Source organism: Phacochoerus africanus, chromosome 4 (assembly GCF_016906955.1).
Source record: "Phacochoerus africanus isolate WHEZ1 chromosome 4, ROS_Pafr_v1, whole genome shotgun sequence".
Taxonomy (NCBI): Eukaryota; Metazoa; Chordata; class Mammalia; order Artiodactyla; family Suidae; genus Phacochoerus; species Phacochoerus africanus.
The window spans coordinates 67,871,268-67,943,356 of NC_062547.1; the positions used below are offsets into that span (position 1 = coordinate 67,871,268).

Sequence of the window (72,089 nt, forward strand, 5' to 3'; positions counted from 1 at the left end):
GGTAGTGCAGATAAAAGGCAAAAAGCTATGTTAAAAATCTTAACTCAACACCTGGAACATGAAATCCCTAGGTAAAAGTCTGTGATATTTGGGTTACTATAATCATTTTCATCATCATCGCCTTCATGATCATCTGGAGCACTTAGGGAATAGTTCAGAGGAAGCTATTTCTTGCTCAGTTTATAGAAAAGATGCCTACAGAAGTTAGAGCAGTGTGGGAGGAAGAGAGAAATTTAAATAAGAATTCTAGGATCCCCACCAGAACAAACATCAACTTCTCTGGCTTGTGAGCAGTATCTTTGAATTTTGCTATCCTGCCCCTAGCTTTCCCAACTCTCCCCCTGGTTTGATAATGAGAAAACAATTGTCTCCCAGTGCACCTGGCTCTCCCTGGGATGGGCTGTGTCTCTGCTAGAGCAGGATTGTGGAAGGCAGAGGGCTGAGGCTTTGTCCTCGGGACTGGCAGGAAGACAGACTCAGGTGTGGGCTTCCTGCTCCAGACAATGACTCTGGGAGGATGACACAAGCACAAATGTAACGATTGGACTGGAGCAGCTACCTGAAGGGCTGGGAAGCACAGGCTGATTATTTCCAATGTTGCAGCCTTGAAACCTCAATGCACACAGCAGGTAATTAGCCAAATTTGTCCTTGGTCTCAGTCTCTGAGGATTTGCTAATATAATGGAGGAAGAAAAGGAGGAAAATGAGTGTATTAGGAGGGATTTATCTAGGCCTTTCATCTTCTCAGGAGGAGGCTGACCTCTACTCTTCCACTCTGACTTCTAAGTTGTTTATCTCCTCATAAAATTCAGAACTTTTTTTTTTCATTTAGAGATAGAATTTTGTGACATATCTGCAAATCTATTGAATTAGTCATGAGATTGAGAGATTGAGGTTCTCCATACCAAGATTCTGATAGCATTTCTACTTTCTTAGTTAAGATTTAAGACTCTAGGAACTTCCTGTTTTTCTTTATGTGGCCATGGTTTGGGGGTTTTAGATTTTATTTGCTAGGGATTTATTGGTTTTCCTACTTTAAATGACAGTTCAATTTCTAGCTCTAATTTTATTGTTTTTGCTGCTTTAAATGCAGTTCACATTCTAGTTCTAATTTTAAATTTTAAATTCTAGTCAATTTAAAATTATAACTCTATTTTTCCTGTCCAGTTTATGTATGTTTTTATAGTACACAATGGGGTATTTTGACATTTTTATCTGGTGAACTGCTAGTTGGCTTTAACACTTTAAGGGGGCTCTGAGATGTTTACATTCAGAATGTAAACTGGGACTTCAGTCCTGTCATTCCTTGACCAGAAGAGTATCTGATTCAAGTTCACTTTCATGGCTGTTGAGTTCTTTGAAGGACAGAGGATTCCTTTAGTTTCTGAGCAAGTGGGCCTCTGACAACATGACAGCTGGCTTCCATCATGGGTGAGGTGGTGAGATGGCAGGAGAGGGCTGGCAAGATGAAAGCTGAGTCTATCCACACCTTCATGTTGGAAGGGACAGCCCGTATTTTTTTCCGAGTTCTATTCATTAGAAGCAAGTAACTGTGTCTAGTCTACACTTAAGGGTATGGGTGTATACAGGGTATGAATACTGGTGGTGGGGCTTACTGGAAATATCTTTTAAGCCACCCATTGCACACGTTCTGTCTCTAGCAGGAAAGTTGATTCCAGGAAGAATTAGATGATAGAGTTTTTTTTTTAAGTATAGTTGATTTACATTGTTTCTTCAATTTCTGTTGTATAGTAATGTGACCCAATCAGTAGGTACCCATTGTCCATCTATTACAAATGTAATGGTTTGCATCCAAAAAAACCCAAACTCCACACCCATCCCACTCCCTCCCCCTGATAACCACAATTCTGTCCTCTTGATTGTGAGTTTGTTGTTGTTTTGTAGTTAGAATTGTCTGTGCCATATTTTAGATTCTACAAATAAGTGTTATCATATGGTATTTATCTTTTTCTTTTTGTATTAGTTCACCTAGTATGAGAATATCTAGTTCCATCCATGTTGCTGCAAGTAGAATTATTTTGTGGTATTTTTTTTGGCTGAATAATATTTCATTGTATATTTGCTTATTTTCCAGCTAGGATTCCAACCCATCACAGCACCATCTTTTCAAGAAATTTTTGATAGAGGAGAACTGGCACATAGAAGAATACACCTGTTTTTGTTTTGTTTTGTTTTGTTTGCATATCCCACCCAGCTGTTCTTGGCTATACAGTCAGGAATATGTCTAGTTTCTCTTACATCAAAAGAGTCCTTCGTTCCATATCAGAGCAAGCCCTAATCATTCAGTGCCCAAGTTCAACAAACATCCAATTTCTGCTCGGGGAGGGCACATCTCTCTCTGAATATATTTTCCTTATAACTTTTGTATTTGACCTCTGGAAGTCAATATAATGTGCTTTTGGCTTATAAATCATGATATGTGAAATATGGTCTGTGGCAACCTTCTGCATCTTCTCTTTTCAGACCTCCTGACTCAGACCTCTAAGTATGAGACGCACAGAGATTGATTTTCCCATTACCTAATAGGTAGAAAACTGGAATATATACTCAGTTCTGTTGGACATAGGAAAAAAAGTATATAAATTTCAGAAGAAAATTTGGAGGAGATCAAATGATCAAATGGCAGGAGTGTAGAGAGGATTAGGGAAAATATAAGTGGGTATCAAGAAAGTTTAGAATGCTAGAGCAATAAGAATAGTGTAAAAATAAACTGAGTTTATTTCCTAGTGGGAAAAGAAGAGATGATGATAACATCACTGGTCACTGATACTAGAAGAAATGGTATATGAAAATCAAAGATTGGTTAGTGAATGATTAGTTTTGTGGTTTTCCTAATCCCCACTCCCTGCTATGATGAATGTTCTTGAAGGAAAATGAAATCTTCTTGTATTCACTTTCTAAATGTCCACCTGAGAAATATCTATCCTCATGTTTTGTACCTTTGTTATTGAGAAGCTTTTATCTCTCATTCATTTTGAGTTAATTTTGCATACTCTTAGGCAAAAATAGATCCTATTGAATATTCATACTAATTGATATAAAACAAACATTGCTTCTTCCATGTGTTTATAGAGCAGTCTATATATGGTGCAGTGGTCCAGGGAAGAAGGCAAATCATTGATGTGTATATTTAAAAGTATATTCAGCTTTTCAAAACTGATGGAAGGGCAGATGTGTAGCAAGGAGTTTGGCCCCAAACCAAAGAGAGATATAGCCTTCGACCCAGTGTATGGGAAGTAAACATTAAAATGTTGAATTTTCTCTAGTAATAGGAGAAATTGGTTATTTATGGTGGAAGCTTGGGACCATATCTGATAGTTTATGCTAAAAGATAGATAGTCAGGCCCAAAATACCAACCATTAATGGGTCAGGGCTTTGGTCAATGTGACATCAACCCATCCTCTGGGGAGGGAGACTCAAAATTGAGTTCAACCATATGGGCAACTAATCATGTCTATGGAATGAAGCTGCCATAAATATTCTAGACATTGAAACTCAGGTGAGCTACCTATTTGGTAAGATTTTTTGAATATTGTCAGTTATTGTTGCTAGGAGGAGTTAAGGAGTCTGAACACCATGGAGAGAGGACTAGAAGCTTCATCTCTGAGATTTTCCAGATGATGTCCTGTCTGTATCTTCCTCTACCTGGTTCTATTTTGTATTCTTTTGCTATAATAAAACTTTAGTTAAAAGTACCTGGGAATATACCTGACCAAGGAGGTAAAAGACTTATATGCTGAGAACTATAAAACATTCATCAAGGAAATTAAAGAATATGTAAAGAAATGGAAAGATATTCCATGCTCCTGGGTTGGAAAAATCAATGTTGTAAAAATGGCCATACTGTCCAAAACAATCTACGGGTTCAATGCAATCCCTATCAAATCACCCATGACATTTTTCACAGAACTGGAACAAACAATCCAATATTTATATGGAACAACAAAAGAAACAGAATTGCCAAAGCAATTCTGAGGAACAAAAACCAAGCAGGAAAACCAAGCAGGAGGCATAACTCTCCCAGACTTCAGGCAATATTACAAAGCCACAGTCATTAAGACAGTGTGGTACTGGTATGAAAACAGACATATAGATCAGTGGAACAGAACAGAGATCCCAGAAATAATCCCAAACACCTATTATCAATTAATCTTTGACAAAGGAGGCAAGAAGATAAAATAGGAAAAAGACAGTCTTTTCAGCAAGCATTGCTGGGAAACCTGGACAGCTGCATGTAAATCAATGAAACTAGAACACCCCTTCGCAACATGCATGGAAATAAACTCAAAATGGCTTAAAAACTTAAATATAAGACAAGACACCATCAAAATTCTGAGAGAGAACATAGGCAAAACATTCTCTGACATCAATCGTATGAATTTTTTCTCAGGTCATTCTCCCAAAGCAACAGAAATAAAAGAAAAAAATAAACCAATGGGACCTAATCAAACTGACAAGCTTTTGCACAGCAAAGGAAACCAAAAAGAAAACAAAAAACAATTTACAGAATGGGAGAAAATAGTTTCAAATGATGCAACCGACAAGGGCTTAATCTCTAGAATATACAAGCAACATACAACTCAACAGCAAAAAAGCCAACAACCCAATTGAAAGGTGGGCAAAGGACCTGAATAGACATTTCTCGAAGGAAGATATACAGATGGCCAACAAGCACATGAAAAAATGCTCAACATCCCTGCTTATTAGAGAAATGCAAATCAAAACTACCACAAGATACCACCTCACACCAGTCAGAATGGCCAGCATTAATAAGTCCACAAATAACAAGTGCTGGAGGGGGTGTGGAGAAAGGGAACCCTCCTGAACTATTGGTGGGCATGTAAGCTGATACAACCACAATGAAGAACAGTATGGAGGTACCTTAGAAATATATGCCTAGAACTACCATATGATCCAGGAATCCCACTCTTGGGCATATATCCAGACAGAACTTTCCTTGAAAAAGACACATGCACCCGCATGTTCATTGCAGCTCTATTCACAATAGCCAAGACATGGAAACAACCCAAATGTCCACAGACAGATGATTGGATTAGGACTATGTGGTATATATACACAATGGAATACTACTCAGCCATAAAAAAGAATGAAATAATGCCACTTGCAGCAACATGGATGGAACAAGAGACTCTCATCCTGAGTGAAGTAAGTCACAAAGACAAAGACAAATACCATATGATATCCCTTATATCTGGAATCTAAGATATGGCATAAATGAAACTTTCCACTGAAAGGAAGATCATGGACTTGGAGAATAGAGTTGTGGTTGCCACAGGGGAGGAAGAGGGAGTGGGATGGATGGGGAGCTTGGGGTTAATAGATGCAGACTCTCGTGAGATCCTGCTGTGTATCACTGGAAACTATGTCTGGTCACTTTATGATAGAGCTTGATAATGTGAGTAAAAAGAATGTATACATGTATGTGTAACTGAGTCCCCATGCTGCACAGTGGAAAATTGATAGAACACAGTAAACCAGCTCTAATGGTAATATATAAAAATCACAAAACATACAGCAATTTCATGTGTTCTGTGAGTCATTCTATTGCATTAGGAAGTACGCTCATCTGAATCCTTCTAGAGAAATATTGAAATGAGGGTGCTCTCAACTTTGTAGCCACTGTACCTGAAATGAAGTTGGCCCAGGGACCACCTGAACTTGTGGCTGGTGTCTGAAATGAGGGCAGTCTTGTGAGGTTGTTCTTCCAGCTTTATGTTTTGGCAAACTCTTTGTATGGAAGAATGGGATTTGAAAAACCCAAGCTAAGTTGGAGTCCATCAAAAGCCTCTGGAAACCAGCAGGGAGCTCTGGAGCGAGGATGATTCCTAAGAGTTGGCTGGAATTGGGACATAGAACCAAACACTCACATCATAGAGTCATCATATGTGGCTGCCTTGTGGCACTCTGTACCTGAAGCATATCCTTCTAGACGTAGACTGCTTAGGGTTGAGTAATACTGAGCATTTGGATATTTTTTTTATTGTGGTAAAAAAAAATAACATTGGATTTTCCATGTTACCCATTAAGTGTACGTTTCAATTCCCTTAAGTACATTCATGTTATTTTGCAACCACCACAACCATCTATCTCCAGGACTTTTTCATCTTCCCCTACTGCCATTCTATTCCCATGAAACCTAATTCTCTATTCCTCTGCCCATGGCAGCAAATACTCTACTCTCTGTCTTTATGACTTTGACTAAAATGGGCATCTCATATCAACAGAAACACTCAATATTTGTCACTTTGTGTCTAGCTATGCAATATGTTGGGAGATGTTAGATGGAAGGGGAAGCAGAATTATCAGAAAAATTGAGAGTCAACTTTTTGCTGTAGGTACTCTGCCATCCACACCTTTGAGGAATCGTACCTCCCAGTTTTTGGAGGAAAGTCAAAGTTGAAAACTCAGTATTAATAGTGTCCACATCAATGTAAAATGCCATGGATTAGATAAAAATTAGTCATTCTACATGATAAATAATCCCATCAAGATCATTAAAAAACAAAAATATGCTACTAAATATCTTGGTACTTATTGTAGAATTTAGAGTCTTCTAACAAACAGTGACAATAAATCATAGGAAAAGTATAGAAACAATAAATAACAAAGATGATAGAGCTATGATTATTTTGGAGTGATAGAAACAAGCCTCCCTGTGACCAGTACATATTCATTATGTATTAGTGAATGATACATAAAGAAAGTGAGAAGTATATCCTGATGCTCTATGCAAAATCCTGGAAGGGCTGTGATTTATGTGGAGAGTCCAAAATAATTACCCAATTCTATCAAACCCATTCTAAGAGAAAAATTTGTGTAAAGAGAAAACAGAAGACCAAATAAGTACATACACACTATGTGACAAAAAATTCAGAAATTCTTGTTGCATATATTTGATTTTCCCACCTTTTGCAGTCTTATTTACCCAAATAAGGATGGCATAGATGTTGAGATTAGGCTATACTCCTAATAGTCTTCCACAAGGCACTCTTGATGTCCTTGTTTCTTAGGCTGTAAATGAACGGGTTCAGCATGGGGGTGACAACAGTGTACATCACCGAGGCCATGGCACCCTTCCTGGGGCAGGAGGAGATGGCTGAACTGAGGTACACCCCAAGGCCTGTTCCATAAAACAAGCAAACAACTAACAGGTGAGAGCCACAGGTCGAGAAGGCTTTATACTTTCCACCTGATGATGAGACTCTCAGAATAGAGGAAATAATCTGAGTATAAGAATAAAGGATCCCTAAGAGTGGAATCCCACCAAATATTGTACCAATGAAGTGGGTTAATATGTTATTAGTGGAGGTGTCAGAACAGGCAACACCGAGGAGTTGAGAAAGGTCACAAAAGAAATGAGGGATTTCCACATCTGCACAGAAGGTGAGCTGTGACATCATCCAGTAGTGCAGCTGGGAGGTTAAAAAGCTGATGGACAATGACACCAGGACCAACAAGCCACAGAGGCGGGGATTCATGATGACCAGGTAGTGTAGAGGGTGACAGATGGCCGCCAACCGGTCATAGGCCATGACTGCCAGAAGTAGACTCTCCAAACAGGCAAAAAGAGAAAAAAAGGTCACTTGAGCTAGGCACCCTGCATAGGTGATGGATTTGTTGTGTGTCTGGAGGTTCACTAGCATCTGGGGGACAGTGGTGGTGCTGATACTGATGTCAGCCAAGGACAAATTGGAAAGGAAGAAATACATGGGTGTGTGGAGGTGGGAATCAGAGCTGACAGCCAGGATGATGAGCAGGTTCCCAATAAGAGTCACCAGGTACACGGACAGGAAGAGGTCAAAGAGAAGGGGCTGCAGATCCAGATCATCTGAGAGGCCCAGGAGGAGGAATTCTGAGACATGTGTAAGATTCTGTGGTTCCATGTTGAGTGGGCAACTTCTGAAAAAGAAGAAAGTGTTGAATAAACAAAACAATCATTGAGGCGCTCAAATAAGCATCCATAATTTCACAAATAAAGTATTCACCTCTGAGGACCACACAACTCAGTTCCTTCAGCAGTATTTCTCATTTGTGAGCTCTTCTTTACTGATGCCCAGAATACTCACATGTTTATCACACCTATTTTAGAGGCATGAGGCCAAAGAATACTGGAGAAGTTAGGATATTTTGAGATGACAAATCCACGAACACACTCAAATAGCTCACCCTACTTTTGAAGAAAACATATGGAATATGTTTCCCTTTGAAAACATCATGCTGATTTTTTCTTTGGAAAGGTTCCTTTGTGCCATATATTAGATTCCAGATATAAGTGATATCATACGGTATTTGTCTTTCTTTTTATAACTTACTTCACTCAGGATGAGAGCACTGGGAACTCTGTGTAGTCACTTATGATGGAACACTTAACGTGAGAAAAATGAATGTATACATGTATGTGTAGGTCACCATGCTGTACAGTAGAAGAAAATAAATATATAAATAAATGATAAAAAATAAAAATAAAAACATCATTCTGGAATTCCCTTTGTGGCTCAGTGGAAACAAATCTGATTAGGAACCATGAGGTTGGGGGTTTGATCCCTGGCCTTGCTCAGTGGGTTAAGGATCTGGCTTTGCTGTGACCTGTGGTGCAGGTCACAGACATGGCTCAGATCTGGTGTTGCTGTAGCTGTGTGTAGGCCGGCAGCTGTAGCTCCGATTGGACCCCTAGTCTGGGAACCTCCATATGCCACAGGTGTGGCCCTAAAATAAAATAAAATAAATAAAAACATCATTCTAATTCTATTTATTTTAATAAATAAAAACATCATTCTAAAAAGCACTCAAATGTACTGTATCTTATCCAAGGGCATTTCAAGAAATTCCCTTGGTTTCTAGTGTTGTCCTAAAGAACTAAAACCACATTCATTGAAGTATAAATTAAAAACAAATGTTCATAATCTTATAACATTTTTATACACCAGGGATCTTTAAGGTTTTTTCATCGATATTTGGTTTTATTACATTCATTTTCCTTGGAGATAAGTGGTCATGCAAATTCATGGGTTGTCTGGTCAAAGTCCCTCAAAAATAACTCAAATATAAATATTTCACTTTGACGGTCATCACTTTTGATAAATATATTTTTATTTATTTAATTTATTTATTTCAACATTTTTTGGGGGTGTAGTTGATGTACAACTTTGTGTTAGTTTCAGGTGTATAGCAAAGTGAATCTGTTACACATATATGCATATCTACTCTTTTTCAGATTCTTTTCTCTCAAAAGTATTATGGGAACATTGAATATATTTCCCTGTGTTATACAGTAGGTTCTTGTTATTTATCCATTATCTATACAGTAGTGTGTAGAAGTCAATCCTGAACTCCCAGTTCTTCCATGCCCCCAATGGTTTCACTTATGGTAATCTTAAGACTAAAGTTAAAAAAATATATGTTTTTTTTTCTATTTTATAAATTCTTTTGTACCATTTTAGAAATTATATCCCACATATAAATGATGTTATATGATATTTGTCTTTGTCTGTCTGACTTATTTTACTCAGTATGATAATCTCCAAGTCCATCCATGGTGCTGCAAATGGCATTATTTCATTCTTTACGGCTGAATAATAGTCCACTGTATATATGTGCCATATTTTCTTTATCCACTCCTCTTACAATGGTCATTTATGTTGCTTCCTCATCTTAGCTGTTGTAAATAGTGCTGCAATGAGCATTGGGGTGCATGTATCTTTTCAAGTTTTTGATCTTCTCCATATATATGCCCAGGTGTGGGATTGCTGGAACCTATTGTAGTTGACTTGTATTTTTTTAAGTTATCTCCATCTATTTTCCATAGTGGTTGTACTAATTTTACATTCCCCCCAACATCATAGGATAGTTCCCTTTTCTCCACACCCTCTACAATATTTATTTTTTTGTAGGCTTTTTGATGTTATGCATTTTTTTTGTCTTTTTTTTTTTTTGCTGTTTCTTGGGCTGCTCCTGCGGCACATGGAGGTTCCCAGGCTAGGGGTCAAATCAGAGCTGTAGCCTCCGGCCTATGCCAGAGCCACAGCAACGTGGGATCCAAGCCGCGTCTGCGACCTACACCACAGCTCATGGCAACGCCAGATCGTTAACCCACTGAGCAAGGGCAGGGACCGAACCCGCAACCTCATGGTTCCTAGTCGGATTCGTTAACCACTGCGCCACGACGGGAACTCCATGTTATGTATTGTTACCATATAAAGATATAAATATTCAATAATACTTAGAAATCATGTTTACTACTGATAAAACTTGAGAGTTTTTGCTATTTCTGAATGATCTTATTCTCCTGAACTTCAGTTGTCTAAAGGTAGGGATTGTTATGAAGTGGGTACATGCATTTTTCTTTCAGTGTTTCCATAAGATTCTTATTGATTTATGCATTCACAATCAGTTTTATTAAAAACATTCTTAAAAAGTGTTACACTATGTGTACAGTTTTCTAAGATCTTGTCTACAAAAGTATTGTCTTTTATGCCTCTCTGAAGTACATATATCTATTTCAGTACTTAAAATAAGCATACCTTATTTTAAGAGATAAACTTCATTTTATCTTTCAACTTTATTATGACACAGTTAAAGAAATTCTTGTGCTACACTCCATATTACATATTTCCTAAATATATATGCATACAAGATAACTGTTTGAATTGCAAACATTGAAACCTGAGAAATTTTAATATTGATTGCCTACAATTATTTTTCTGCTGAAAAAAATTCAGACAAAATCAACTACATACTCCAATTGTCAAGGTTAAGTTAGAAAGACCCCTGAACCCGACAAGCAATAACCCATTCATGATATATGCACATGAAAATTTCTGTCTTAGATAGGGAATGGTATTTCCATATCTCACATTTATAAAATGAGCTGGAAAATGCATTACTATTTAAAGAAACCCCCATCATCCACAATATTTATGCAAAAATCCCCCTGAAAACCACTTGGTCCATTCTGCTCATTCTCAACTGAGCTCACCAAATGCCAATGGAAGGAATCCATGGTTCTACTTCCATTTGCTTATCTGAGAGTAAAGCAGGTTTCAAAAGAAAACAATCATTCCACTTTGGTGGGACTGAGCCCTGGGTTTGGAATCAGGAGGCATTTGTCTAAGTCCCACATCTTTCACCCACTAATTGTAGAGTGTGTGTAAATCTCTTCACTTTGCTGCACTGATATCTCTCATATTGAAATAGAATCATTAACTCCCATTTTTAGGACAGTGTAGTGTTTTCTATACCCCCTTTTTAAATTAGAGTATAGTTGATTTGCAGTGTTATGTTAATTTCTACTGTGCAGCACAGTGATCCATATATGTATGTGTACACACACACACACACACACACACACTCTTCATCACATACTGTCTTCAATCATGTTCTATCCCAAGAGATTGGACATAGTTGAAGAGATTGGACTTCACTGCTTATCCATTCTAAATGTAATAATTTGCATTGACCAACCCCAATCATTTACCCATCTTGAGTTCCTGTTTATGGAATAATAATAAAATTGACAGAAGACAGATTTACAGGATAAAAAGAAACATTTGAATTCATGCACATTGAGGTTGCACAGAAATCAGACTTAAGAAGTGCCCAAAGAGGAAATTTTATACTTTTTATATAAATAAACAATAAATTGATGATGAATTGACAGGACAAAAACACTTAGTTTTGAGGTGCTTAGTAAAGCACCTAAAATCTAAAAAGTTTGGACTTGGTGTTATAAATTAAAGAAATGGCAAGGTTTGTTTATAGAGGCTTCTAGGCTCCTAATTCCCTATCACTGATGGTAAGGAGGTCCTTCTACATCCAGATGCAGTGCATGCCCCTTTCACAGGAGAGATTTATTTCCTGCTTCTCAGGGAGAGAGAGGAGATCAGAGCTTCTTTCTTGTATTGTCTGCTTTTCAACCATATTCAATTCAAACTAATCAGTATACCATTTCAACATGGTATTTGATGCCTCCCATCCTGATCCCAAATAGTGGCATCTAAGAGAGGTCAGTGCTTAATAAATATTCAGTCATAGTTTTAAACTAGAATTTGAATCTTTACTGCAGTAGTTAGGAATTGATGAAGTACATCCTAATAAAGGTTTGATGATCTTATATTCTCTTACATGAGAGAGAAGAAGAGGCCTGTCTTCTATCAGGGAATTCATTTACAGAATGAGTGCAAATCCTAAAATATGTCTCCATGCACACAATCACATTAACTACCCCTTTTCCTTCTCTCACTCCCTTTTTTATGATCCACTGTGTTTTAAAAAAATTGAATTTGTAGATTTGATTAAACAGAAAATAATAGCTCATGTAGAAGGTAACAAGAGGCTTACAAGCACTGTTTCATCTTTTGTCTCATCCTACAAAACATCACTGGAAGGAATGAAAGTACTGGCAGGAAAGTGCCCAGTGTATGCAAGACCTATTGTCCACGCTCTGTTTCTGAGAAGCAAGCGGGGCGTCTATTCCACACCTAACAGAGATTTTGGTTCTTGTAGCCTATCCTGTGCCAAGAAAGGAGCAACTCTGAGGAATCAGATATGAGTGAGACTTTGTTGTTTCCTTCCAGTCACTCAGGATATACTTGCTTTAGGACAAAAAAAAAAGTTTTCTCATGATCCAGGGAAAAACTAAACTTCAGATCACAGACTATTTTCACTGAGTTGAGTAACTGGTAGTTAAACTTGATGATGATGATGATGATACCTCAAGTTCACTTTTCTCTTGCTGTAATGCAGTCATTATACATGTAGTCACATGATTAGTATCCATTCTGTCTCATTCTCACTCAACATGGTTGTTATCAATGGTATATCAATTTAGATGACAAATGTTTAGGATCAAGATATTAAGAACTCACCAGTGTCACTCAGATAATAAATAGAGCATGCAAGATTCAAAATTAAATTGTGGATCTTGGAGGCCCACATATTGAACTTCTCCACTCTGTTCCCTAAATTTCAGAGAGTTTAAGCAGAGGTTCAGAAGTCCCTTCCAATCTTCCTAAGGTGCTCCTTTCAACTGTTTTCTGCCTAGGAAATGAACCCAACACCCTGACTCTCTACTCTTTTGGTGATCAAAGGTATAAATGTTAAGAATGAACAGCAAGTGGACTGTGAAGCAAGTCCAAGAGCAGGAACAAAAGAGAAAACTGCCTTGAATTGTCATGGCTATTTTTTTTTTCTTGGATACTTGCCTTCTGATCAGCTTCCCTTCCTATGGTTGTTGGAGTGGGTGCAACCCATGCCCTGCACTGTGGTCCACAAAGAACCCCAAAAGGGAAGAACCCTGTGTGCAGGGGTCTCTGCCTAGGATGAAAGGGAAGAGAGTTTGCTTCTTGTTCTTTTTGTTCCTAGTGGTTATATAAAGCTTGTTAAATATGTCTCAAATCCTCAACATTTTTCAAGTACCTATTTCCCATCAAATGCATCCCTCTTATGAACTCTTGAGAAATTTAGGACCAAAGCCAGATCTCAAACCAAAGTTTGCCTTCACATGCAAACTTTAGGTTTTCAAGTCAATTATTCCTCATAGAGGGATGGCATTTCTCCTAAATTCAGCTCCCAGAATGCAAATTGTGTTGGCAGGAGAGAGTACTGTGTAGATGCCCTATGAATGGAGATTCACTGTTTGTATTCAAATCTGACTTTATCCCATTTCTACCCCAAGGAATGATAAAAACTGCTTTAATACACTGTGTTCCTATCTTCAACTATAAAATGATGATAAAACATTTTGTTTTGTGGGGTGGTAATACATATAAAAGGAAAGAAAGTACCTAAAAATTTTTGCCCAGAGCCTGCACATGGAATCCCTAGGTAAATGTCTGTGATATTGTGGTTACTGTCATCATTATCAGCATCATCACATTCATCACATCCATGGAGCACTGAAGGCATCATTTAGAGTGACCTATTTCCTATTCAGGTAGAAAAGATGCCAATGGAAGATAGAAGCAGTATGAGGTAAAAACAGAATTTTAAACAAAAGTTCTAGGATCCCTGCCAGTACCAACAACCTCAACTTCATAGGTGTCTGAGCTGAATCTTTGCAATTTGCTATCCTCCCTCTGGCTATTCCTACTGTCCTCACAGTTTGATGATGAGAAAACCAGGCTCCCCAACCCCTCCTGCATTCACTGTATCTCACTGCACCTGGCTCTCCCTGAGCTGTGCTGTGTCTCTGCTGGAGCTGGACTAAGGAAGGCAGATGGCATGTCTCTCCCCTACCTGGTGTTGGATGAGGGCTGTGGCTTTGTCCTCAGGACTAGAAGGAAGACCACCTGGTGCAAACAACTCCAGGAAAAGGAGACAAACACATATGGATCTCATTGGACTAGAGTTGGCTAAATAAAGAGCTAAGAAGCACAGTCTGATTATTTACAGTATAATGACCTTGAGACCTCAAGGTATGCAGCAGATAATTAGCCCAAAGTCTCCCAATCTCTGAGGATTTTCCTATTTAATGGAGGAAGAAAATATGAACAGTGAATATATTAGGAAGGATCCAGGCCCTTTGTCTTTTCGAGAGGAAGCTGACCTCTACTCCTCAATGCTGATAAGATAATGTGTATCTTATTGCATTCAGGCACTGCTTTTTTCAGTTAGAGAAAGTAATATGTGACTTTTACATCTGCAAATTAACTGAGTTAGTCATGTAATTTAGTGAGATTGAGGTTTTCCCTACCAAGATTCTGTTAGTATTTCTATTTTCTTAGTTAAGATTTCTATCTCTGAGTACCTCCTGGTTTTACTATTATTATTATTATTATTATTACTACTACTACCACTATTATTAAATTATAGTTGATTTACAATGTTTCAAGTTCTGTTTTACAAGAAAGTGACCCAATCACACATATTTCCCTGTGCTGTACAGTAGGATCCCATTGCCCATCGATTCCAAATATAAGAGTTTGCATCCAAAAAACCCCCCAAATGCCCATCCATCCCACTCCCTCCCCTTTCCCCCTTGGAAGCCCCAAGTCTGCTCTTCTTGGCCATGATCTATTTCTGTTTTTTGTCTGTTTGGTTCTTATTTTTATATAGGATCATCTGTTCTATATTTTAGTTTCCACAGATAAATGGCATCTTATGGTATTTGTCTTTTTCTTTCTGCCTTACTTCACTTAGTATAAGAGTCTCTGGATCCATCCATGTTGTTGCAAATGGTATTATTTTGTCTTTTTTTGTGGCTCAGTAGTGTTTCATTGTAATATGTACCACATCTTCTTAATCCATTCATCTGTCAATGGACATTTAGGTTGTTCCCATGTCTTCGCTATTGTGAATAGTGCTGCTATGAACGTAGGGGTGCATGTTTCATTTTCTGGTTTTCTTTTATAGCATTGGTTTGTGATTTTGGATTTTATACCTTGCATATTTATGGTTTTTTTTTGCTATTAGAGTGACTGTTCAATTTCTAGTTCTAATATTATGGATTTAAAATTTTTAATTATAATTAATTTAAATTCCAGTTCTAATTTTTCTTTCCAGTTGATATATGTTGTGACATTACACAACCGGCTATTTTGACATATTTATCTGGTAATTTACTATTTTGCTTAAACAGTTCAAGGGGTCTCAGAGATGTATATATTCAATAGGTACACCAGGGCTGAAATCCTGTCAAGATTTGACTAGGAGAGTATCTGATTCTAAGCTCCCTTGAATGGCTGTTGAAATAATTGAGTTCTTTGAGAGCCAAAAGATTCCCTTAGTTTCTTACAAAGTGGGCCTCTGACAATATGGCAGTTGGCTTCCCTGATGGAAGAGAAGTAAAGTGGTGAGATGGCAGGAGAGGACTGGCAATATGAAAGCTGACTCTACACATTCAGTGTTGGAAAGGACAGCCCCATATTTTTCCAAAGTCAATTCACTGGAAGCAAATCACTGTGTCCAGTCCACACTCAAGGAGATTGTTATATACAATGGTATCAATACAGGAAGTGGGGTTTATTGGGAGCATCTTTGAAGCCACCTACCACAGACCCTTTACCCTCTATAAAGACAGTTGGCCCCTAGAAGAATAGACGATAGAGATATTCCTCTGTTTTCCAGCTGGGTCTCCAACCCATCACAATACCTTTTCAAGAAATGTTTGCTAGAGAACTGGCACATGGAAGAAATTACCCTCTTTTGGGCACTTCTGCCAGTGCCACCAAGCTGCTACTGGCCATTACAGTCAGAAATACCCTCTTGTTTTTCTTACGCCAACAGAGTTTTTCTATTTTTTTCGGAGTAAGCCACAGTCCTTCAGTGCCTGAATTCAACAAATATTTTATTTCTGCTTAAAAAGGAGGTATACCTCTCTAAATATATATATATATTTTTAGATATCTTATCTTTGAACTCCTGACATCATTATGCAGTGCACTTTTTTTTTCTTTGCCATGTGGAAGTTCTTGGGCCAGGGGTCCAACCTGAGCCACAGCAGTGACCATGGCAGGTTCTTAACTGCTAGGCTGCCATGGAACTCCCAATATAATGTAATTTTGTCTTAAAAAGTGGGATATGTGAGGTGATGGTCTGTTGCAACATTATAGATCTTATCTTTGAGGTATTCCAGTTCTTTGTATCTCCTCATACAAAGAACAGGCTCACAGTTCTTTGTATGAGGAACTCAGATTTTTTTTCTAACTAATATGTAGAAAACTAGACTATATACACAATTAAGTTGGACATGGAAGAAAAAAAATGCTACTGGTCTGTGTGCACATAAATATCAGAAGAGAGTTTGGGAGATTCCAAATAACCAAATGGCAGGAGTCTATAAAATAATTAGAGGGAGTTCCTTTCATGGCGCAGTGGAAATAAATCCAACTACGAACCATGAGGTTGTAAGTTCAATCCCTGGCCTTGCTCAGCGAGTTAAGGATCCAGTGTTTTTGTGAGCTGTGGTGTAAGTCACAGACACAGTTTGGATCTGGCATTGCTGTGGCTGTGGCATAGGCCAGCAGTTACAGCTCTGATTCAACTCCTAGCCTGGGAACCTCCATATGCCATGGATGCAGCCCTAAAAAGACAAAAGACAAAAAAAATAAGATGCTTAGAGAAAAAGAAGAGGATATCATCAAGTGAATGAAATGATGCCATTTGCAGCAACATGGTTGGACCTTGAAACTATCATACTAAGTGAACTTAGACAGTGAAAGACAAACATCGTATAATATTACCTATATGTGGAATCTTTAAAAAATAATAAAAAAACGAACTTATTTGCAGAACAGAAACAGACTCATGGTCTTTGAAAAACTGAAGGTTACCAAAGGGAACAGGTGGGGAGGGGCGTGGGAGGGTTGGACTTGGGGTTTGAGATTGGCATATGCGCACTGAATTATATGGAACGATTGGCCAACATGGGGCCTGCTGTATTGCACAGAAAACTCTACTCAGTATTCTGTGATAACCTATGTAGGAAAATAATCAGAGAGAATGGATATGTGTATATATATGACTGGGTCACTTTGTTGTACAGCAGAAATTATCACAACCTTGTAAACTAACTAAACTTCAATAAAACTTAAGAAAATGAATAAACCAAGGGAAAACAACAGTGAAAATAATCTATAAAAAAGAAATTTTGGGGAGTTTCCATCATGGTTCAGTGGAAACAAATCTGACTATTACCCATGAGGATGCAGGTTTGATCCCTGGGCTTGCTCAGTGGGTTAAGGATCTGGTGTTGCCATGAGCTGTGGTGTAGGTCACAGATGCAGCTCAGATCTGGCATTGCTGTGGCTGTGGCATAGGCCAGCAGCTACAGCTCTAATTCGACCTCTAGCCTGGAACCTCCATATGCTGTGGGTGTGGCACTAAAAAGCCAAAAAAAAGGTATTATAGTCAAATACTAGACTATAAGAAAAGTGTAATAAATAGCTTTTAAAATTCTTTTTAAAAAATATATGTACCACATCCTAATCCATTCATCTGTTGGGCTAGAACATAATGGAAGATGATATGAGAAAAAGAGTGCATATATGCATATATATATATATATATATATATGACTGGATCACTTTGTTGTACAGCAGAAATTGACAAAACATAGTAAATTAACTATACTTAAATAAATGAAAAAAAGAATTATGATAATAAACGGAGATCATTTCATAGTGGAGGAGGAAATCAGATACTGTGACCACTTCTAAATTGAGTTTAGAAGACATGGTTTATCAAAGTTAAAGATATGTTTCCAAATGATTTGTTTTGTTCTTCTGAATCCCACATTCATGCTATCACGAATAATCTTGAAGGAAACAGAAGGACCAACACACTCTTGAATTCTATTTTTAGATGTCTGAGAAATTTCTATCTTAAATTTTTATTCCTCTATTATTTGTGAAACTTATAAACATGCCCTTTTTTGTGTGACTTCATCCTTCTCATATTAGATGGGTAAAAAAATGCTATTGAATATTCACATGAATGGGAATAAACCAACCACATGTCTCTTCTCTCAGGAGTTTATAAAATACTCTATATAAGATCCAGTGGTCAGGGGAAGAAGGGAAATAGTGGATTATGTGTTTAAAATATTACTTTTTCTGGTAAAAGAGTGAATACTTTATTACTCCTTATACAAATAAAGGTTTTCAGAGTCTATGTCCTCACTATACTAGTTTTGGAGAGTAGCAATAAATGATATTAAATCAACCTTTAAACTGCTCATGGTCTCATTTGTGAAGATAATAAGGCCTTTTCTGGCCACCAGGTTAAAGCACAATTTGAGTTTCAAAGTTCATTATCAGTAAAGTTGATAGCAATTTAGCTCCTTGATAAAAGGCAGAGTAAATTAAACTAGTTACTGGAAGCTTTTCAGAAAGATCATATTTCTACCTTAGAAATTAAGTGTAGCATCTCTGAAGGAAATATTGATATGACCACGGATACTAGCAGTTTTTGAATGAAAAGTCTGACAAATATCAACAGTTCACTTTGGCTGCACATTAGACTTATGTGGGATGTTGTTAAGACTCTTCAAGGTCATGCAAAACCATAGTTGCTAAAACAATAGTCCAGTTAAATATTAATCTATACTGGTGGGACTCAGGCATGAGGATTTTTAAATCTCATCAGCTGCTTACTTTGAAGCCATGATTGAGGACAAGTGAAATGCATTCTTTCACATAACCTGCATCATTGGATTTGACCAATGACATAGTCTAGGGACAAGAGACAAAGACTGAGGAAAGGGTTGAGAATTACGCATAGTTAAAAAGGATAGGAGTTCCTTTATGACTCAGTGGGTTAAGGATTGGTGTTATGACTAGTGTGGCTCTAGTTACTGCTGTGTGACTGGTTCAAGACATGGTCCAGGAACTTCCACATGCTGCAGGAAAGGCCAAAAAAAAAAAAAAAGATAGTTGTAAAAATTCTGCAGTATGCTTGGTTCATAGGTGACAAAACAGGAGATTCCACCTTTGTTAGCAGTTTCAAAGGCATTTTTTAGCACATGTAGTATTCCAGGATACTCCTTCAATCCCATTAAAGATGTATCAATAGAAACAATATTCCCATAAGAAACATGAAGATGAATGAAAATATGAGAGCTACAAAATTATGTTTCCAGATGTGCATGCTTGTCAATTCCTATATATTTTCTGCTTTTATTTCTCTTGTCTGAGGAGACAGATCCAGAAAAAATATATTGCTAAGACTTATGTCAAAGAGTGTTCTGCCTATGTTATCTTCTAGGAGTTTTACAGTTTCAGGTCTTACATTTTGGTGTTTGAACTATTTTGTGTATAGTGTGAGAAAATATTCTAATCTCATTATTTTATATGTGATTGTCCAGTTTTCCCAGAGCCACTTGTTGGAAAAACCCTCTTTTCCCTGTTGTATATTTTTGCCTCCTTTGTCATATATTAATTGACTGTGTGTGCATGGGTTTCTGGGCTCTCTATTCTGTTCCCTTGATTGAGGTGTCTCTTTTTGTGCCAGTATAATACTGTTTTGATTACCAGAGCTTTGTATGGTAGTCTGAGGTCAGGGAGTGTGATTCCTTCAAATTTGTTCTTTTTTTATTATTAATTTTTTATTTTCCCACTGTACAGCAAGGGGGTCAGGCTATCCTTACATGTATACATTACAATTACATTTTTTCCCCCACCCTTTCTTCTGTTGCAACATGAGTATCTAGTCAAAGTTCCCAATGCTATTTAGCAGGATCGCCTTGTGTATCTATTCTAAGTTGTGTCTGATAAGTCCAAGCTCCCGATCCCTCCCACTCCCTCCCTCTCCCATCAGGCAGCCACAAGTCTCTTCTCCAAGTCCATGATTTTCTTTTCTGAGGAGATGTTCATTTGTGCTGGATATTCGATTCCAGTTATAAGTGAGATCATATGGTATTTGTCTTTGTCTTTCTGGCTCATTTCACTCAGGATGAGATTCTCTAGTTCCATCCATGTTGCTGCAAATGGCATTATGTCATTCTTTTTTATGGCTGAGTAGTATTCCATTGTGTATATATACCACTTCTTCCGAATCCAATCATCTGTCCGTGGACATTTGGGTTGTTTCCATGTCCTGGGTATCGTGAATAGGGCTGCAATGAACATGCGGGTGCATGTGTCTCTTTTAAGTAGAGTTTTGTCCGGATAGATGCCCAAGAGTGGGATTGTGGGGTCATATGGAAGTTCTATGTATAGATTTCTAAGGTATCTCCAAACGGTTCTCCATAGTGGCTGTACCAGTTTACATTCCCACCAACAGTGCAGGAGGGTTCCCTTTTCTCCACAGCCCCTCCAGTACTTGTTATTTGTGGATTTATGAATGATGGCCATTCTGACTGGTGTGAGGTGGTATCTCATGGTAGTTTTGATTTGCATTTCTCTTATAACCAGCAATGTTGAGCATTTTTTCATGTGCAGGTTGGCCATCTGTATATCTTCTTTGGAGAAATGTCTATTCAGGTCTTTTGCCCATTTTTCCATTGATTGATTGGCTTTTTTGCTGCTGGGTTGTATAAGTTGTTTATATATTCTAGAGATTAAGCCCTTGCCGGTTGCATCATTTGAAACTATTTTCTCCCATTCTGTAAGTTGTCTTTTTGTTTTCTTTTGGGTTTCCTTTGCTGTGCAAAAGCTCGTCAGTTTGATTAGGTCCCATGGGTTTATGTTTGCTCTAATTTCTATTGCTTTGGGAGACTGACCTGAGAAAATATTCATGCTGTTGATGTCAGAGAGTGTTTTGCCTATGTTTTCTTCTAGGAGTTTGATGGTGTCCTGTCGTATAGTTAAGTCTTTCAGCCATTTTGAGTTTATTTTTGTGCATGGTGTGAGGGTGTGTTCTAGTTTCATTGCTTTGCATGCAGCTGTCCAGGTTTCCCAGCAATGCTTGCTGAAGAGACTTTCTTTTTCCCATTTGATGTTCTTGCCTCCCTTGTCAAAGATTAATTGACCATAGGTGTCAGAGTTTATTTCCGGGTTCTCTATTGTGTTCCATTTGTCTGTGTGTCTGTTTTGATACCAGTACCACACTGTTTTGATGACTGTGGCTTTGTAGTATTTCTTGAAGCCTGGGAGAGTTCTGCCTCCTGCTTGGCTTTTGTTTCTCAGGATTGCTTTGGCGATTCTGGGTCTTTTGTGGTTCCATATAAATGTTTGGATAGTTTGTTCTAGTTCTGTGAAAAATGTCAGGGGTAATTTGATAGGGATTGCATTGAATCTGTAGATTGCTTTGGGTAGTATGGCCATTTTTACAATATTGATTTTCCCAATCCAGGAACATGGAATATCTTTCCATTTTGTTACATCTTCTTTGATTTCTTTGATTAAAGTTTTATAGTTCTCGGCATAGAGGTCCTTTACCTCCTTGGTCAGGTGTATTCCGAGGTATTTGATTTTGTGAGGTGCAATTTTAAAAGGTATCATATTTTTGTATTCCTTTTCTAATATTTCATTGCTGGTATACAGAAATGCAACTGACTTCTGAATGTGAATCTTCTATCCTGCTCCTTTGCTGAATTTATGAATCAGTTCAAGGAGTTTTGGGGTTGAGTCCTTAGGGTTTTCTATAAATAGTATCATGTCGTCTGCATACAGTGACAGTTTGATCTCTTCTCTTCCTATATGGATGCCTTTTATTTTTTTGGTTTGTCTAATTGCTGTGGCTAGAACTTCCAAAACTATGTTGAAGAGCAGTGGTGAGAGTGGGCGTCCCTGTCTTGTTCCAGATTGGAGTGAGAAGGCTTTCCGTTTTTCCCCATTGAGTATTATATTTGCTATGGGTTTCTCATAAATGGCTTTGATTCTATTCAGGAATGTTCCCTCTATACCCACTTTGGCGAGGGTCTTGATCATGAATGGATGTTGGACTTTGTCCAATGCTTTTTCCGTGTCTATTGAGATGATCATATGATTTTTGACTTTTTTTTAGTTAATGTGGTGTATGATGCTGATTGATTTGCGTATGTTGAACCATCCTTGTGAACCTGGGATGAACCCTACCTGGTCATGGTGTATAATTTTTTTGATATGTTGTTGTAGTTGGTTGGCTAAGATTTTGTTGAGAATTTTTGCATCGATATTCATCAATGATATTGGGCGATAGTTTTCTTTTTTGGTGGTATCTCTGTCTGGTTTTGGAATGAGGGTGATGGTGGCATCATAGAATGTCTTTGGGAGTATTCCTTCTTCTTCAACCTTTTGAAAGAGTTTAAGGAGGATGGGCACCAATTCCTCTTTATATGTTTGATAAAATTCACCTGTGAAGCCATCTGGTCCTGGACTTTTATTTGTAGGGAGTGATTTTATGACCTCTTCAATTTCATTTCTAGTGATCGGTCTGTTCAGTTGGTCTGTTTCTACTTGATTCAGTTTTGGCAGGCTGTAAGATTCTAGAAAATTGTCCATTTCTTCCAGATTGTCAAACTTGTTGCCGTATAGTTGTTCATAGTATTCTCTTATGGTTTTTTGTATTTCTGCTGTATCCGTTGTGATTTCTCCTTTTTCATTTCTAATTTTGGTTACTTGGGTTCTTTCTCTCCTCTTTTGAGTGAGTCTGGCCAGGGGTTTGTCAATTTTGTTGACCTTTTCAAAGAACCAGCTCTTGGTTTTATTAATTTTCTCTATTGTTTTTTGAGTCTCTATTTTATTGATTTCTTCTTTGATCTTTATAATTTCCTTCCTTCTGCTGACTTTAGGTCTTTTTTGTTCCTCTATCTAATTCGTTTAGGTGGAGGGTTAAGTTGTCCATTTGGGATCTTTCTTCTTTTTTTTTAGAAAGGCCTGTATTGCTATAAATTTCCCTCTGAGCACTGCTTTCGCAGCATCCCATAGATTTTGAGAGGTTGTGTCTTCATTATCATTTGTTTCAAGGCATTTTTTAATTTCCTTCTTGATTTCCTCATTGACCCATTGGTTTTTTAGTAGCATGTTGTTTAGTCTCCATGTGGTAGGTTTTTTTCTCTTTCCTTTTCCCATGGTTGATTTCTAATTTCATGGCATTGTGGTCAGAGAAGATACTTGAGATAATTTCTATGCTCCTAAATTTATTGAGGTTAGCTTTGTGTCCCAATATGTGGTCGATTCTTGAGAATATTCCATGAGCATTTGAGAAGAATGTGTACTCTGCTTTTTTTGGATGTAGTGTCCTGAAGATATCAATGAAGTCTAACTTTTCTATGGTTTCCTTTAGGATCTCTGTTGCTTTATTGGTTTTCTGTCTAGAGGATCTGTCCATTGATGTGAGGGGGGGTTGCTCTTTCTAAAGATTGTTTTAGATATTTGGGGTCTTTGGGGTCTTTCATACAAATTTTAAAAATTTACTCTAATTCTGTGAAAAATGTCATGAGGTTTTGAGCAAGGAGTGCATTAAATCTGTAGGTTGCTTTGGGGAGCATTTTAACAATATTAGTTCTTCCAATCCTGAACATAGTATTTCTTTCCATTTCTTGTATCATTTTAAATTTCCTTCATCAATATCTTATGGTTTTCAGGGTATTGGTCCTTCTCCACCTTGATTTAATTTATTCCTAAGTATTTTATTATTCTTGATGTGATTGTAAATTAGATTGCTTCTTGCTTTCTTTTCTCAAAGTTCATTATTAGTATACTGAAAAGCAACAAATTTATGTGCATTGATCTTATTTCCTGCAACTTTATCGAATTTATTTGTTATTTCAAAGACTTTTTTAATGGAGAATTTAGGGCTTTCTTTATATAGCATCAAGATGTGCAAATAAGACATCAAGATATCTGTGAGTTTTATTTCTTCCCTTTCAATTTGGATGCCTTTTATTTCTTTTCTTGTCTGATTTATGTGGCTAGACTTCCACTGCTGTGTTAAAGAGAAATGGTGAGAGTGGGCATCCTTGTCTTATTTCTGATTTTAAAGGAAAATCTATTAGTTTTTCACCATTGAGTATGTAAGCTGTGAGTTTTGTCATAATGACATTTATTATGTTATGTTCCCTCTATACCAACTTTATTTAGATTTTTTTCCATGAATCGGTGTTAAATTTGTCAAATGATTTTTTGGCATCTATTGAGATGATCATGTGATTTTATCTGTCTTTTTGTTAATGTGGTATACTGCATTGATTGATTAGCAAATATTGAACCAAACTTGCTTGCATCCTTGGAATAGATCCCATTTGATCATGGTGTATGGTCCTATTTAATTCCTGTATGGTCCTGGTGAATTCAGTTTTCTATTTTTTTTTTGTCTTTTTGCCTTTTCTCAGGCCACTTCCCATGGCACATGGAGGTTCCCAGGCTAGGGGTCTAATTGGAGCTGCAGCCACCAGCCTATGCCACAGCCACAGCAATGCAGGATCCGAGCTGCGTCTGCAACCTATACCACAGCTCGCAGCAATGCCAGATCCTTAACCCACTGAGCAAGGCCAGGGATCGAACTTGCAACCTCATGGTTCCTAGTCAGATTCTTTAACCACTGCGCCACGACGGGAACTAGTCATCTAATCATCAGAATTACTGGCCTGTAATTTTCTTTTTTCGTGTAGTGTCTTTGTCCGGTTTTGGCATCAGGGTAAATTGGCCTCATATAATTAATTTTGGAGTGTTCCTTCCTCTTCAACCTTTTGGAATTGTTTGAGAGAGATAGGTATTAACTCTTCTTTATATGATTGGTAGAATTTCCCTGTGAAGCTACTCATTCCTGAACTTTTGCTTGTTGGAATTTTTTTGAATACTGATTAAATTTCACTATTAGTATTCAGTCTGTTCAGATTATCTATTTCTTCAGAATTCAGTCTTAGAATATTGTCTTTTTCTAGGAATTTACACATTTCTTATGGTTTGTCCAATTTAAGTTGTTCATATATCACTGTAGAGTATTTCTATGATCTTGATTGTAATTGATAGATCAGTTTTCTTCCCTTCCTACCAGATTCTTTGTGCTTTTTTCTTATTATTTTGGTTGTAGGGGTCATCCTGCTTGTCCCTAGTTCAATTTCAGTGAGAGTCTTTCAATATTAGCGTGTTTTGATGTGTTTGTGAGGGGAGGTGAGCCCAGCATCTTCCTATTCCACCATCTTCATCTCCTCTTCCATTTTACTCTTTGACATTTGGCTGCTGATAGATTTTAGCTTTTAGGAAAATACATATAAATTGTGGAAAGGGTTGTAAATTTTAAGTATATTAAAAGAGAGATGTGTATTTCACATGGATGGCAGGGTCATTGCTCAGACACTACTGGAAGCTGTCTATGCATATTGGATTCAGTCATTCAATGATATGCAGTGGGTTGCACAATACTTTCCAAATCCAATAAAATACCAAGAGAGACAGTATTCAGATATGAAACATGGAGAGGAATGAAAACCATGAAACTACAAAAATAATACAGCCAAGGAAGAAGGATTTACAAGTCTAGATATTTTGTTTTCCTGCCCTTTCCAACCTACATTCCAAATAGTGGAACAGATATTAATATTAGACTATTCTGTTAAGAAGCCTCCACAAGGCACTTTTGATGTCCCTGTTTCTCAGGCTGTAGATAAAGGGGTTCATCAAAGGAGAAACAATGGCATATACCACCGGTGCCACCACACCCTTCTTTGGGGAATGTGAAACAGCAGAACTGAAGTACACCCCAAAGCCTGTTCCATAAAATAAGCAAACAACTGACAGGTGAGAACTGCAGGTAGAGAAGGCTTTATACTTCCCACTTGATGATGAGACTCTCAGAATGGAAGAAATAACTTGAGTATAAGAGTAAAGAATACCTAAGAGTGGAATACCACCAAAGATGGTACCAATGAAATAGATTAATAGGTTATTGATGGAGGTGTCAGAACAGGCAAGTTTGAGGAGCTGAGAAGGGTCACAGAAGAAACTAGAAATTTCCATATTCTTGAAGCAGGTAAGTTGTAATACAAGCAAATTGTGCAGCTGGGAATCCAAAATACTAATTTAAAAAGACACCAAAACTAAGAAGCCACAGAGGTGTGGGTTCATGGTGACTGGGTAGTGCAGTGGGTGACAGATGGCCACAAACCTGTCATAGGCCATCACAGTCAGGAGGAGGCTATCCATATATCCAAAAAGGATGAAAATAGACATCTGTGTCAGGCAGCCTGCATAGGAAATGACCCTGCTGTGAGTCTGGATGTTCACAATCATCTTGGGAATGGTGGTGGAGGTATAACCAACGTCAACAAAGGACAGGTTGGAGAGGAAGAAGTACATGGGAGTGTGGAGGTGGGAGTCCGAGATGACAGCCAGAATGATGAACAGGTTTGCAAGCATGGAGACCAGGTACGTGGACAGGAACAGGCCAAAGAGGAGGGGCTGCACTTCTGGATCATCTGAGAGTCCCAGAAGGAAGAATTCTGAGACATGTGTTAAATTTCGTGATTCTTTGTAGCTTGTACATCTATTGGTTAAAAAAAAGAAATTGATAAAAGGCAATAAGAAAAGTGTCAAAAAACACTTTTGGATTTAAGTTTGGATTTAAGTTTTGGATTTATATTTTGGATTTAAGTTTTTCACTAATATTCACATTTGAGGACTGTACACCCCAGAAACTTCAGGAATATTTCTCAGTTGTATTAAACTCAGTCTTCTGAACTCTTCCTTTATTGCTTTTCTGTATTATTTACTTCTTTCTCTCCACACCCACTTAGAGACCCTTGGCTGAAAAATTTAGAACAGGATCATTAGAGATGACAAATCCATGATCACAGTAAAATAGAGCCAAACTTTTAAAGACAAAATATCAAGATGAAATATTTTCCCATTTAAGAAAATGAAACGATTCTAAATCAAGAAAATATAAGCAGTCACATATAATTTTAAAACTCAGACACAGGGCTAGAAATTACCTTGCCTTAAAATATGTACAAATATTCGAGTGCTAGACCATGTTAGCTTCATTTAAATTTAAAATCAAATGTAAATAATCAGACCAATGGTTTTCCTTCCTAATAAATCAATATATATGCCAGTGATATTTATTTATTTATTTAACTTATACTGAGGAATAGTTGTTTTACAATTTTGTATTAGTTATCAGGTGTATAGCAAAGTGATTCAGTTATACACACACACATACATATACACATATACACACATATATACATATTCTTTTTCAGATTCTTTCCTCATTTAGGTTATAACAAAATATTGAATATATTTCCCTGTGCAAACTTTTCTAAGTGGATGATTTATTTAAATTAAGGTATTTAAGTTTTTTTTTGTGTTTATGTGTCTTTTAAGCAAGAAACCTATTAAGGAGAAATTAAAATCTTTTATAAGACCTAAAAAACACAATATTTAGCTTAAACTTCAAAGGCAGATGAATTAACTTCACACATCTATTTCTTGCTTATATTTACAACTATATTATATTACTTATTTTTTTGTTTGTTGTTGTTGTTGTTATTGTTGTTGTTGCTATTTCTTGGGCCACTCCTGCGGCATATGGAGGTTCCCAGGCTAGGGGTCGAATCGGAGCTGTAGCCACCGGCCTACGCCAGAGCCACAGCAACACGGGATCCGAGCCGCGTCTGCAACCTACACCACAGCTCAGGGCAACGCCGGATCGTTAACCCACTGAGCAAGGGCAGGGACCGAACCCTCAACCTCATGGTTCCTAGTCGGATTCGTTAACCACTGCGCCACGACGGGAACTCCTACTTATTATTTATTATTGTTATTTATATCATTTTTTTCTTATGACAGTCCTATGAAAATTCTGCTGCCTTTTCCATATAAGTAAGAATTTCTGTATAATATATGAATGGAGGTTAGGTATTTGTACACTAACAATTGATGAGTGTTCAATTTTGCTAATAGATGCCTACACTTCTTGTACCAATGCATAAATCAATTACCATGAACTACATCCTCTTATAATTAATGGTTGCATTGAAAATTTTCTTTAAATCTGTCTAGTACTTCTCATTTCATGAGAGCTCCACATGAAATTTTCATCTCTTAAGGGAAATATTTTCAATCTTAGGTTTTCTCTTTTTTGACCATGCCCCCAGCATTCAGGAGTTCCCAGGCCAGGGACCAAACTTGCATCACAGTAGTGACTCAAGCCACAGCAGTGACAACGCCAAGTCCTGAACCTGATGAGCCACCAGGGAATTCCCAATCTCATATTTTCAAACTGAAATATGACATGTATGACTATTCATAGAAAACCCTATAAACCACAACATTTGTGCCATAATGGCCCCTATAACAGCAGGCTCATTCTCATAATTCACAAACAAGACTGAATCCAAAAAAGGAGAATGAATTCATCAACCTTAGTTTTCCCATTGGGAATCAAACTAAGTTTTTCTTTTTTTTGTCTTTTTTGCTATTTCTTTGGGCCACTCCCGCGGCATATGGAGTTTCCCAGGCTAGGGGTCGAATTGGAGCTGTAGCCACCGGCCTACGCCAGAGCCACAGCAACACGGGATCCGAGCCGCGTCTGCAACCTACACCACAGCTCAGGGCAACACCAGATCGTTAACCCACTGAGCAAGGGCAGGGACCGAACCCTCAACCTCATGGTTCCTAGTAGGATTCGTTAACCACTGTGCCACGATGGGAACTCCCAAAGTAAGTTTTGAAAGAAAACTACTCATTAACTGTGGTGGTGAGAAGAGCATCCCAGTACAAGAATAAAGAGATCATTGTCTGAGTCCAGAATCTCTTACCCCCTATATGTAGAGTGTGTAAATCTCTCAAGCATTCTTTACTTTGTGTTCCTTATTGCAAAAGGGGAAAATAAAGCTGATCTGTAGGACATTTGTGACACCTAAAGGAAATCTGGAATCTAATAATAATGTGGTCATTGTTTTTTTTTTCCACAGGCATTTCAGTCATTAGAATAATATATTTAGTAATTAAATATCATTCCCCAATTTAATGCCCTTTTACGGATTACGTGGCAGGGAGATCAAAACCTTTCTTATCTCAGGGCACTGAAGCAATGAATGACTTGAAGTCCAAAAATGTGTCTAAGTCCATTCAATAAGTTTTACCTCCCTCAGCTTTTTCTTTCTGCTTCACATTTTCAACACTTATGAAAATCTCTGCAGTGGTTTCTCAATAGTTGAAAGTGATGATGCAATTAAATAGAAAATAGTAGGTCCTATGGAAAATTTATGATGAATATACAAACAAGCATTGTTTTATCTTATCTCTAGCCTTATGGGACTTTCCTTAAAAAGGGATGAAACACAGGCATGAACGGCCTTGGTGATGAAAGCCATATTGCCTATGCTTTGTTTCTGTGAACAACTGAAGGGTCTCTTCAGTATTTAATGGAGATGGTTTCTGTTTTCATTTTTTCTCTTTTTTATCTTTAATCACCTAAATTGTTTTTTAAAGGATTATTCAATTAACCTTTTTCAGTTTTATTGAGAAATTATTGACATATATTACTGTGTAAGTTAAAGGTGAACAGCATAATGGTTTGATTTACGTATATTGTGAAATGATTGTCTTTGGTGCCTCCTCTGTGCCAATAAGGGATAGACTCTGTGGAATTAGAAATAAATTATAATCTAGAGAAGCCCTTTCAGTATTTCTTTTAGAATGGGCTTAGTATTGCTGTACTCTTTTAGCTTTTGTTTGTTGGAGAAACTCTTTACTTCCCCTTCTAATTTAAAATATATTCTTGCTGGATAGATTATTCTAGGTTGCAAAGTTTTTCCTTTCAGCACTTTAAATATATCTTGCCACTCCCTTCTGGTCTGTAGTGTTTCAGTAGAGAAATCATCTGATAGCCTTATGGGGGTTCCTTTAAAATTAGTGTTTTGCTTTTCTCTTGCCGCCTTTAGAATCCTCTCTTTAACTTTTGCCATTTTTATTATAATATGTCTTTGTGTGGACCTGTTTGGGTTCAGCTTGTTTGGGGCCCTCTGTGCTTCCTGTATCTTGATATCTGTATGCTTTAGATTTGGAAAATTTCCAGTGATAATTTCTTCAACTATATTTTCAATCCCCTTTTCTTCTTTTCCTTCTGAAATTCCTATTATATGTAGATTTGCCTGCTTTATAGTATCCCATAGGTCTCTTATATTGCTTTCATGTTTTTTCATTTGGCTTTCTGTCTGATGTCCTGATTGGGTGATTTCCATTATTTTATCTTCCATATCACTAATTCATTCCTCTGCATTATTCATTCTGCTCTTTATTGCCTTAAGCTCAGTTTGTATATTTGCAAATGAATTTTCTAGTTTTTCTTGGCTCCTCCTTATATTTTCTAGTTCCTTTCTAAAGGAGTCTGCATTACTGTTAATATCCTATCTTAATTCCTTCAGTATTTTTCAATATCTCCCTTTTGAACTCAATGTCTGCCAGACTGCAGAGGTCTGTTTCCATTATTGACTACTTTAGGTGAATTCTCCTCTTCCTTTAACTGGGAATGGTTTCTGTGCTTCTTCATCTTGCTTGTGTTTTTCTTTTTCTGTGAGTTCAGGGAAGCCAAACTGTAGTCTTGTAAGGCTAATTCTATGCAAGGATAACCCTTTGTATTTTTTGGGGGGGTTACTATTTATTTTTGGTGTGGGAGTTTGAATATTTGATGTATCTTTCCTTGGTGTGAGCAGGCTGTTGTTCCCAGGATGCTCAGTGTGTTTTCAGGAGGCAATGGGTAGGACCAGCAGTCAGTTCCTGGTTTTGGGGCTCTCAATAGCAACAAGGACCTGCAGGAAGGTGGCAGAGGCTACTCCTAGTCTCAGGGCCCTGGAAAGTGGTAATAAGCTCTAGGAAGATCTTCAAGGTGACCAGAGCATTTGGCAGTAGCAGCAGCAGAGTACTTGAGTTCCCAGGGGAGTGAGAGCAACAACAGCTTGTGTTTGATGGCAATACCCTCCTCTGAGGTGATTGGAACTGCAGGTGGTTCCTGTTCAGGGACCCCTATTGGGAGCAGGCCATGACCATCTCTAGAGTCAGTGATCACTGCAGTGGTGTGCCCCCACCACCTGTACACCATGCATGAAGCAACCTGTCTCACTTAGCCCACACATGAGGTGTTGTAAAAGGTGCTACTAGTTGCAGGATCATGGGAAGTCACAGAGATCAGACGTGTGGGTACTGCACAGAATATTTGGCAGTGGCAGCAGCAGGGTGGGTGTTTTCCCAGGGGTGTGAGGGTACTGACAGGTGGTGTTCAGTCACAATGCCCTCCTCTGTGGTGTTCTTTAGGGGAACGTGGCTGCAAGTGATTTTTGTTCAGATATCTCCAATGGCAGTGGGCCATGCCTGCCTTTGGAATCAGGGATAACTGTGGCAGTTTGCCCCTGCCACCTGCAGATCATGCAAGAAGCACCCTGTCCACTTAGCCCACACAGGAGGTGCAGCACAAGTTGCTCCTAGTAGGGTCTTGGGAAGGGACAGTGACTAAGTGTCTGGGGGTTACCCAGAGCATTTGGCAGTGGCAACTTCAGGATGGGTGTGTTCCCAGGGGAGTGAGAGCAACAGCATATGGTGGTTGGTTGCAATGACCTCTTTTTTTTCTTTTTGGCAACTGCTGAGGTGGCTGGGGGGACGGGTGGAGCCCACTCACAGACCCTCAGTGGTGGAAAGCCATGCCTCCCTCTGGCCTCTGAGAAGACCACCACAGTCTGTCCCTGCCACCTGTGGATCATGAAAGGGGCACCACATTGCACTTAGCCCCCTTATGCCCTTAGCCAACACAAGAGGTGCTTGGCAACTGGTAGCCTGCACAAGAAGTGCCTAATCTCCCCTAAATGAGCAAGGGTCTTCATGCTGCTGGTAGAATCTGCAGAACCACCCTGCCCTCTAATTAGGATGGAGGAACCCACAATTGGAAAACAATCATTTAAATAAGCCAGCATGCAGATCTAAACATGAAGATGTTAAAAAAAAGACATCAAAATCATACAATGTGGAGAAGGAAAGTAAGAAAATATGGATTCTTTTTTTTTTTATTTTAGTGATGTGTCTGAGCCTATATGACTATCAGGCAAAAGCAAGCAGATATAAGAAGGGCTTAACATGCTTAAAAAACAGGGCAACCACAAATCAAAACCAAACATTACATTCACAAAAACGGAAAAGTATTCAAGCATAAAATAAATGGAAACCATCCAACTCAAAAAAGAAAAGAAGAAAAGAGAAACATAGAATCAACTGGAAAACAAGGTTAAAAATGGCAATAAATACGTATCTATCAATAACCACCTTAAATGTCAATGGACTAAATGCTCCAATCAAAAGACACAGAGTGGCGAATTGGATAAAAAAGCAAAAACCTTCAATCTGCTGCCTATAAGAGACTCACCTTAGAGCAGAGGACACATATAAATTGAAAGCGAGGGGATGGGAAAAGATATTTCATGCCAATGGACAAAACAGGAAAGCAGGAGTTGCAATACTCATATCAGACAAAATAGACTTTAAAACAAAGGCCATTAAGATTGACAAAAAAGGACACTATTTAATGGTTAAAGGATCCATTCAAGAAGAGGATATTACAATCGTCAATATGTATGCCCCTAATATAGGAGCACACATACCTCCAACAAATACTAACATACATAAAAGGAGAAACTGATGGGAATGCAATCATAGTAGGAGACTTTAACACCCCACTCACAACAATGGACAGATCTTCTAGACAAAAATCAATAAGGCAACAGAGATCCTAAAGGACAATAGAAAAGTTAGACTTAATTGATATTTTTAGGACATTACATCCAAAAAAATCAGAATACACATTCTTCTCGAGTGCACATGGAACATTCTCAAGAATTGATCACATACTGGGGCACAAAGCTAACCTCAACAAATTTAAGAATATAGAAATTATTTCAAGTATCTTTTCTGACCACAGTGGCACGAAACTAGAAATCAACCAAGGAAAAGATGAGAAAAAACTTACTACATGGAAACTAAACAACATGCTACTAAAAATCCAGTGGGTCAATGAGAAAATCAAGAAGGAAATTAAAAAATACCTTGAGACAAATGATAATGAAGACACATCCACTCAAAATCTATGGGATGCCACAAAAGCAGTGATCAGAGGGAAATTCATAGCAATACCAACCTCCCTCAAAAAAGAAGAAAAATCTCAAATTGACAACTTAACCCACCACCTAAATGAATTAGGAAAAGAAGAACAAACAAAACCTAAAGTCAGCAGAAAGAAGGAAATAATAAAGATCAAAGGGGAAATCAATAAAATTGAGATTCAAAAACAATAGAGAAAATCAATAAAACCAAGAGCTGGTTCTTTGAAAAGGTAAAAAAAAAAATAAATAGACAAACTGGTGGCTAGACTCACCAAGAAGAGGAGAGAAAAAAAACAAATAAGCAAAATAAGAAATGAAAAAAGAGAAGTCACAACAGATGCTGCAGAAATACAAAAAACCATAAGAGAATACTATCAACAACTATATGCCAACAAATTTGACCACCTAGAAGAAATGTATAACTTTCTAGAGACTTACAGCCTGCCAAAACTGGATCAAGAAGAAATAGATCAACTGAACAGACTGATCACTATAAATGAAATTGAATACATCATAAAAACACTCCCTACTAATAAAAGTCCAGGACCAGATGGCTTCACAGGTGAATTCTACCAAATGTACAAAGACGAAATTATACCAATCTTTTTAAACTTTTTCAAAAGTTTAAAGAAGAAGGAACACTCCCAAAGATTCTATGATGCCACCATCACCCTCATTCCAAAACCAGACAAACATACCACGAAAAAAGAAAACTATCGGCCAATATCTTTGATGAATATAGATGCAAAAATTTTCAACAAAATTTTTTAGCCATCCGAATCCAACAACATATCAAAAAGATCATACACCATGACCAGGTGGGAATCATTTCAGCTGCACAAGGATGTTTCAACATATGCAAATCAATCAACATCATACACCACATTAACAAAAGAGAAGTTAAAAACTACATGATCATCTCAATAGATGTAGAGAAAGCATTTGACAGAGTCCAACATCCATTCATGAGAAAGTCTTATCAAAGTGGGTATAAAGGGAACATAACTTAACATAATCAAAGCCATTTATGACAAACCCACAGCAAATATAATACTCAATGCAGAAAAGCTGAAAGACTTCCCATTAAAATATGGAACAAGACAAGGATGTCCACTCTCACCACTGCTATTTCAAAATAGTACTGGAAGTCCTAGCCACAGCAATTGGACAAACAAAAGAAATAAAAGTCATCCAGATAGGAAGAGAAGAGGCAAAACTGTCATTGTATGCATGTGACATGATACTATACATAGAAAACCCTAAGGACTCAACACAAAAACTACTCTAACTGATCAACAAATTCAGCAAAGTAGCAAGATATAAGATTAACTTTCAGAAATCAGTTGCATTTCTGTATACTAACAATGAAATATTAGAAAAGAAACACAGAAATATAATACCTTTGAAAATTGCACCCCCCAACACCAAATACCTGGGAATACACCTGACCAAGGAGGTAAAGAACTTACATGCTGAGAACTATAAAACATTAATTAAGGAAATTAAAGAAGGTGTAAGAAATGGAAAGATATTCCATGCTCCTGGATTGGAAAAATCAATGTTGTAAAAATGGCTATACTACTCAAAGCAATCTACAGATTCAAAGCAATCCCTATCAAATTACCCATGACATTTTCCACAGAACTGGGACAAACAATCCAATATTTATATGGAACAACAAAGGAACCAGAATTGCCAAAGCAATCCTGAGGAACAAAAACCAAGCAGGAGGCATAACTCTCCCAGACTTCAGGCAATATAACAAAGCCACAGTCATCAAAACAGTGTGGTACTGGTACCAAAACAGACATATACATCAGTGGAACAGAATATAAAACAAAAATAATGCCATTTGCAGCAACATGGATGGAACTAGAGACTCATCCTGAGTGAAGTAAGTCAGAAAGAGAAAGACAAATACCATATGATATTCCTTATATCTGGAATCTAGTATACAGCACAAATGAACCTTTCCACCAAAAAGAAAATCATGGACTTGGAGAATAGACTTGTGGTTGCAAAGGGAGAGGGATAGAGAGTGGGGTGGTTGGGGAGCTTGGGGTTAATATAAACTATCGCTCATGGAATGGATTAGCAACGAGATCCTGCTGTGTAGCACTGGGAACTATGTCTAGTCACTTATGATGGAGCATGATAATGTGAGAAAATAGAATGTGTGCATGTATGTGTAACCATGCTGTGCAGCAGAAAAAAATTGTATTGGGGAAATAACTATTAAAGAATAATTGTAAGGAAAGAGAGATCTCAACAGAAAAAAATAAATAAATTATATTAGTCATTTCTTTATATGTACTAACCACCTATTTGTATAAGGACAAAAATGTAAGTAATGCAGGGTAATATTATTTCAGGTCGTATGTTACTTAAGTCAGATAACATGAGGCTCAGCCTTATCATTATTGACAAAAATAATTTCTCAAATTTATTTTTCCTTATTTTATACATCCATTATATATGGGTTACATAGAGCATGCATTATCTCTTCAATCCTGTCTTAAAGGAGTTGTACCAATTAGGAATCATCTCAGATGATAGTGTTGTCTCAGAGATACTAGGAACTTTCCCCATAACACACTAACTAGAAGAGGAGAGGACAAGATTCAAAATTAAATTGCCACTCTCTGCGTCCCACACACTCAACTTCACTGTTTTCTGACCTTCAGAAAGTTGAGCAGAGGTCAAAAGTTCTTGTCACTGGTACATTTTAAAAATATGTCTAATCTACCAATTCAATGCAATCTCTATGAAATTACCATGTCATTTTTCATAGAACTGAAACTACAAAATTTGTATGGAAACACAAAAGACCCCAAATATTCAAAACAATCTTAAGAAAGAAAAATGGGTACTACCACTGTGGCAGTAAGATTAAAGATCCAGAACTGTCTCTTCAGTAGCTTAGATCACTGTTGAAGCACTGATTTGATCCATGGCCCCCAGCAGTGCATTCAAGATCCAACTTTGCCACAGCTGTGGCATAGGTCAGAGCTGCAGCTTGGATTCGACCTCTGGCCTAGGAATTTCCATATGCCATGCACGTGGATGAAAAGGAAAAAAGAAAAGAGAAACAATGCTGAGTAGTTATTCTGCGAACCACACAGGAAAATCATGGACTTGGAGAATAGTGTTGTGGTTGCCAAGGGGGAGGGGGAGGGAGTGGATGGATTGGGAGTTTGGGGTTAATAGATGAAAATTATTGCTTTTGGAGTGGATTAGCAATGAGATCCTGCTGTGTAATACTGAGAACTATGTCTAGTCACTTATGATGGAGTATGATAATGGGAGAAAAAAGAATGTATATATGTATGTGTAACTGGGTCACCATGCTGTACAGTAGAAAAAAATTTCATTGGGGAAATAATAATTGAAAAAAAATTTAAAAAATAAAAGAAAAACAGCTGGAGGAATCAGGCTCCCTGACTTCAGTCTATATCACGAAGTTACTATCATCAAAACAAAACCGTATGCTACTAGCACAAAAAACAGAATATTGGTAAATGGAACACAATAGTAATCCCAGAGACAAACCCACTCACCTATGGTCAACTAACCTATGAAAAAGGAGGCAAGAATATACAATGGAGAAAAGACAGTCTCTTCAATAACTGGTGCTGGGAAAACAGAACAGCTACATGCAAAAGAGTAAAATTAGAACACTCTCTAACACCATACCAAAAATAAACTCAAAATGGATTAAAGACCTAAATGTTAGACCAGAGACTATAAAACTCCCAGAGGAAAACATAGGCAGAACCTCTCTGACATAAATCACAGCAATATCTTTTGGGATCCACCACCTAGATTAAAGAAAATAAAAACAAAAATAAACAAACAGGGCCTAATTAAACTTGAAATATTTTACACAGCAAAGAAAACCATAGACAAAATGAAAAGACAGCACACAGAATGGGAGAAAATCTTTGCAAATGAAGTGACTGGCAAGGGATTCATTTCCAAAATATGCAAATAGCTCATGCAGCCCAATTAAAAAAAAAACTAACTCAACCAAAAAGTGGCCAGATGATATAAATAGATATTTCTCCAAAGATAGACAGATGGCCAAAAAACACATGAAAATATGCTCAACTTTGTTAATTATTAGATAAAACTAAAACTGCGATGATATATAACCTCACAACAGTCAGAATAAACATCATCAGAAAGTATACAAACAATAAATGTTGGTGAAGGCGAAGAGAAAAGGGAACCCACCTACACTGTTTGTAGAAACATAAATTGGTACATCCACTATTGATAATAGTATGGACATTCCTTTAAAAACTAAATACTGAACTACCATACAACCTAGCAATCCCACTCCTGGGCATATACCCAGGGAAAACCATAATTCAAGAAGATACATGTACCCAATATTCAGTGCAGCACTATTTACAATAGCCAAGACATGGACACAAACTAAATGTCCAATGACAGAGAAATGGATAAAGAAGGTGTGGTGCATATATACAATGGAATACTACTTAGCCATAAAAAGAGTGAAATAATGCCATTTGAAGCAGCATGAATATGAATAGAGATTATCATACTAAGTGAAGTCAGAAAGAGAATGACAAATACTGTATGATATCACTTATATGTGGATTCTAAAATATGGTACAGATGAATCTATCTACAAAATAGAAACAGACTCACAGATATAGAGAACAGATTTGTGGTTGATAAGGGGGAGGAGGGAGGGATAGGAATGGACTGGGAGTTTGAGTTTAGTAGATGCAAACTATTATGTTTAGAATGGATAAGCAATGAGGTCCTATTGAATAGCACAGGGAAATCTATCCAATCTCTTGTGATAGAGCATGGTGGAAAATAATATCAAAAATGAATGCTTGTGGAAATCCTGTGAAATTAGATTGTTATGATCATTGTACAACTACAGATGTGGTAAATTCACTTGAGTAATAAAATAAAAGGAAAAAAATGTAAAAAAAAAAGAATGCTTGTAGTTGCCTGGGGGGAGGGGGAGGGAGAGAGATGGACTGGGAGCTTGGGGTTAAGGAATGCAAACTATTGCTTTTGGAATGGATTAACAATGAGATCCTGCTATGTAACACTGAGAACTATGTCAAGTTACTTATGACAGAGCATGATAATGAGAGAAAAAATGATGTATACACGGATGCGTAACTGGGTCCTTATGCTATACAGTGGGAAAAAAATTGTATTGGGGAAATAACAATAAAAAAATAAAATAAATGAATGCATACATATGTATGACTGAGTCACCTTGTTGTACAGCAGAAATTGGCACAATATTTGTAAATCAGTCATAATTTAAAAGAAAATTTAAAAAGAAGATGTAAGTTCCCGAGCCAGGGGTTGAGCCACAGCCACTGTAGAACCAATGCCAAGTAGTTATGTTGTGAGCCACATGGGAAGTTCGTGGTATTTATATACAATAGAAAAGAATGAGATGTCATTTGTGTCAACATGGATAGACATAAAATTCTTATACTAAGTCAAGTAAGTCTGACAGGGAAAGACAAACATCAGGTAACATAACTTACATGTGGAATTTTAAAAAGGGATAGAAATGAATTTATTTGCAGAACAGAAACAGACTCGCAGACATTGAGAGCAAACTTCTGGTTACCAAAGGGGATAGGGGTGGTGGAAGGGGCAGACTGAGGGATTGGGATTGGCATATGCATACAATGTACATGGAATGACTGGCCAATGGGATCTGTTGTATCGTACACACAGACACACAATGGAATATTAGCCACAAAAAGAACAAAATAATGCCATTTGCAGTAACAGGGATGCAATTAGAGAAGCAGAGAGAGAAACAAATACCATAGGATATCACTTATAAGTGGAATCTAAAATATGGACAAATGATCCTATCTGCAAAAGTGGAAACAGATTACAGCCATGGAGATCAGACTCGTGTTTGTGAGTGGGGAGGGGGGAAGAAGTTGGATGGATGGGGAGTTTGGGGTAAGAGATGCAAACTGTTAGCTTTAGAATGGATAAATTATGAGGTCCTACTGTACAACACAGAAAACTATATCCTAGCATCTGTTTGATTCAGATCTTCTGTTTGTCTTGATCACAAGGAGCCAATGCTCCTGACAGTCTCTCCTCTACCCACTGTCACCCTAGGCACTTACTGGGCTGCACTGTGTCTCCGCTGGGGCATGACCAAAGAGTGCAAATCTGCTGTTGCTCCCCTGCCTGGTGTGTGATGAAAGCTCAGGCTTTGTCTTCAGGATTGGTAGAAAGACAGAATCAGACATGAGCCTTTGGTTGCAGATGACCATGAGAGAAAGAGATGCTAGTATGGGGTCCACTGGACTGGAACTTTGAAACAATGGGCTAGAGACACAGGCTGATTATTTAAAATTGTGTGACATTTGGGGCCCAAAGCACAGAGCTCATAACTAGCCAAATTAATCTATGTTATTTAATCTCTAAGGATTTCCTAATATGGTTAAAGAGAAAAAGGGAAAAATGAATGTCCATTGAAGGTCTGGAACTTCTTCTTCTTATGAAGAAGACTGCCCAAACTTCTCACTTACTTTTATTTAAGATACATATATGTTTTTTTCCCTTACTTCACTGTTGTTAAACTATGCATAACAATTAACTACTTTAACGATTTTTTAAAATTTTATTTTATTGGTATATAGTTATTCTACAATGTTATATTATTTTCAGGTGTACAGCAAAGGGACTCAGTCATACACAAAAATGTATCCATTTCTTGCCATATAGGTTATTACAAACAACTGAGTAGATTTTCCTGTGCTATAGAGTAGTTTCTTGTTAATCATCTGTTTTATACAGTAGTGTGTAGTGTGTATATATCATTCCCACCCTCCCAATTCTTCCCTCCCCCCAACAGTTGATTTTTTTAAACTGTACAGTTCTGTAGAATTAAATATATTCACATTGTTGTGAATCATCACCATCCATCTCCAGAACTTTTTCATCATCTCGAACTGAAACTCTGTTCCCACTAAACACCAACTTTCATTCCTCCCTCCCTTCAGCCCCTGGCAACTACCATTCTTTTAGGTCTCTGTGAATTTGACTCCTCTGCATACATCATATAAATGGAATCAAAAAGTATTTCTCCCTTTTGACTGGATTATCTTATTTAGAATGATGACTTCAAGGTTCCTGCATGTTATAGCATGTTCCAGAATGTCTTTCCTTTTTAGCACTGAATGATATTCCATATTATGTATATGATGCATTTTGTTTATCCACACATCTATTAATGAATAGTTAGATTGCTTTCACTTTTGGCTGTTGGAATAATGATGCTAGGAACATCACTGTGCAAATGTCTGTTTGAATCTCTGCTTTTCATTCTTTCAGATATATGCCTAGAAGTAGCATCCTGGATAGTATGGTCATTCAATTTTTAATTTTAGGAGAAACTTCTATATTGTTTTGCATAGTAACTGCACAATTTTACATTTCCACCAGCAATGAGCAAATGTTCTTATATCTCCACATCCTCACCAATAGTTGCTGTTTTCCATTTTGTTTTTGTTTTTATAACAATCATACTAAAGGTGTGATGCGTTTCTCCTTGTGGGTTTTTTTTAATTTAACTTTTTTTTAAATCTTTTTGCCTTTTCTAGGGCTGCTCCTGCAGCATATGGAGGTTCCCAGGCTAGGGGTATAATCAGAGCTGCAACCACCAGCCTAGGCCAGAGCCACAGCAATGCAGGATCTGAACTGCATCTGCAACCTACACCACAGCTCACGGCAATGCTGGATCCTTAACCCACTGAGCCAGGCCAGGAATTGAACCTGCAACCTCATGGTTCCTAGTCAGATTCGTTAACCACTGTACCATGATGGAAACTCCTGGTTTTATTTTTGAATAACATTATTGAGATATGAGTCACAAACCCTACAATATACCCATTTAAATTTACAACTTAATGGTTTTTAGAATATTCATAAAGCTGTGTGAAAATCACCATATTCAAATTTTATAACATTTCCATCACCCTAAAAAGCAACCCTAGTCCCATTACCATTGAGTCCGCATCCCACCCCCAGTCTGTCCTAAGCAGTCACTAATTTGCCTATTTGGGTCATTTCATTTAAATGGAGTCATCTAATATGTGGTCTTATGTGACTGACTTCTTTTACTTAGCATAACATCTCCCTTTAAAAAAATAATTTATAGTTGATTTATACCATTGTTCCAATTTGTGCTGTACAGAAAATGACACAGCCATACCTATAAATGCATTCCTTGTCTCATATTATCTTCCATCATGTTCTATCCCAGTTGTGGTTTTGCTTTGTATTTCCCTAATGATTATTGATGTTGATCATCTTGTCTTGGGCTTAATGGCTACTGGTTTATCTTTTTTGGAGAAATGTCTATACAAAAATCCTTTGCCCATTTTAATGTGGTTATTTGTTTTTTCATAGTGAGTTGTAGGAGTTCTTTACATGTTCCTGATGGTAATCTCTTATCACTATATTTTGCCAATATTTCTCCCCTGCCATGGGATGCCTTTCACCCTGAAGTGTACTCTGATGAGCAAGTCTTCAAAAATGACAGTCTAATTCATCTAAATTTTTTCAGCATTTAGTAGGTTATATTAGAATTTTAAGCTTTATTGAGATATAATTGACTTTTGGTGTTGTGTAATGATTTGATACACATATACATTCCAAAATATTTCTACGATAAGATTAGATAATACATCCTTCACCTCATATATTTTCCATTTAGTTGTTTCTATGGTGAGACCATTAAAATTCTACTCTTATAGCAACTTTCAAATATACAATAAAGTATTCTTAACTAGAGTTCCCATCATGATGCAGTGTTTTATGGACACAATGTTGTCTCTGTGAGAATTCAGTTTCCATACTTGGTTTCACTAAGTGGTTTAAGTATCTGGCATTGTCACAAGCTGTTATGTAGGTCACAGATGCAGCTCAGATCTGGTGTGGCCATGGCTGTGTTGCAGGCCAGCAGCTGCAGCTCTGATTCAGCCACTAGCCTGGGAATGTCCATATGCCAGAGGTGTGGCCATAAAAAGAAAAAAGGAAGGATTATTAACTAATGTACAGTCAAAATGCTGTGCATTATTAGATCCCTGGAACTCATTCATCTTAAAACTGAAAGTATGTGCACTTTGACCAACATCTCCCTACTTCCCCTTCTGCTCAGCCTCTGACAACACCATTCAACTTGAGTTAATTTTGGTGACTGGTGTAAGATAGGTATCCAAATTTATTCTTTTGTGTGTAGTTATCCAGTTTTCCCATCATTATTTATTGAAGACATATCTTTTTGACACTGAGCGTTCTTGGCTCCCTTGCCAAATATTAGTTTACCAAGTATTTATAGGTTTACAACTGGACTTTCAATTCTCTTTCATTGTGTATGTGTATGGTTTTATGCCAGTACCGTACTGTTTTGATTACTGTAGCCTTGTAATATAGTTTTTGCATCAGGGAGTGAGAGCCTCCAGCATTGTTTCTTCTCAAAAATTTTTTGACTATTTTGAGGCCTTTGCGATTCCAAATTTTAGCATTGTTTTTTCTATTTCTGTGAAAAAGTTACTGGAATTTTGTAGACATTGCACTTATAGATGGCTTTGGGTAGTGTGGCTATTTTAACAATATTAACTCTTTTGATCCAAAACCACAAATGTCTATCAATTTATTTCTTTTTCAATTTCTTTCCTCAGTGTCTCAGAGTTTTGGTGTATAGACCACTCATTTTCTTGGCCAAATTATTCCTAAGTATTTTACTGGTTTTGATGCTATTATAAATGAGATTAATTTCTTTTTCAGATAGTTTATGATTAGTGTATGGAAATGCAACTTGTTTTGTGTTGATCATGAACCCTGAAACATTATTAAATTTCTTTACTGGATCTAAAAATGTTTTTGGTGTAATCTTTAGAGTTTTCCTTATACAAGATCATGTTATAAGAAAGTTGAGACAAATTTACTTCTTTCAAAGTTGGATATTTTTTATTTATTTTTCTTGAATGATTTCTCTTCCAAGATCTTCCAGTACTATGTTGCATTAGTCTGGTGAGAGTGAGCATCTTTTTCTTATTCCTGATCCTGGAGGGAAAGCTTTCAAATTTCCACTGTTGTGTATGATGTTAGCTGTGTGTTTTTCATATAATGCCTTTATTATGCAGAGAGATGTACCCTTTAATACAAATGTGTGGAGAGTTTTTTTCATAAAAAGATGTTGAATTTTGTAAAATGATTTTTTCTGCATCTATTGAGATCATCATATGATTTTTGTCTTTAGTTTTGTTACTGCAACCTGTAGAACATTGATTCATTTGTGAATGTTGAGCCATCCTTACATCCCGGAGATAAATCCCAGTGGATCATGGTATGTGTTCTTTTTAATGTTTTCTACTATTTTTTTGAGAATTTTTCTATCTCTATTCATCAGGTGTATTGACCTATATTTTCTGCTCTTGTAGGATCTTTATCTGTATTTGGTATGAGGGTAATGTGTGCCTCATAAAATGAGTTGGGGAATATTCTCTTTTCTTCAATTTTATGGAAGGGTGTGAAAAGGATTATCAATTCACTTGTGAACAATCTGGTCCTTTTTTTCCCTTGGGAAGCATTTGATTACTGATTCAATCTCCCTATATTTTATTGGTCTGTTCCCATTTTCTAGTTCTTAATGGTTTAGACTTGGTAGATCTTATGTTTCTTGAAATTTATCCATTCTTATAGGTTGAACTCTTTTTGGTATATAATTGCTCAACAGTACTCCCTTAAGGTCTTTTTTTATTTCTATGGCATTGATAATAATGTCTCACTTCCACTTTTTCATTTTATTCTTTTCAGGGAAAAAAAGACTTTTTTTTCATAGTTTTTCTAGCTGAAGTTTTGGAAATTTTGTTTTATCTTTCAAAAAAATCAGCTGTGACCAAAAGGATGACACAGGTATTGAGATTAGGCTATTCTGCTGACAATCCTCCACAGGGCACTTTTGATGTCCTTGTTCCTCAGACTGTAGATAAAGGGATTCAGCATAGGTGTGACCACAGTGTACATCACTGAGGCTACCACATCCTCCCTTGGGGAAGATGAGACAACTGAACTGAGGTACACCCCAAGACCTGTTCCATAAAATAAGCAAACAACTGACAGGTGAGAGCCACATGTGGAGAAGGCTTTATACCTCCCACCTGATGATGAGACTCTCAGAATGGAGGAAACAATTTTATAGTAAGAGAAACTAATTCCTGATATAGGGAGAAAACCAGAGATGGTCCCAACAAGAAATATAACAATATAGTTGGTGGATATGTCATAACATGCAAGATGGAGAAGCTTAGGAACATCACAAAAGAAATGAGGGATGTCCACGTCTTTGCAGAAGACAAGTTGTGATACCATCAGGCAATGAATCTGAGAGTCCAAAAGACTCACAAAAAATGAGACCAGAACCAAGAAGCCACATATGTTGGGCTTTATGATAACCAGGTAGTGCAGGGGATAACAAATGGCCACAAACCGGTCATAGGCCATCACGGCCAGGAGTAGACTGTCCAAACAGCCAAAGAGGAAGAAAAAGGACACCTGAGTTAGGCAACCTGCATAAGTGATGGATTTGCTGTGTGCCTGCATATTCACCAGCATCTTGGGGACTGTGGTGGTGATAAAACCAATGTCAGCCAAAGACAGATTGGAAAGGAAGAAGTACATGGGGGTGTGGAGGTGGGAATCAGAACTGACAGCCAGGATGATGAGCATGTTTCCAAGTATGGCAACCAGGTACATGCAGAGGAAGAGCCCAAGTATGAAGGGCTGAAGTTCTGGATCATCTGAGAGTCCCAGCAGGTAATATTCTGAGACCTTTGTTAGATTCTGAAGTTCCATGTAGCTGGGCCCCCTTTTGAAAAAAAAAAGGAGTGTTGGAATAAAAAAACAAGTATACAGGCACTCAGCTTAGTGCCTATGTTTTAGATTCACATAATTCAAGATAAATTATTCACACTTGGGCAACATAAACATTTAGCACTATTTCTCAGTTGAGGCGAATTCATTCTTTTTTGAACCTTTCTTCACTGGTTTCTGTTCTATTCAGCTATTTATATCTACATCCACTTTAAAGATTTTGGACCAAAGTATTTAAGAGAAAATGGGCATTTTGAGACAATAAATCCAAGGACACAGTAAAATATCAGCCTCCCATTGTGGAGGAAAATGTGTAGAGAACATGTTGAGGAAAATTCATTAAATAGGGCGCTAGTCCTAAATATTTGTGATGGGTTATTTTATTATCTAACCCATCCTTATTTATATACATTTGTACCTCAGTATTCCCATGGCATTGATTAACTCCAGGACCACCACACACACACATAAATTCTCAATTACCTTATGTAAATAGTGTAGAACAGTCTGCCTTACAGTATACAGTGTTCCCACATGGAATTCGATCAGCGGTTGGTTGAATCCACTTGATGCAGAAGCACAGATGTGGGGCAGGTGGGGATGGGCACTGCAACTGAAAAATTTAGTCTCAATCCCAGGTCTGAAATCTTAAACTGGCTTCTTATACTGTTTAAGATTTTTTGAATTTTTCGAATCTCTCCTAAATTCAGCTCCCCAATGGCAAATAGGTCTTCATTCCCCCTAACATGTCAAAACATCATTTAATTTGGAAAAAAAGAACACAAGTGGGAAAGTTATAATATTACAATAAACTAAGTAGTTTTCTCATTTCCAAAATGTGTGCATTTATTGAATCTACTGAAGGTTAGGAGAATATGTCATTCCAAAGAATACCAATTTAGGGAGTTCCCATTCTGGCTCAGTGGGTTAAGAAGCCAACACTGTCTCTCTGAGGATGTGGATTCTACCCCTGGTCTTGCTCAGTGGGTTAAGGATCTGGCATTGCTGCAAGCTGCAGGTGTAGGTTGCAGATTTGTCTTGGTTCCTGTGTTGCCATGGCTGTGGGGAAGGGCTGCAGCTTCAGCTCCTATTAGACCCCTATCCCAGGGACTTCAATATGCCACAGATTAGTCAATAAAATGAAAAGGAAGGAAGGAAGCAAGCAAGCAAGCTGGCTAAATTTCACAAATTTATTATAATGGTTTTAAAATTGAGCCTTGATAGAAGTATTGTGCCCACACAAAACTAGAATTTGATTTTTTTTCTCTGTTTTAAGAATGCAAGTCCTTGGAAAATTGTTAACGATTTTTTTCTTTACCTATTAAATTTTACCTAGGAAATAAAGATTCTGTATTTTAGCAAACTTATTTCCTGAATGTCATGTCTTCTTATCACGCCACTAGTTACTTAAGAAAACCGAGTCTTCTCCATATTAAAAAAATACTACGCATGGAACCATGTACATGAAGGGTTGACTGTAACATTATAGGTGAATTTTTGACCGAATAAGCATAAGCACCCCTAACTCCTGAGTTGTTCAAGGATAAATTGCATATTACTTTCTATGTTTACCTTTAAAATCTTTTATTTTTCACTTTGGTTAAATGGATAACTGAGTATTTTTTAACAGTGACTTGGGACTGTCTTTAGTCAAATCTTTTTAACTTTCACTAAAAATTAAAACCTAACTAGCCAAATCATTTTCAAAATTATCTAAAAAACAAATGACCTTATGGCTAAAATTACATACTTCTATACTCTTCTCTAAAACCCAATCATAACTCTTATGTCATCACCAGATACATTTAAAATACAAACCAAAAAATGTATCCAAATGGCATTCCCTGTCCTTCACTCCACCATCTAAAGATACTTCAAACCCAGCCTCTAAAAATTTTAGTTGTCTGCCCTCTGAACCAAAAAACCAACCAACCAACCAAACAAACAAAAAAACCGAAAAACTGGATTTTGTAGTTTTGTTCTAATCATTCACCTTTGTTTTCCTTATATTTCCACAAAAATTCCCCCACCAAATGCTTAATTACTCACACCATATAGATTCCTAACTTAGGCAGATGCCCCATTCACCTATACCATCACTTCCTAAAATGAGACATAGGCCCATCCATGTTGCTGCAAAAGGCATTATTTCCTTCTTTTATGGCTGAGTAATATTCCATGGTATATATGTACTACATCATCTTTATCCATTCCTCTGTTAATGGAAATTGAGGTTGCTTCCATGTCTTGTGCTGTAATGAACACCGGGGTGCATATATTTTTCAGATTATGGATTTCTCTGAATAGATGCACAGGAGTGGGATTCCTAGATCATGTGGTAGTTCTATTTTTAGTTGTAATTTGCAGCAACATGGATGGGCATAGAAACTATCATACTAAGTGAACTTAGACAGTGAAAGACAAATATCATATGATATAACGTATTTGTGGAATCTTTTTAAAAAAGGATAAAAATGAACTTTTTGAAGAACAGAAACAGACTCACAGAATTTGAAATACTTAAGGTTACCAAAGGGGATAGGAGGGGTGTGGGATTAATGGACTAGGGGTTTGGGGTTGGCATATGCATACTGAGGATTGGCCAATGGGGGATCTTCTGAATAGCACAGAAAACTCTACCCAGTATTCTGTGATAATCTATGTGGGAAAAGAATCTGAGAGAGAATGTATATATGTATATGTATGACTGTGTCACGTTGTTGCACAGGAGAAATTTTTGCTGCCTTGTAAACTAACTATACTTCAAGAAAACTTGAAAAAAATAAAAAAGCAAAGGAATGGCATCCAACAAATAAATTAAATGAGACACACCTTTTTAACTGGACCGACCTATTTCTGAGACTGAGAGACTAATTCAATAGGATATGGGAGAATGTACTAAGATTTGTTCTTTTCTGAGTGTTCCAATCTATGGGTTTTTCCTTCTTTATAGATCTCTCACCTTAAGAATTCTAACCTGAGCCTCTCTCTTCAGGTATCATTTTGACATTTGCTATATATAAACTTCTTGGTGTTTCAAAATAAATGAATGGTAGCAGAATATACTAACCCAAAAGATGCCACTTTGTCATAAAGTTTCCTTTGAGCTGAAGATGATTTAGAAGAAATGGATACAAAAAAGCTCTCAGTTCTCTTCCTATTTTCCTAAAAGTAGGACATAAGTATGTAAGGGGGCTCCTCTCTCCTCTCTGAAAGAAGGTCAAGAGGATTCTTAATTTCCTGAGATGATTCTAGACACTTTTCAGCCCAGAGAAGGCACCAGAGGAGTCTACATAACACACCTTGCTAAGCCTAGCCCTTACCTACCATTTCTCTCCGCACAGAAAAATGAGAAATGATTAAATACATATTCTAATGACAAGGAACAGACCAGGAGTTCCTGTAGTGGTGCAGTGGAAATCAATCTGACTAGGAACCATGAGGTTGCTGCTTTAATCCCTGGCCTCACTCGGTGGGTTGAGGATCCGGTGTTGCCATGAGCTGTGGTGTAGGCTGCAGATTCGGCTAGCATCTGGAATTGCTGTTGCTGTGGCATAGGCCAGCAGCTATAGCTTCGATTCAACCTCTAGCCTGGGAACCTCCATAGCCATGAGTGCGGCCCTAAAAAGGAAAACAAACAAATTAATAATAATAATAATAATAATAATAATAATAAAAGGAAGAGACCAAAAACACCTCTTAACTCTGTCTAGCCATGGTCTTCCCATTATAGATGCATGTAAAAACCCCCTTCATGTCTAGGGAATGGTAGTTTCATAGCTCACATTTCCAAAGTAATCTGCAAAATGCACTATTATTCACAGAAAACTCTATGAGTCACAATATCCATGCAATACAGTCTCCTCTAAACCATTTGGACCAGTTCCCTAATTCACAAATGAACTCACCAAATCCCAAGATAAGGAAACAGTTGTTCAATCTTCATTTCCTCATCTGGGAAAAGCAGGTTTGAAAAGAAAACAATAATTCTGCTTTAATGGTACAGAAACAGCTCTGGAATGGAAGTCAAGAGACCTTGGTCTGCATCTCACGTCTTTCACATACTAAAGATGGAGTATTGGTAAATCTTTCCTCCTCTCCATGTTGGTATTCCTTACTTAGAAATGGGAAAAATAACACCCATCTCTATAACATGTGTGACACCTGAGAGAGGTTTGAATTTAAAAAATATATTCAGCTATATTTTTAAAATCAGAATTTGAATAATATTTGGAATGTGGATTTATTGATGAAATACAATCCAAAGAGAGACTTAGGACATTTTATCCTGGGGTCCTGCAGAGATAAAAGCCCACCATGGCCTAGGGAATTCATTTGTAGAATGAGTGGAAATCCCAAGTTGTGTCTCAGTCAATCCCAAATTGTGTCTCAAAAAAAATTAGTACTGCTCTTTCAGTGTTTTCATTTTAATGACAACCTCTGCAATTTTTTATGCTTGTATTGTAGATTCTATAAATTGAAAAGATTTGTGCCTTAGACAACAGCAATTTTTTTTTCTGTTGTCTAGGCCTACAGAACATCACTGAAAGGAATGAAATCACAGGTAGGAAAGCAGCAAGTTTGTAAGCCATATGGTTTCTACTCTGTTTCTGTGAACCAAGGAAGAACACAATCAATACTTCCCAGAGATTGTTGTCATTCTTGCAGCTTACCCTGTGCCATGAAATATACAGTCTTTTGGAATCAGAAATGAATGACATTTAGCTGTTACCCTCCAAGAACTCATAATCTACCTGCATAAAGAAAAATAAATTCACTCAGTATCTAGAGGAAACCAAACCTGTATATGACAGGATAATTTGACTGGGTCTCTGGTACTTAGCTTCAATAAAAGTAAAAATGCATAAAATTTAATTTGCCTTTACTATATGTATTGATCATATATTTAATCACATATTCAGTACCCATTATGTTTAATTCTTTTTTATTTTTCTTTTTAGAAGAACACCTGTGGCATAAGGAAGTTCCTGGGCTAGGGGTAAAATCAGAGCTGCAGCTGGAGCCTACACCACAGCCACATCAGAGCTGAGCATTGTCCATGACCTGCACTGAAGCCTGAGACCCACTGAGTGAGGCCAGGGATTGAATCCACATCCTCAGCAACATTATGTTGGGTTTTTAACCTGCTGAGCCACAACAGGTTAAATAGGTTTAATTCTTACCCAATGCATTTGTATCAACTGACAATGTTGAGGCTCAGGGATACCAAAATTTTGCCCATTGTCACAAGATAATATATAGAACAGGTAATATTCAAAATTAAATTGTGGGTCCCTAAGGACTATGTTCAGAAAATGTTCACTGTTTGGAGTTCACCTAGTGGTGAAGCAGAAAAGAATCCAGCTAGGAACCATGAGGTTGCAGGTTTGATCCCTGGCCTCATTCCTGTTAACACAGGGACATACCTACAATGGCAGAACCAGTGTGGGAGAAAAGCAGAACTTTGAACCAGACATTGAATCCCCATCAGAGCCAAGAATATAGACCACATAACTTCTGAGCTGAAACCATGAAGATTGGTGCCCCTCCATCTGTTTGCCCCAACTCTCCTATTTGTTCTAATGCTGAAAAAGCAATACTCTTGGAGTTCTCATTTTAGATCAGTGGGTTAAGAATCTGCCAGTCTGTAAGGATGCAGGTTTGATCCTTGGCCTCATTCAGTGGGTTAAGGATCAAGTGTTGCCACAAGCTGCAGTGTAAGTCACAGATGCACCTTGGATCTGGTGTTGGCTGTGGCTGTGGCCTAGGCTGGCAGCTGAACATCTAATTCAATCCCTAGCCCAGGAACTTCCACATGCCATGGGTGTGGTCTTAAAAAGCAAAAAAAAAAAAATTACTCTTGACAGTTCTTTCTCCATCAACCATCTCTATTGTACTCACTGGGTTGGTCTGTGTCTCTGCTGGAGCATGGCCAAGGAATGATAATCCACTGCTCTTCTCTTGCCTGGCAAGTGTTGAAGATTCAGAATTGTCCTTAGGACTGCAAGACAGGGTTAGTCATGAACCTCCTGATGCAGACAGTAATTCTGGGAGGGGAAGAGAGAGTTATGAAGCCTGCTAGAGTTGGACCAGGAACCTGAATGACTGGAAACACAGCCTGATGATTTAGTCTTTCATGGCCTTGAGAACTCAATGCACAGAGCTACTCATTAGCCAAATGGGTCCTTGTTATCCCAGTCTCTGAGGACTTGTTATTATTAATGGAAGAGGAATAGTGAAAAGTGAATGTTTTTGGAAAAGTCTGGGCTCTTCCTACTTTCAGGAGGAGGCATACCTATACATTTCACTTCTAACTTCCAAGTTGCAGGGACTTTATAAATACAGATAACTGGATGACTAAAAAGGACCTACTCTATAGCACAGGGAGGTCTACTCAATGTTCTGTAATAACCTATATAGGAAAAAAAAGTCATGGATATATGGTCCACTTTGCTGTAAATCTAATACAACATTGTAAGTCAACTATACCACAATAGTTTTTTTTTTTTAAAGCAACATATGACTGAAAAAAAAAGACAATTACAGGATGATGTAACTTATGTGTTGAATCTAACAGATGGCATAAAATGAACATATACACAAAACACAGACCCACAGACATAGGGAACAGACTTGTGGTTTCTGGGGGTTGGAGGAGAGTGTGATGGATGGGGAGTTTGAGGTTGGTAGATGCTAACTATTACATTTAGAAAGGATCATAATGAGATCCTATTGTACAGTACAGAAAACTAAATCCAATCTCTTGGGAGAGAACATGATGGAAGATAATATAAGGAAAACATTGTATATATATGTATGACTGTGTCATATGACTGTATAGCAGAAATTGGGAAAACATAGTAAATCAACTATACTTTAATAAAAATAAAAAAATAAAGAGTATATGTCAATTTCTGCCATGCAGCATAGTGACCCAGTACTGTCTCCCATCATGGTCTATCCCTAGAGATTGGATATAGTTTGTTCCCTGTGCTGTACAGTAGGACCCCATTGACACAACACTGTGAAAATGTAACAGAAGAGTGACATAAAATAAAATTATATTTTATAAACATGAAAGCAATATACGACTTGTGTATTTGAAAAATCATTGAATAAATCATGCTGCATAGGGAGAGTTTTGTGTTCTACACCAAAAATCTGATACAATTTCCATTTTCTCAATTAAGATTTATGTCTCCAAGGAGAACCGCTTACTTTTGGTAAGTATTCATGCTTTGGGATTTTGGATTTTATGTTTGGAAATGTATGATTTTTCACTATGTTGAATGACCACCAAATTTTTATTTTTCTAAAAAATTTACATATGTTGGTGCATTAAATAACAATCTATTTTGACCAACTTATTAAATTGACAGTTTGTTTAAATAGTAACAGGTTTCACAGATGTCTGCCTTCTAAATGTAAAGCTGCAGTCATCTTAAGTCTTGACTAAGGAGATCTGATTCTAAGCTCTCTCATGTAATAAGAATTTAGGTCCTCATGGGCAGTTGGCCATAAGCATCATCTCAGGGCTTCTCTATAGGGCAGCTGAAAACATGGCAGCTATCTTCTGTCAGAATGACCTAGTGAGAGAATAGAAGAGGGATGATAAGGTGAAAGCCTGAATCTCCTTACAAGTTAATGTTGGAGTTCTACCCCAATATTTTTCACTATTTTATTCTTGGATGCAAGACTCAAGGTCTAGCCCATTTAGAGATGGGTCTATACAAGGGTATACGTGCAGAAGGCAAGGGAGATTGGGAGCATCTTAGAAGCTTCCTACCACAAAATTTTCACCCTCTATCGGGAATTAAGGCTCAAAGCACAGCAAGACTCCAGACATGTCTCTCTGCTTTCCAGCATGGTCCCCAACTCTTCAGATCTCCTTCTTCTCAAAAAAATTTCCTGGAGAAGAAATGGCATTTGGAAGAACTTATCTGTTTAGAGCATTTCTATAGACCTCACTATGCTTCTCCTGGTGATTCAGTCAGAAGTCCCCTGGATTTTCCTTACATCAACAGAGGCCTTCCATTGATGTCAGGGCAAACCAGAGGCCTACCATACGCACATTCAACAAATATCCTTAGAAGTCTCTGATCTCTGCTTATCTAGAAAGGGCTCATCCCTCTTCAAATACGTTTTCTTTAGCATCTTTTCAATTGAGGTCTTGAGTAAAATGTGCTTTGGGTTATAGAGTGGAATAAAGTGGAGGTGTGGAAAGGATGATCGGTTCCAACTTTCTAAATCTTATCTCTAGAGCTCTTGGTGTGAAGAACTCAGAGATTGATTTCTTATTAGCTGGTGATGAAAATTTGAATATACAACCCATTAATCTGGGTGTATTGGAAATAATGCTAAATATGTGTGTGTTTTAATGGCCAAGAGAAATCTGGGTGAGACAAAATGGCAGGAGTGTAGAGAAGGGTTGGAGAAAGGGAAGTGAATTTTGGGAAATTTTTGAGTGCTTGGGTAGTAGGGAAAATCAAATACTAAACTGAAATCCTTTATTGGTGGGAGTCACTTTCAAAGCTGAGTGTAGAGGACATGGTATATAAAAACCAAAGACACTTACATTTGTGAAGAAAATGAGGATTTGCTTTGTGCTATTTTACTAATTTCCCCTCACATGATGAGTATCCTTGAGGAACACAGAAAACAACTTTCTCCTGTTACCTTTTTAGATTCCTCACCAGTTTTTCTTTGTACTTGTAGAACTTATAATACTCACCTTTCATTCAATGACTCTTAAAATTTTAGACATATTTTTACATTGGGAAAATGGATCCTGCTGAATTTCATAATAATAAACACAAACTATACGTTTCTACTGTGAAATATTCATACAGCACTCTATTTACTGTCTAGTAGTCCAGGGATGAAAGGAAATACTGAATGGATTGATATAGAAATGTCTTCACTTGGCCAAGGGGAGGGGGAGGAGGAGGATGGACTGAGTATGGGGTTAGTAGATACAAACCATTACATTTAGAATGGATAAACAACAAGGTCCTACTGTAGAGAACAGAGAACTATGTCCATTCTCCTAGGATAGACCATGGTGGAAAAGAATATAAAAATAATATGTATATATGTATATATAACTGAGTCACTTTGTACAGCAGAAATTGACACAATATTGGAAACTGTAACTCAGTATTATCAACTATATCTCAATTTAAAAAATTAAATGTCTTTATGTTTCCTTGCAAAATAAAGGAATAAAAATTTTCATGAATATTTATTCTTGAATAAAAATAGCATTTTATTCAAAACTATACAATGTAAAGTTGTGCTCAGTCTCTGCTCTTACTATGCTATTTTTGAATATATAGACAAAATTATTAAGTCTCAGCTCTCAAATTGCTCTAGTTCTCATTTGCAAAAATAAAATTGTAAGATCTTCTCTCATAGTCCAGTTTGAACATCAAAGTTCACTGTCAGTAAAGTTGGTAGGCAATTTACCTTAGTGGTAAAAGTCAGAGTAAATTAAACTAGTTATTTGATAGCTTTTCAGAACCCCAGAATACTACCTCAGAAATTACAGGTAGAGTCTCTAATGGAAAGATTGATATATGCACAAGTACCTGGATATGTACCAAGAAGGAGTTCAAAGAACATTGATCATGGCAGGATACTACTCAGCCATAAAAAAGAAGAAAATAATGGCATTTATATGGATGTAACTAGAGGTGATCATATGAAGTGAAGCAGTCAGAAAGAGGACAAAAATCATGTTATATCACTTATATGTAGAATCTAAAATATGGTGCAAATGAACCTATCTACAAAACAGAAATATCTCACAGACATAGAGAACATACCTGTGGTTGCCAAGGGGCGGGGGGAAGGGATTGGGATGGACTGGGAGTTTGGGGTTAGTAGTTGCAAACTATTACATTTAGAATGGATAAGCAATGAGGTCCTACTCTATAACACAGGGAACTGTATTCAGTCTCTTGGGACAGATTATGATGGAAGATAATATGGGAAAAGGAATTATGCTGTACAGAAGAAATTGACACAACACTGTAAATCAACAATATTCTAAGAAAAATAAAATTAAATAAAAAAGAGAGAGAAGCATGGATACAAATGAGGTTCGTCTCCTGACTGCTAAGAAAATGATTTTTGTTATCCTCGAATAACAAAAAAATTAAGATAAGTTTATTCATAATGACTTTGGTGTCTTAACAATCCACAGGCATCTTTAGAGCCACGCAGTAAGTGGAAATATGAAAGCATCACATTAAACTTAACTTTATACCCTAGGTAAAGACATATCATTACAATCCCTTTTTTTTTCCCTGAGCACGATTTGCAATCTTCTAAATTCAGAATCTCGCAACATACATTTATTCCCCATGCTATGATTTATCATTGAGTTAAAAATAAGCCATTCTTGTTATTTTAATTAAGATAATATAATGAAAGCAACTGACTAAACATTTATTGAAACATTAAAGGCATAAAAGAAAATTGTGATAACATAAAGACTTAGTTTCATACATCACAAAGAGAAAAAAGTAATTGCAGCAATGTCTGGGGATGGATGTTAACTAGATTTAATGTGGTCATGATTCACAACATAAAGAAATATTAAATATTTCTGTCGTACACCTGAAACTAGTATAATGTTATATGTTAATCATATTTCAACAAGTTAAATTGTTCACTTCTTAATTATAATTTGTTATAATGAGAGGCTACTACCGAGCTTCTTATACTATGGAATCAACAGTCTAATAATATTTAAAAATTTTTTTTATTGTTATATCCCCAATACAATTATTTTTCTGCTGTACAGCATGGTGACCCAGTTACGCATACATATATACATTATTTTTTCCCAATTATCATGCTCCATCATAGGTGGCTAGACATTGTTCCCAGTGCTATAGAGTAGGATATCATTGTTAACCCATTCCAAATTCAATAGTTTGCATTTATTAGCCCCAAGTTCCCAATCCATCCCACTCCCTCCCCCTCCCCCTAGGCAACCACAAGTTTGTTCTCCAAGTCCATGAGTTTCTTTTCTGTGGAAAGGTCCATTTGTGCCTTATATTGGATTCCAGATATAAGGGATATCATATGGTATTTTTCTTTCTCTTTTTGACTTACTTCACTCAGGATGAGAGTCTCTAGTTCCATCCATGTTGCTGCAAATGGCATTATTTTGTTCCTTTTTATGGATGACTAGTATTCCATTGTATATATATATATCACATCTTCCTAATCCAATTGTCTGTTAATGGACATTTGGGTTGTTCCCATATCTTGGCTATTGTGAATAGTGCTGCAATGAACACGTGGGTGCATGTGTCTTTTTAGAGGAAAGTTTTGTCTGGATATCTGCCCAAGAGTGGGATTGCTGGGTCATATGGTAGTTTTATGCATATATTTCTAAAGTACCTCCATGCAGTTCTTTATAGCGGCTGTATCAGCTTACATTCCCACCAACAGTGCAGGAGCATTCCCTTTTCTCCACACCCCCTCCAGCATTTGCTATTTGCAGATTAATTAATGATGGCCATTCTGACTGGTGTGAGGTGGTATCTTGTGGTAGTTTTGATTTGCATTTCTCTAATAATCAGGGATGTTGAGCATTTTTTCCATTTGCTTGTTGGCCATCTGTAGATCTCTTCCTTGGAGAAAGGTGTGTTCAGGTCTTTTGCCCACCTTTCAATTGGGTTGTTGGCTTTTTTGCTGTTGAGTTGTATAAGTTGCTTGTATATTCTAGAGATTAAGCCCTTGTCGGTTGCATCATTTGAAACTATTTTCTCCCATTCTGTAAATTGTCCTTTTGTTTTCTTTTTGGTTTCCTTTGCTGTGCAAAACCTTGTCAGTTTGATTAGGTCCCACTGGTTTATTTTTGCTTTTATTTCTGTTGCTTTGGGAGACTGACCTGAGAAAACATTTGTAAGGTTGATGTCAGAGAATGTTTTGCCTATGTTCTCTTCTAGGAGTTTGATGGTGTCTCATCTTATATTTAAGTCTTCAAGCCATTTTGAGTTTATTTAGGTGCATGGTGTGAGGATGTGTTCTAGTTTCACTGATTTGCATGTAGCTGTCCAGGTTTCCCAGCAATTCTTGCTGAATAGACTGTCTTTTTTTCTCATTTTATGTTCTGGCCTCCATTGTCAAAGATTAATTGACCATAGGTGTCAGCATTTATTTCTAGGTTCCCTATTCTGTTCCATTGGTCTTTCCGTCTGTTTTGGTACCAGGACCACACTGTCTTGATGACTGTGGCTTTGTAATATTGCCTGAAGTCTGGGAGAGTTATCCCTCCTGCTTGGTTTTTATTCCTCAAAATTGTTATGGCAATTCTTGGTCTTTTGTGGTTCCATATAAATTTTTGCACTGTTTGTTCTAGTACTGTGAAAAATGTCATGGGTAATTTGATGGGGATTGCATTGAATCTGTAGATTGCTTTGGGTAGTATGGCCATTTTTACAATATTAATTTTTCCAAGCCAGGAGCATGGAATATCTTTACATCTCTTTACATCTTCTTTAATTTCCTTGATTCATGTTTTATACTTCTCGACATATAGTTCCTTTGCCTCCTTGTATTTGATTTTTGGGGGTGCAATTTTATTTTCTTTTATTTTTTATTTTTCAATTTTTTGGTCTTTTTGGCATTTCTTGGGCCGCTCCTGTGGCATATGGAGGTTCCCAGTCTAGGGGGCTAATCAGGGCTGTAACCCCAGCCTACACCACAGCCACAGAAACTTGGGATCCAAGCCGCATCTGCAACCTACACCACAGCTCATGGCAATGCCAGATCCTCACCCCACTGAGCAAGGCCAGGGATCTAACCTGCAACCTCATGGTTCCTAGTCAGATTCATTAACCACTGAGCCACAACGGGAATTCCCATGGGGGTGCAATTTTAAAAGGTATTGTATTTCTGTATTTCTTTTCTAATATTTCATTGTTAGTATACAGAAATTTGACAGTGTACTAATATTTTAAACTGCTTTTATACTCCAAAAAATATTCATGTACATGGCTTAATATCTTCTCCTTCAGGATTTAAAAAATATTTGCGTATAGTTAACTTACAATGTACAAACTTTAATCACCTATGTAATGTGCTAAATCTATGTAATGTGATAAAATGGTTAAACATTCATAGATGTCTTTGTTCTAAAGGTAAGATTTAGATTCTCTGAACAAATGGGGAAAAAAGGAAAATACAGAAGATATTTTTTAACAAGAAAGGGAGAGAAATGATTATTTTGCAGTGAGGGAAACGAAAGGGCTCATGACTTAGTTTGGGTAATTTATAAGGAAAGTGAGAAGAGTGTACTGATGGACTATACATAATCCTGGAGTGACTGATTTAAGTGTTAAATCCAAAATAATCTCCCAAATTCATTAGAGTTATACTGAGAGTAACAGTTGTGTAAACAAATGACAAAGAGCTATATGGGTCCATACATAACATGTAACTTCAGATTCAAAGCTTCCTGTGCATATTCGATTTTGCTACATTTTCCTGTCCTATGAACCAAAAGAACAAGACAGATATTGACATAAGGCTATTCTTCCAATAATCCTCCATAAGGCATTCTTGATATCTTTGTTCCTCAGGCTGTAGATGAAGGGGTTTAACATGGGGGTGACCATGGTGTACATCACCGTGGCCACCGAACCCTTTTGGGGGGAAGGAGAGACAGCTGAACTGAGGTACACCCCAAGACCTGTTCCATAAAATAAACAAACAACTGACAGGTGAGAGCCACAGATAGAAAAAACTTTGTACTTCCCACCTGTTGATGGGATTCTCAGAATGGAGGAAACAATTTGAGTATAAGAATAAAGGATCCCTGAGATGGGAATCCCACCAAAAATGGCACCAGTAAAATAGATTAATATGTTATCAATGGAGGTGTCAGAACAGGCAAGATGGAGAAGTTGAGGAGCATCACAAAAGAAATTAGGGATTTCCACATTTGTGCAGAAGTTAAGCTGTGAAATCATCAAGAAGTGAATCTGGGAGTCCAAAAAGCTGATGAAAAATGACACCAGAACCAAGAAGCCACATACGTTGGGCTTTATGATAACCAGGTAGTGCAGGGGGTAACAAATAGCCACAAACCGGTCATAGGCCATCACTGCCAGGAGTAGACTGTCCAAACAGCCAAAGAGGGAAAAAAAGGACACCTGAGTTAGGCAGCCTGCATAAGTGATGGATTTGCTGTGTGCCTGCATATTCACCAGCATCTTGGGGACTGTGGTGGTGATAAAACCAATGTCAGCCAAAGACAGATTGGAAAGGAAGAAGTACATGGGGGTGTGGAGGTGGGAATCAGAACTGACAGCCAGGATAATGAGCATGTTTCCAAGTATGGCAACCAGGTACATGCAGAGGAAGAGCCCAAGTATGAAGGGCTGAAGTTCTGGATCATCTGAGAGTCCCATGAGGAGGAATTCAGAGACATGTGTAAGATTCTGTAGTTCCATGTAGAAGAGACACCTGTTGAAGAAGAAGATATAGTTGGAGTTCTCTTGCAGTGTAGTGGGTTAAGGATCTTGCAATGTCTCTCTGGTATATTGGGCGACTATTATGCCACAGATTCTATCCCTAGCCCAGTTAATTCCACATGTTATAGGTGCAGCCAAAAACAAAAACAAAAAATGAACAAAACAAAAAAAGAAAACACCATAGAGAGAGATAGTTGGAGTAAACAAAACAATACACCCAGGTAAGTGTGATCACATTTTCGATTCACGTGATTCACAAGTAAAATATTCACACTTGAGGACCATACACCTCAGTACCTTCATCAAAATTTCTGTTTGAGTTCTTAAAACAATTTCCTTCTTCATGTCTGCATTATTCACCTGTTTCTGTACACAATCACATTAGAGATGTTAGGCTGAAGAATGTTATAGAAGCAAGGACTTTTTGAAATATATCTGAACACAGTAAAATATTGGCCCCATTTAAAATAAAGTAGAAAGAATATCCTCTTTAAGAAAAAAAATTATGGAGTTCCTGTCGTGGCTCAGTGGTTAACGAATCCATCTAGGAACCATGAGGTTGCAGGTTTGACCCCTGACCTTGTTCAGTGGGTTAAGGATCCGGCGTTGCCATGAGCTGTGGTGTAGGTCACAGACATGGCTTGGATCCTGCATTGCTGTGGCTGTGGCGCAGACCAGTGGCTACTGCTCTGACTAGACCCCTAGCCTTGGAACTCCATGTGCCACAGGAGTGGCCCTGGAAAAGGCAAAAAAGAAAAAAAAATTATTCTAATTCAATGACACTATGAAACACTCAAAAGTATTTAGAATGGATAAACAAAAAGGTCATTCTGTGTAGCACAGGGAACTTTATCCTGTCTTTGGGATAGACCATGATGGCAGACAATATGAGAAAAAGAATGAAATAATGCCATTTGCAGCAACATGGATGGAACTAGAGACTCTCATACTGAGTGAAGTAAGTCAGAAAGAGAAAGACAAATACCATATGATATCCCTTATATCTGGAATCTAATATATGACACAAAGGAAACATTCCACAGAAAAGGAACTCATGGACTTGGAGAATAGACTTGTTGTTGCCACGGGGGAGGGGGGAGGGAGTGAGATGGACAGGGTGCTTGTGATTAATAGATGCAGACTATTGCCTTTGGAGGGGATTAGCAATAAGATCCTGCTGTGTAGCACTGGAAACTATGTCTGGTCACTTATGATGGAGCATAATAATGGGAGAAAAAAAATGTGTACATGTATGTGTGACTGGGTCACTTTGCTGTACAGTAGAAAATTGACAGAACACTGTAAACCAGCTATAATGGAAAAAATAAAATTCATTATATAAAAAAGAAAAGTTTTGGGTATAAATAAAAGAAAAGTTTTGGGTATAAATCTAATGAAACATTGATGAAAGACATCAAAGAAGATCTAAATGAATGGAGAGATACACTGTGTTCATGGGAAAAAAAGAAAAAAAATATATGTATGTTATAACTGGGCCACTATAGGCTGTACAGAAGAAATTGACTTGACACTGTAAAGTAAGTATACCCTAATAAAATAAATTTAATAAAGTGGAAAAAATTAATAAATTTTAAAAAACAAAGTACTTAATCTTATACAAATTCTCTTGATTTGGAGTTTAACACTCAGGGAACCACAACTACATTAATGATCCTAAATTAAAATCAAGCAGTCATACTCTGGTTGTATTTTTATATGGCAATGATTTTCATGTTTATTTTTCATAATTTGGTTATGATGTCCATCTTTTATGGAGATCAGTTTTCACTTAAATGTGTAGGCCATCTGGTCAAACTATTAAAATATAATTCAAATATATAAATATTTGTTCTTGCTGGACTTCACATTCTGATAACTATGCTTTTGTTAAATGCACAAAATCATGCATCACTGAAGGTGGTATTAATTTATAGTGCACCAGTGATGAAGGAATAATTAAATTTTAATGAATATTCTGTACCTATTTTTCATTTTTTCATGTTTTTCTATTAATCTGTACTATTTCAGGGAAATGCCTGAGGTTGAGTTTGCTTTTTGCTATTTTTGCTTTTAGAGACTTGATAAAAATTCTTAAATATATCTATAATCCTAAACTTTCATGAAGGTTGATTTCTCATCAAATCCAACCTTCTTATGTACAGTTAAGAAATTTGTAATCAAATCCAGGCCTGAAACCTGAAGTTAAAAAATTTATGCCAGTTTAAGTGTTTCTTAAGTCAATCCTTCATTATTGGATTTCTCCTACATTTAGGTCCCTGACACCAATCAGGTATTCATTTCTCCTTGCGGGTCGAAACATGATTTATTTTGGGAAATGTGCAAATGGGAAAAGAACAGAAAAAATGTTATAAACATGTGATTATATTATTGAGTCAACCTTACAGGAAATTTGGCCCTTTGAGTTGAATCATTTGCAAAGTTTTTCTCCCATTCTGTGGATGGTCTTTTCTTTGTTTTAATGATTTCTTTTGCTGTGCAAAAGTTTTAGAGTTTAACTAGGTCCTGTTAGTTTATTTTGTTTTTTATTGCCATTATTCTAGGAGGTGGATCAAAAAAGATGTTGCCATGATTTATATCAAAGAGCATTCTGCCTATATTTCACTCTAAGTGTTTTTATAGTATCTTGCCTTACATTTAGGTCATTAATCCATTTTGACTTTTTTTTTTGTATGGTGTTAGAGTGTTCTAATATCAGTCTTTTATATGTAGCTATCCAGTTTTCCAAGAACTACTTACTGAAGAGAATATCTTTTCTCCTCTATGCTCTTGTTTCCTTTCTCATAGATTAGTTGACCATAGGTGTTTGGGTTCATTTCTGGGCTTTCTATCCTGTTTCATTGACCTATGTTTTTTTTTTTTTCATTTTTTTGTTTGTTTGTTTTTGTGCCAGTACCATATTATTTTGGCAACTCTAGTTTTGTAGTATAGTCTGAAGTCAAGGAGCCTGATTCTTCCATTTCTGTTTTTCTTTTTCAATACCACTTTGGCTCCTCAGGGTCTTTTGTATTTCCATACAAGTTTTAAAATGTTTTGTTCTCATTCTGTGAAGAATGTCATTAGTAGTTTGATAGGGGTTGCACTGAATCTATAGATTGCCTTGGTCATTTTGTCGACATTGAATCTTCCAATCTAAGATCATGGTATATCTTTCCATCTGTTTCTGTTTTATTCCTAGGTATTTTATTCTTTTGGATGCAATGGCAAATGCAATATATTTCTGTGTATTAATTTTGTATCCTGCAACTGTACCGAATTCATTGATGAGCTCTAACAGTTTTCTGGTAGTGTAGTGTGTAATCTCCAAAATATACAAACACTTTAGACAACTCAACAACAACCACGCACACACACAAACACAAAAATAATCCAATCAAAAATGGGCAGAAGATCTAAATAGACATTTATCCAAAGAAGACATACAGATGGTCAGTAGACACAACATTCATGTTGAGAATGAAAAATGTTCAGGGGAGTTCCCATCATGGGTCAGCAGAAATGAATCCAACTAGGAACCCTGAGATTGTGGGTTCAATCCCTGGCCTCACTCAGTGGGTTAAGGACCTGGCATTGCCATGAGCTGTAGTGTAGGTTGAAGGTGCAGCTCAGATCTGGCGATACTGTGGCTGTGGTGTAGGCTGGCAGATATAGCTCCAATTAGACCCCTAGCCTGGGAACCTCCATATGGCACAGGTGCAACCCTAAAAAGCAAAACAAACAAACAAAGTAAAAAAGAAAAAAAAGTTCAGCATTACCAATTGTTAGAGAAATTCAAATCAAAACTACAATGAGGTACCACTTTCCACTTGTCAGAATGGCCACAAATGTAAAAATAACAAATGTTGGATATATGTGTATGACTGGGTTACATTGCTGTAGAGTAGAAATTTATGGAACACTGTAAATCAGCTATAACGGAAAAAGAATCATAAAAAAGGAGTTCCCATTGTGGTGCAGAGGAAACGAATCTGACTAGGAACCATGAGGTTGTGGGTTCAATCCCTGGCCTTGCTCAGTGGGTTAAGGATCCAGCATTGCTGTGAGCTGTGGTGTATGTTGCAGACGTGGCTCGGATCCTGCACTGCTGTGGCTCTGGTGTAGGCTGGCAGCGACAGCTCTGATTAGACCCCTAGCCTGGGAACCTCCATATGCTGCCAATGTGGCCCTAAAAAGACCAAAAAAAAAAAAAGTCAAAGATGGTTTGCAAAATGGGAATTGTCCTTCACTATTAGTGGGAATGCAAATTGGTATAACCACTAAGGAAAACCATATGAGGGTTCCTTAGAGAACTAAATATACAGCTACCATATTACCTAGAAATCCCACTCCTGGACATATATCTGGACAAATTTATGATTCAAAAGACACATGCACCTCTATATTCATTGAAGTACTATTCACAATAACCAAGGGATGGAGAAACAAATCTAAGTGTCCATCGACAGAAAAAATGGATTGAGATGTGTTACATATATACCACAAAGTACTACTCATCAATTAAAAAAAAACAACATTGATGTAACTAAAGATTCACATACTAGGTGAACTAAGTAAGAAAAAGAAAAATGCCCATGATATCACTTATATGTCAAATATAAAATATGGAAAAATGAAACTACAAAACAGAAACAGACTCACAGACATAGAGAGGAAAGGAGGAAGGGAGAAGGAATGTGATGGACTGGGAGTTTTGGGCTGGTAGATACAAACTGTTACATTTAGTATGGATAATCAATGAGGTCCTATTGTATAGCACAGAAAACTGTATCCAGTCTCTTGGGAAGATGTATGAGAAAAAGAATATATTTTATATATATACATATATATATATATCCCTGGGTCTCTATGCTGTACAGCATAAATTGACACAACTCTATAAATCAAGTATACTCTAATAAAAATTTAAAAACTTGAATCAGAGCTTGAGTTGTAGTTGGAATAATGGGTTTATCAATGAAATACAATCCCAAGAAAGATTTAAGGACCTTTTATTCTATTGTACTACAGAGAGATAGACGCCCATCCCATCATGTCCAGGGAATTCATTCATAAAATATGTAGAAATGTTAATGTGTGTCTTAGTTCACACAATAAAATTCTCTTTCTCACTTTCTCTTTCTTTATAAAGAATATATCGCATTTTTATAATTGAATATTATAGATTCCATTAAGTAGAAAATCTATGACATAGATATACCCAAGCATTCTTTTATTATTTGTCCAATGCTGTGGGACATCTCTAGAAGGAAGAAACCACCCCTCATATGGAAGTCATACTGCCTAAGCTCTGTTTCAGAGAACCAAGGAGAGGTCTATTCAATACTTAATAATAACTGTTGTTTTGCTTGCAGCTTACTCTGTGCCAAGCAAGTACGGGCTTTGGGGAATCAGAAAAGAATGTGATTCTTTTTTTTTTTTTTACTGTTATTTGCCCCTATGTGTATTTATGAATTATGTTCTTCAGTTATGATACCTGTAAAACCAAATATTGAAATAGACTGAACTTAGATTTTGAGTTATCCAAAAGCATTAAAATAAGATTGTAAAAAATAATAATAAATATCCATTCAAAACGATGCTCTAAAATGTATTAAAATAGTAGTAAATAATTATAAACTATCAATTTAAAAATTTTAAAATTTAATATGTCTGGGGTATAGTTGATTTTATTTTATTTATTTTTTGTCTTTTTTTTTGTCTTTTCTAGGGCCACACCCATGGCATATGGAGGTTCCCAGGCTAGGGGTCCAGTCGAAGCTGTAGCCGCTGGCATATGCCACAGCCACAGCAATGTGGGATCCAAGCCACGTCTACAACTTACACCACAGCTCACAGGAATGTTGAATCCTTAACTCACTGAGCATGGCCAGGGATCAAACCTGCAACCTCATCATTCCTAGTTGGATTCGTTAACCACTGAGCCATGACGGGAACTCCTGTCTGGGGTATAGTTGATTTTAAAAAGAACCATGCCCTTGAAAAACAGACTTGTGGCTGCCTGATGGGAGAGGGAGGGAGTGGGAGGGATTGGGAGCTTGGGCTTATCAGACACAACTTAGAATAGATTTACAAGGAGATCTTGCTGAGTAGCATTGAGAACTATGTCTAGATACTCATGTTGTAACAGAACAAAGGGTGGGGAAAAATGTAATGTATACATGTAAGGATAACTTGATCCCCTTGCTGTACAGTGGGAAAATTAAAAAAAAAAGACCATGCCAGTCATAATCTTCTGAGACAAAGGTATGATTAAGGCATTATGGTTTCATGATCATAATGCCTTTGAGATCCATCAGTTTTATCAAGTGTATTAATGGTCTGTTCCTTTATATTATTGTTACCATAGTTTGTCTATTTTTATAGAGAGTCATTTGGATAGTTGCTTATTTGGGTCAATTATGAATAAAGAAATTATAACTAAAAAATAAATGAAAGTGATTCAGTTGTTTCCCTCCAGGCACTCAGAAACCACTTGTGTAAGAACAAATATAAAATGTTTTCTCAGGGCTCCAAAGAAAACCAAAACTTCATATTACTTAAATATATGGCACTTAATAATAATGATGATAATGCCAAAAATACTTACTGCAGACATCCATCTCATAGTTACTCATATATTCAGTATTTATTATGTTTACTGCTTAATCATCACAGTTGTATCCACTGGAGATCAATTCATATGATAATGTTGAGGCTCAGAGATCCTAAGAACTTGCCTTGGGTCACACAGATAATAAGTAGAACAGATGGATTTAAAATTAAATGGAGGGTCTCTGAAGCCCATTCACTGACCATGTCCACTGTTTTCTTCCACTTGAGAGTCTAAGCTGAGGTTCAGAGCTCCGTTTCCTAAGGTATATCTTTTAACTATGTCCTGTTTCCTAAGAATGTAACCTCACACTCTGAATTTATGTCTCCCTTAGAGATTGAAAGAAAATAAATTATAAGCATGAAAGAGGAAGTAGACAGTAAAACAAAATCAAGGAACAGGGCAAAGAAAGAGAGAGAGAGAGATGCCCTGAATTACTGTGTGTCAACAAGTTCTGTGACTTCCACCTATGGTCTCAGCTAACTTTCTATAACTTTTTTCTTTTGGGGGCCACACATGCAGCATGTGGAAGTTCCCAGTCCAGGGGTCAAATCAGAGCTGCAGATGCTGGCCTATACCACAGCCACGGCAACTCCAGATCCAAACTGTGTCTATGACCTAGACCACAGTTTGCAGCAATGCCAGACCCTTAACCCAATGAAGACCAGGGATTGTACCCACATCCTCATGGATACTAGTCTTGTTTGTTATCACTGAGGCACAATGAGAACTCCACTTCCTATAACTTATATAGTAGGTGACACCTGCTACTTTCTGCTGTGGTCTTATAGGAATTCCAAAACGAAGAGTATAGTAAACAGTGGATCTCTGCCAGTAGTGACAGAAAAGAGAAGTATCAGGTTGGACTGACAGATGAAAATATTGTCCAGATGCCCCATGAATGGAGTCTGACTTGGGTTCAAATCTGAGTTTACCCTTTCTATCCAAGACTCTAATTACATGTAATTACATATAAATGTTTTCCTGTCCTTAACTGTAAAATAATGATAATGCATGTTGCTTTTTTTTCAAGGAGGTTATAGAGATAAAAGTTAACAAGCTACATCAAAAAAGCTTATCTTAGAGTTCCCATCATGGCTTAGAGGGTTAAGAACATGGCACAGTGTCCACCAGGATGCAGGTTCAATCCCTGGCTTCACTCAGTGGGTTAAGGATCTGGCAGTTGACAGAGGCAGCTCCGATCTGGTGTTGCTGTAGCTATGGCCCAAGCCTGCAGCTGCAGCTCTGATTTTATCCCTAGCCAGGGAACTTCCATATGCTGCAGGTGCAGCCATAAAAAAATACTTATCTTCGAGCCTTGCACTTGGAAACCCTAGGTGAAAAGTTCATGATATTGTGATCAATGTCGTCATTTCCATCATTGTCGTCATCATCACTTTCATGATCATTTTGGTGCTTAGCAGATAGTATAGAAGGACATATTTCCAGCTGTCATGGGAGAGATGACTACAGGAGCTGGAGTCACTGCAGGATCAAAATAACATTGTTTGTGAGAGTTCCTGCACCCCCAACAGAACCAGGATTTAAACCTCACAGACCTCTAGCTGAAACATGGGATACTGATTCCTTCTGCTATGGCTGCCCTGCTTGGCCTGAGGATAAAGGGAAAAAAATGACCCTCCAGCCCTTCCTCCATCCATTTTCTCCCTGGGCACTCACCAGATGTTCTGCATCTCTGCTGGGGCACGACCAAAAAATGACGATCCCCAAACTCCTCTCCTGCCTGGTAAGTGATGAAAACTTAAGCTCTGTTCTCAGGACTGGCAAGAAGATAGACTCAGCTATGGGTCCTCTGATGCAGGCAATGAATGACTCTGGAAGGAGAAAATATACGTATGAAGCCCACTGGACTGGAACAAAAAACTGAAGAGCTGGGAAGCAAAGTGATTATTTACCATTGTGGGACCTTGGGGGCTCAATGCACAGAGCTCATAATTAGCCAAATAGGTCCAGGTTATCCCAGCCTCTGAGGACTTGCTGATATTAGTGAAAGAAGAAAAGGAGAAAAGTGAATATCCTTGGAAGAGTTTGGACCCTTCCTCATCTGAGGAGAAAGCTCAATCCTATGACCCACTTCTGACTTCCAAGTTATAGGGATTCTTACAAAAATCACACATATTTTAGCAATTAAAAAAACAACAAATCTGGGTTTAATAGATGCAAACTATCACCTTTTGAATGGATAAGCAATGAAGTCCTGCTGTATAGCACTGGGAAATATATCTAGTCACTTATGATGGGGGATAATGTGATAAAAAGAATGTATATATATATGGGTGACTGGGTCACTTTGCTGTACATTAGAAAATTGACAGAACACTGTAAACCAGCTATGATGGAAAAGATAAAAAATTATTTTAAGAAGAAAAACAAATAAATACCATATGCCTTAAATCTCCAAATCCATTAATAATAGTGAAATTTAGAGAGAATTAGGTATTTTATATTCAGAATCAGATATATTTCCTTTTTTAAGTTAAGATGTACATCTCCAAGGAGAACTAACTATTTTTCTTTTAATTGTCCTGGTTGACAATGTGAATTTTAGCACTGGAAATAGATTTGGGCATTGAAGGTGTATGTTTCTTGCTATTTGGAATGACAGCCCAGGTTCTCATTTTTCTGCTGAATTGATGTATATTGGTACATTAGACAACTATCTATTTTGATCTGTTTATCAGGAATTTGACTGCTTCAGTACTTCAGGAAGTCTCACAGAGTTATACATTCAAAATGTAGGCCAGTATTATGGAGTACAGTATGGAGTTTCTTTAAAAAACTAAAAATAGTATTAGCATGTGATCATGAAGTCTCATTCCTGGGCGTTTATCAGAGAAAACAATAATTTGAAAAGATGCATGTACCCATATGTTCATAGCAGCTCTATTTACAATATCCATGGAAGCAACCTAAATGTCCATCAATAGATAAATGGGTAAAGAAGATGTAGCATATATATATATATATATATATATATATATATATAGTGTGTGTGTGTGTGTACACACACACAGGTACACATGCAATGGAATATTACTCAGCCATAAAAAGTAATGAGATAATGTTATCTGCAGCAACATGGCTGGACCTAGAAATTTTTATAGTAAGTGAAGCAAGCCAGAGGAAGACATATATTATATGACATCATTTATATGTTGAATCTAAAAAAGATAAAAATGATCTTATTTACAAAACAGAAGTAGACTCACAGACATAGAAAACAAACTTATGGTTACTGAAGGGGATAGGGGGATAAGTCAGGAGTTTGTTAACATACACGTACTACCATATATAAAATAGATAACCAACAAGGACCTATGGTATAGCATGGGGAACTACACTCAATAATTTTTAATAGCCTATAAAAGGAAAGAATCTGAAAAGGAATGGATATATGTATATGTATAGCTGAATCACTTTGTGTACACTTGAAACTGTACATCAACCATTCATCCATAAAATAAACGATAAATAAATAAAATGTAGGCTGGGACTGCAGCCATATCAATGCTTGACTGAAAGAGGATATGATTCAAAATTTACCTATATGGCAAAGGGAGGATCTAGTTCCTTTTGGGCAGTTGGCCATAAGCATCCCTCAGTTTCCTTCCACATGGACTTCTCTAGGACACAGGACCACATGTGAGAGCTGAAAGCAGAAGAGGGCTAGCAAGTTGAAGGTCTGAGTATTTACTCATTAATGTTGGAAAGACACACCAATATTTTTCTAAATATATTTCATTGGATATAAGTCACTAGCTCTAGCCAACACCCACATACATTTGTCTATAAAAGGTCATTAACACAGGTGAGGGAGTTCCTGTTGTGGCTCAGCAGGTTGTGAACCTTGCCTGTATCCGTGAGGATGTGGGTTCAATCCCAGGCCTTGCTCAGTGGGTTAAAGGATTTGGCATTGCCGTGAACTGTGGCATAGTTTACAGGTGTGGCTTGGATCTGGCACTGCTGTGGCATAGGCTGGTGGCTGCAGCTCTGATTCCACCCCTAGCCTAAGAACTTCCATACACTGCATGTGCAGCCCTAAAAAGAAAAGAAAAAAGAAAAACAGGTGAAAGTGCTAATTAGGAGCATCTTAGAAGCTGCTCATCACAAAGATTTCATCTTCTATCAGAAATTTGGGCTCTACATACAAGACTACAGAGATATCCCTCTGCTTTTCAACATAGTCCCCAGCTCTTTGGAGTTCCGTGTTGGCTCAGCAGGTTAAGAAACCACCACTTTTATAGCTGTGGCTCAAGTCACTGCTGTCGCACAAGTGTGATCCTTGGCCTGGAAACTTCTGCATGCCATGTGCGTGGCAAAAAAAAAAAAAAAAGGCAATTACAGCATAGTCTCCAACTCTTCACATCACCAACTTCTTAAAAAAACTTTCCTAGAGAAGAACTGGTAAGTGAAAGAATTTGTTCTGTTGTACGTTCTTCTGAAGATCCCACCATGCTGCTCCTGGCCATGTCATAAGAAGTCTTCCCGGTTTCTCTTAAATAGAGAAATCTCCCAAAGATTTCTCCCAAAATCTTCCATGTTGGAAATAAGTGTCACATACCCTTGGAAAGATTTCTTGCTTATCTCAAGGTGACCCACCTATAGAATAACATAGAGATGCTGAGATGTTCACTGCTGTCTCAGTAGCACTGATCAGCAGTGGTCTTGCAGTGAAGATTGATTTGCATGGTGATGATAATTATGGGGCCATCCTCATGTCTTGAAGTTCAAAGTCTTCACAGTAGTTGGACTCATTTATAATTTAAACTTTTTGTGGCATCACAATTCAGGTAACTTTTAATTTTGAAATTATCTTATCTTTTTTTTTTATTTTTTAATACCTTTCTGTGTATGGGGGTTGTAGAGAGGTAGAGGGTTAGTTCATAATGTACTTGTTTATATGTTTTCTGTATTAGAGCCATATGTTGAAAGAGACATTTAAATTTTTAAAGAAAAAAACAATAGAATCATTTTATCTTTGCTAACAGAAGCCACAGCCCTTTCATGACCAATTCAACAAGAGTCTCTAGAGGTTTCGGCTTTCTGCTCAACTAGAAAGGGCTCATCTCTCTACAAATGTATACTTCTTAGGATCTTTATTTGAACTCCTGAGGTCTTTTTTTTTTCTTTTTATGGCTGAAACTATGGTAAATGGAAGTTCCTGGGCCAGGAGTTGAATTGGAGCTGCAACTGCTGGCCTACACCACAGCCACAGCAATGCCAGACCGAAGCCACATCTGTGACTTATGCTGCAGCTTGCAGATCCTTAACCCACTGAGTGAGGAGAAATTGAACCCACATCCTCATGGAGACAACATGAGGTCTGTAACCCTCTGAGCCACAACAGGAACTCCTTGATGTCTTTTTTAAAATGTGGTTTTTGTCTTATAGAGTGAGATAAAGTCAAGTGCATGGAAATCATCATTTCTGGAAACCTCTATATCTTCTCTTTGCAGCCCACCTGGCTCAGATCTCTCTACATGAGGAACTCAGAGATTGGTTTCTAATTAATGGATATAAAGAACGCTTGATTATTTACTCATTATAACTGGATATGAGAGAAAGTAT

The 72,089-nt window shown here is 37.3% G+C and overlaps 3 protein-coding genes and 1 pseudogene across 3 annotated transcripts; all 4 read right to left on the minus strand.

The window, feature by feature from the left end:
- Positions 1-6,996: 6,996 nt before the first annotated feature.
- On the minus strand, positions 6,997-7,926 carry LOC125124273 (olfactory receptor 18-like). The gene has a single exon (XM_047774420.1). The coding sequence runs from the start codon at positions 7,924-7,926 to the stop codon at positions 6,997-6,999; it is 930 nt and encodes a 309-aa protein (XP_047630376.1).
- Positions 7,927-25,941: 18,015 nt separating this feature from the next.
- Positions 25,942-39,793, minus strand: LOC125124657 (olfactory receptor 7E24-like; annotated as a pseudogene).
- A 4,660-nt stretch (positions 39,794-44,453) lies between these two features.
- On the minus strand, positions 44,454-45,383 carry LOC125124274 (olfactory receptor 7E24-like). Its single transcript, XM_047774421.1, has one exon. It carries the CDS (start codon positions 45,381-45,383, stop codon positions 44,454-44,456), a length of 930 nt encoding a protein of 309 aa, XP_047630377.1.
- A 13,526-nt stretch (positions 45,384-58,909) lies between these two features.
- Positions 58,910-59,905, minus strand: LOC125124658 (olfactory receptor 7E24-like). The gene has a single exon (XM_047774701.1). It carries the CDS (start codon positions 59,870-59,872, stop codon positions 58,910-58,912), a length of 963 nt encoding a protein of 320 aa, XP_047630657.1. The 5' UTR covers positions 59,873-59,905.
- Between the last annotated feature and the right edge of the window lie 12,184 nt (positions 59,906-72,089).

Coding starts and splice junctions, on each gene's coding strand:
- LOC125124658 (XM_047774701.1), bottom strand. CDS start 59,872: ATGGAACTACAGAATCTTACACATGTCTCTGAATTCCTCCTCATGGGA.
- LOC125124274 (XM_047774421.1), bottom strand. CDS start 45,383: ATGGAACTTCAGAATCTAACAAAGGTCTCAGAATATTACCTGCTGGGA.
- LOC125124273 (XM_047774420.1), bottom strand. CDS start 7,926: ATGGAACCACAGAATCTTACACATGTCTCAGAATTCCTCCTCCTGGGC.